Source organism: Bufo gargarizans, chromosome 3 (genome assembly GCF_014858855.1).
Source record: "Bufo gargarizans isolate SCDJY-AF-19 chromosome 3, ASM1485885v1, whole genome shotgun sequence".
NCBI classification, from domain to species: Eukaryota; Metazoa; Chordata; class Amphibia; order Anura; family Bufonidae; genus Bufo; species Bufo gargarizans.
Genome location: NC_058082.1, coordinates 208,284,556 through 208,344,043, shown reverse-complemented (window position 1 = coordinate 208,344,043; position 59,488 = coordinate 208,284,556). Strand labels below are relative to the sequence as shown.

Below are 59,488 nucleotides of genomic sequence, written 5' to 3'. Positions count from 1 at the left end.
CGGAGCCCCAGCATTACACTTCTGGGACTCCCATCGGAACTACCCACTGCCACCAATGACAGGGGGAGGAGGGGGATCCTGTGGTCACTGCCACCAATGATTAATACTGGGGAGGGAGGGGGGGTGGGTTTGAGTTACTAGAGGGGACTGATAAGAGGGAGAGGCTGGGGGGCACATGAGAGGCGGAAGGGCAGATCAGGGGCTGGGGGGCACATGAGAGGCTGGGGGGCGGATCAGGGGCTGGGGGGATGATCAGAGCCTGGGGGGCACATGAGAGGCTGGGGGCGGATCAGGTGCTGGGAGGCTGATCAGAGCCTGAGGGGCACATGAGGGGCTGGGGGGCTGATCAGAGCCTGGGGGGCACATGAGAGGCTGGGGGGCTGATCAGAGCCTGGGGGGCACATGAGAGGCTGGGGGGCTGATCAGAGCCTGGGGGGCACATGAGAGGCTGGATGACTGATCAGAGGCTGGGGGGCACATGAGAGGCTGGCTGCCATGGTCAGCTCCCTGCTGTTGTGTGCACAAAGGACAGGGCAGCAGGGAGAGTGTAAAGCTCTATTAGGGTGAATATGACAAGGGTTCTAGCCCTTAAGGAGGCTAATAGTTATTAAATAAAAAGTAAAAAAAAAAAGTTTAACCCCCCCAAATATAGAAAACAATATATCGCGATATATATCGCATATCGCATATGCTTGAAATTATATCGCAATATATAATTTTGGCCATATTGCCCACCCTTACTGTTAACCCTTGCTTTGTAACTGGAAAAAAAATTATTCAAATGGAAAATCTGCCAAAAAAGTGAAATTTTGAAATTGTATCTCTATTTTCCATTGATTCTTGTGGAACACCTAAAGGTTTAACAAAGTTTGTTAAATCAGTTTTGAATACCTTGAGTGGTGTAATTTCTTAGATGGGGTCACTTTTATGGAGTGTCTACTCTAGGGGTGCATCAGGGGGGCTTCAAATGGGACATGGTGTCAAAAAAAACAGTCCAGCAAAATCTGCCTTCCAAAAACCGTATGGCATTCCTTTCCTTCTGCGCCCTGCCATGTGCCCCTACAGTAGTTTACAACCTCATATAGGGTGTTTCTGTAAAATAAAGAATCAGGGCCAGGGTAGTTTATAGAATGGGGTCATTTTTGGGTGGTTTCTATTATGCAAGCCTTGCAAAGTGACTTCAGACCTGAACTGGTCCCTAAAAATTGGGTTTTTGAAAATTTCTGAAAAATTTAAAGATTTGCTTCTAAACTTCTAAGCCTTGCAACATCCCCAAAAAATGAAATATCATTCCCAAAATGATCCAAACATGAAGTAGACATATGGGGAATGTAAAGTAATAATTATTTTTTGAGGTATTACTATGTATTATAGAAGTAGAGAAATTGAAACTTGGAAATTTGCTATTTGTTTTACAAATTTCTGGTAAATTTGGTATTTTTTTATAACTAAAAATTATTTTTTTAACTTCATTTTACCAGTGTCATGAAGTACAATATGTGATGAAAAAACAATCTCAGAATGGCCTGGATAAGTCAAAGTGTTTTAAAGTTATAAACACTTAAAGTGACACTGGTCAGATTTGCAAAAAATGGCCAAGTTCGTAAGGTGAAATAGGGCTGAGTCCTTAAGGGGTTAAGTATGTATTGAAAGAACTGAGAGTTCATGGCTGAGACAGCATGCTCTGTGGACCTCATGCACAGTAGCAGGCAGGATATGGTAAAGTTAGCTGGGAAGCTGCTACTGGAAACCAAGCCAGCATTTATTTCTAAATTTAACTACTTAGATACTGTAAGTAGAGTTGATTGGTACTAGTAATCAGGGCATAACAAGAACTGACTGGGCCCCACAGAAAATGTTTAAATGGGACCCCCTTCCTCAGCAACCTCCTCCTCCTGTGCAACCCTCACTTCTGTGGCTAGTCAAGATAGCTCTCTAAGACCAGGCCAGGCAGCCACTCTGTCCATTTCCTACATGTAAAGTTCCTTAAAAACCATTCAACTTTCCATTTTTTTTTCACATTACACCTACAAACCTAAATGTATTCTACTGGAATTTTATGTGATAGACCAAAACAAAGTTTAACATTTTTTTTATGAATAAAAGTCTGAAAAGTGTGGCGTGTATTTGTATTCAGCCCCTATACTCAGAAACCCCTAAATAAAATCCAGTGTGACAAAGTGCCTTAAAAATTCATCTAATTAGTAAATAGAGTCCACCTGTGTGTAATTTATTCTCAGTATAACTGCAGATGTTACACACACCAGACAGGTCAGGGATAATACAAAATGCTATACAGGGCCTTCTAAAAAATTAGCATATTGTGATAAAGTTCATTATTTTCTGTAATGTACTGATAAACATTAAACTTTCATATATTTTAGATTCATTACACACAACTGAAGTAGTTCAAGCCTTTTATTGTTTTAATATTGATGATTTTGGCATACAGCTCATGAAAACCCAAAATTCCTATCTAAAAAAATTTGCATATCATGAAAAGGTTCTCTAAACGAGCTATTAACCTAATCATCTGAATCAACTAATTAACTCTAAACACCTGCAAAAGATTCCTGAGGCTTTTAAAAACTCCCAGCCTGGTTCATTACTCAAAACCACAATCATGGGTAAGACTGCCGACCTGACTGCTGTCCAGAAGGCCATCATTGACACCCTCAAGCAAGAGGGTAAGACACAGAAAGAAATTTCTGAACGAATAGGCTGTTCCCAGAGTGCTGTATCAAGGCACCTCAGTGGGAAGTCTGTGGGAAGGAAAAAGTGTGGCAGAAAACGCTGCACAACGAGAAGAGGTGACCGGACCCTGAGGAAGATTGTGGAGAAGGACCGATTCCAGACCTTGGGGGACCTGCGGAAGCAGTGGACTGAGTCTGGAGTAGAAACATCCAGAGCCACCGTGTACAGGCGTGTGCAGGAAATGGGCTACAGGTGCCGTCAAGCCACTTTTGAACCAGAAACAGCGGCAGAAGTGCCTGACCTGGGCTACAGAGAAGCAGCACTGGACTGTTGCTCAGTGGTCCAAAGTACTTTTTTCGGATGAAAGCAAATTTTGCATGTCATTCAGAAATCAAGGTGCCAGAGTCTGGAGGAAGACTGGGGAGAGGGAAATGCCAAAATGCCTGAAGTCCAGTGTTAAGTACCCACAGTCAGTGATGGTCTGGGGTGCCATGTCAGCTGCTGGTGTTGGTCCACTGTGTTTTATCAAGGGCATGGTCAATGCAGCTAGCTATCAGGAGATTTTGGAGCACTTCATGCTTCCATCTGCTGAAAAGCTTTATGGAGATGAAGATTTCATTTTTCAGCACGACCTGGCACCTGCTCACAGTGCCAAAACCACTGGTAAATGGTTTACTGACCATGGTATTACTGTGCTCAATTGGCCTGCCAACTCTCCTGACCTGAACCCCATAGAGAATCTGTGGGATATTGGGAAGAGAAAGTTGAGAGACGCAAGACCCAACACTCTGGATGAGCTTAAGGCCGCTATCGAAGCATCATTTTTTTTGTATTAAAAACACTTTTCTTTTATTGGTCGGATGAAATATGCTAATTCTTTGAGATAGGAATTTGGGGTTTTCATGAGCTGTATGCCAAAATCATCAATATTAAAACAATAAAAGGCTTGAACTACTTCAGTTGTGTGTAATGAATCTAAAATATATGAAAAGTCTAATGTTTATCAGTACACTACAGAAAATAATGAACTTTATCACAATATGCAAATTTTTTGAGAAGGACCTGTATATGGCGAAAAACGAACACTGCACATCACCCTGAACACACCATCCCCACCGTGAAACATGTTGGTGGCAGCATCATGCTGTGGGGATGCTTTCCTTCTGCAGAGACAGGGAAGCTGGTCAGAGTTGATGGGAAGATGGATGGAGCTAAATATAGGGCAATCCTGGAGGAAAACCTGGTAGAGGCTGCAAAATATTTGTATGTATTTATTAAATAGAGAAGATCCTCAGGAGATGAGAAAGCTGTGTCTTATTTTATGTCTGGGTGTTTTAGCCCCATCTTGTGGTTTGTGTTAGCAATTAGCATCCAAATTTGAACTGACACAAATGTTATTTCTCCCGTACATGCATGGTGGATGTTGAGAAGGGGCTTAAAATTCAATGCATAACTTCTGCTGTCCCTCTGATTTACAGTTTGTTTTGCATTTGCAAATCAATTAGCCCCACTGTCATTCAATTGGGGCTAATCTTCAAGTTTTCCATCCTAAATAACATGCCCAGGCTGCTTATTTCCGTAGGAGATTTTTTTCTGCTGCACTGTGGGAAATCTGTGTGGAAATGGTCTTATGCATGTAAATGGGGTTACAAAAACACCATTCATGGCATAGTATTCAGATTTCACAACCCTAACGCTATTATTATTATTAGGGATAACATGAGGGATTAACTCTATGCCTTACTTTAAGGATCAAACCTAAATCTACCCATATTATTATTATTAGGATTACCGTAGCCCTATTATGTTATACCTTGCCAAATTTTATACTTCCATGGAATTACTTGGCATTCTATAGAATTCCAAAGTAATATAAGGTTAGAATGAAATAACCTTAATACAATAATATGACAATAAAAGTACCTTTATATTTCACACATTGCCTATAACATATTGTATACATTAAATGAGGAAGAACCTCAGAAGATCAGAAGGTGTGCCTTGTTTCATTTCTGTGTGTTTCAGCTCCATCTTGTGTTTCTTGTTGGTAATTAGCATTCAAAAGTGGATTGATACAGATGTAATTTCTACTGACTTTATCATCTTCCAAATATGCTGCTGCTCTATATACCTCAGGCATGTTCAACTTCAATTTAAAGAGGTTTTCCAGCATTTTAATATTGATGACCTAGACAGCAGAGGGCCCCTGTGCAAAGAATGTGCCCCCACCCCACCCCACCCCAACTTCACTCAGTGCTTTCTGGCAAGGGGCAGGGGTGTACCTAGCCTTTCTGCTGCCAGAGGCAAAAATTGAAATGACCAGATCAGATTCTCCGGGAAGACCAATCGTTTCTGGTATATCATCACTCACGTGCAATTTGTCCCACTATGTGGATACGTCATAGAGCTATCATCGTACCTGAAAGATTCACCAAGCCTCATTTCTTCACTGAAATAAATCAATTGGCAGAGCTCGTACAGTTCGGTTACTTTAGACGTTTCGGCCATCTACTCCAACATTCCACATGTTGCAGGTATAGAAGCTGTACAACACTATCTCTCAACTGACAACACTATGCCCACCGCACAAGGCTCATTCATTTTAGAAGCAATCAAATTCATACTGAACCATAATATCTTTATTTTTGAGAAAAAAAACATATCGACAAATAAAAAGTACTGCAATGGGCACGTGTTTCGCGCCGAGTTTCACCAACCTGTACATGGGGCATTATGAGGATCTATAAGTTTTTGGCAAACACCCCTGGTCCAAAAATATAGTTTTGGAATAGTTACCTAGACTACAAGAGCTTACATCACAAAAAATGGAGAAACAATATACCTTTCAGTCAATTCAGATGCATTTGAAGAAACTGCACCAATGACAAAGACTTTATAACTCAAAGCCAGATCCTCAAGCGCCGATTTCTCTGTAAAGATTATCCCACCAACATCATTGAGGCAGCATTTGAGAGATCAAAGGAATTCACCCAACAAAAATGCTTATTGCCAAAACAAAAGGAACGAGTGGCCCCCCAAGGAGCGGAGGGCAAAAAACCAAATTCATCACCACCTATAATACTAACCAAAAGGTCCTACGGGATATTCTGACCAGACATTGGCAGATTCTTCTGGCAGACCCATTTCTTAAAGACCATATTAAAACCAAACCACAACTAACTTTTAGAAGAGCATAAACACAGAAGACTTTTTTAGCCCCCAGCCAATTACATAGGAAGAAGAAAAGCGCTCCAGTAACCACCTTTTTTCCTAACCTACATGGTAGCTACAAATGTGGCCACCGACTATATAAATGTTGCCTGAATATAACATCACACAAGCTCCATTTCAGTAGCAACGTTACAGGCGAATGTTTCAACATAAAGACCTTCATAAACTGTTCCACCTCATATGTCATTTATTTATTAGAATGTACTTGCGGACTCCAATATATTCGCCACACTACTTGCAATCTGAGGGATAGAATCAATAAACATTGCATGAACGTCACTAACGGTTACACCAAGCATGGGGTCTCTAGACACTTCTTACAATACCATAACAAAGACCCCACCCAGTTCACCATAACACCAATAGACCATATAGCAGGTACCATCTCCAACCGTTTTCAATGTCTCAGGAAGAAGGAGATGTTCTGGATTTTTAAAATGCAGACTTTGGAACCACACGGCCTGATTAAAGCTTTGGAAAGTAACTGCTTCAAATTTTTCCCCCATATCATTAAGATTTTCAGCCACGACCACCTCCACTCATTCCTTTGACCTTTACATAACAGTACATAATTGATCTGTTCTCCCCTCCCCCCTTTGCTCTCATCTTTCATCCGTTTACATATTCATTTGTCCATGTAGTCCCACTTAAAAAAATTATTTTTTTATTTGTTTTGCTTTTTTCTCCATTTTTCTTTTACCATCATTTAATTTTACTGCCGTCTAGGGTATCTAGGTCATTTCATTTGTCCTCCTCCCCCGTTTCCTTTTGCATAAATATAATTTCCACTTAGTTTATAATCTTTCTGCTATTTCATCAGCCTACCATTCATTCATCAGGTTTAGTCAGTCTACTCCATGCATTCCTCTCTCTCCCCCTACACCTTTCAACCTGTTACTACAACGCCATTCTCCGTTCCTCCCAACCATCAATCAACCACTGTCTCCTCCCCAACACTATTCTTTAAATTTGCGCGCTTCCCTCCTGTACGAAACGCTGTCCGAACCTAGCAGCACAGGAAGCAGTCCAGCATCCGCAACCGCTGGCCATCGGCACCTCAGATATTTTCCACCCCCATATCAGTTTTATTACGTCTAATTCCCCTGCTGTTTGTTTCTCTATTAACCTGTCACTATCATATACTTCTATTTATGGCTCCCTCTGCTTATAAATTGCCCCCAGCACATCACTTTATTGCTTTCTCCAATAATAGATCTCTCCACCAGTTGCCGCTCCTTCAACTCTGAGCACGTCGCAGTGCTTCACTGCCCTGACTTCCTTTCCTACACTACTACATCAAAATGCTCTTCTTCATCCGGAATTCCCGCTTGTATCTTTGTTTTGCTATTTTGTATCATAATCATATCTCAAATCAGACACCATCCTCTATATCGGGGGTGTCGGCTTGCGGCCCTCCGGATGTTGTGGAGCTGCGGCTTCCATCATACACCACTGTAGGATGTTTAGTGTAGTCCGGGCGTGCTGGGGGCTGTGTTTTGGCTGCGGCTGTTTGAAACATCCCTGCATTACATCATGTCTTGTTCCTCTGCCCTCAGCGCAATGTCCCTTGTTGTTCTCTGTTTCATTATAAGCCACCATATCGAGTCCCCGTCACCAAATTCCACCACACTAACTCAATAGCAATTCCTGCTTCTCCCATGTCATTTTACATTGTCCTTTTTGGACCTACCTATTTGAATCCTTTCCCCCTTGCTTCCCCACACATAGGGAGTCGCCAGCAATTAGATTTCCCTCACTGATCTGAGCGCAGTCTCACTCTAACTAACCAATTTTAATTGTGTATTTCTGAACTTGGGCACCGTTCCCCCCAAATGTTTATCCAGGATGGTATATGAAGTTATACCATGATCTTCTCACCTACCTACCTACCTACTTGTTTATTTATTTATTTATTGACACCTACACACACTAATGATCCATGCGTTTCACACGCATTAATTATCTTATGTTAGGTTATTATATGCAATACAAATAATTCTCAAACAAATAATAAATAATAATAACATAATAATATATAATATATATATAAGAGGATAATAAGAAGTCGCCAAATATTTCATATATACACGGAAATACAATTTTTACTGGTGTTTATATGTATTTATGTGTATCTGTATTTATTATGAATTTTACACTATGAATTACTATATATATATTTATATACAAAAACTTATTTTAACTTCTTTTACTAACTGACCTTTTCTATTGTTCGATTTTAATTTTTCATATTAATTCTTTCTTTTCTTAATATATCTCTATATATGGTTTTATTATACCTTTTTATAGAGTGTGTGTATGTATATACATATATACGGTATGTTTTTTAGACTTGAAAAATGAGCCCTGTAAGCTCCGAAACGCTTTGTCATCTTCAATTAAATAGTAAATCATATCCATATCTGCCCGGTCGTTCAGTTGCGCCGACAAAGTGTCTCTATTAAGGGTGTGGACTTCTACGTGGGTCCCATCTGTCCTGAATCCGTTACCTTCCTCCCAGGGGTTAGCAACCGCCCAAGTGAGGACTGGATGACACTGGCAGCACCGACCTCCAACACAAAAAAAAAACACGTACACTAGGGTTGTGCCTACGGTTGCACACCACACAAGGTGAGCCTAATCATCCAAGTAACTGCTTTTCAATTAGTACAGATACAGTGTGTGTATGTATATACATATATGTTTTTTAGACTTGAAAAAGGAGCCCTGTAAGCTCCGAAAAGCGTTGTCATCTTAAAATAAATAGCAAATTATATCCATATCTGCCCGGTCGTTCAGTTGCGCCGACAAAGTGTCTCCATTGAGGGTGCGGACTATGGTTGCACAACCACACAAGATGAGCCTAATCATCCTAAGTAACTGCATACAGTATAACCCTATGAGCGCCTCTCCCTTTCTTGTTGCCCTTTTGTGCTGATTAATTTGAATGTGGCAGCAAGTACATGGATTTCTACAAGCCCCATTAAGAATTTTCTGCCACAAAAATGCCACGTGTGAAGGTATCTTCACTTCTTCTCACTGCTCTAAAGTGATCCAAGCAGCTCTGTCAGGACTGACAGAAGAAAGGTAGGGGGGGGGGGGGGGCGGCAGTGAGCAGCTTAGACATGAAACAGGCTCCGCTCACCACAGCTCCTTCTCCACTGCTCAGATGTGACAACTCTGCAGGAGGGCCAAGTATCTGTAATATGTGTGTAATGTGCAAGTATTGTGTGTTCAATCCAGCATCAGACTGAAGTCCCTAGGGCCCACCAGAAGAAATAATTCGGAGGACCCACCCTCTGTGCATAAAGGACCTTAAGTGCCCTATTTTATTTTAGGTTCATTACTGTCAGAGCTTGGGCCCACCGGAGAATCCTCTATTACTCTGGTGGGCCAGTCCAAACCTGGTTCAATCTGCAAAAAGAGGTTCAACCAGTTATTAAATCCAAGGGTTCACATACTTTTTCCACCTGCACTGTGGATGTTTACATGGTGTGTTCAATAAAAACATGGTAACATTTAATTTCTTGTGTGTTATTAGTTTAAGCAGACTGTGATTGTCTATTGTTGTGACTTAGATGAAGATCAGATCACATTTTATGACCAATTTGTGCAGAAATCCATATCATTCCAAAGGGTTCACATACTTTTTCTTGCAACTGTACATACATACATACAGGATGGAGTAGAGTTAACACTCCTGTTTTCTGAGATTTCTGAGTTGTGTTATCTAATCTAAGCAAACACCTTCAATTGCTTTTCAATGGCTTTTGTCTCAAGAAATTTGAGTTAAGAGCTGGAGTGCTAACCCTGCTACATCTGTATGTGCGTGTTGTGGATAAATTAATTGCATTCACATTTCAAAAGCAGTAGTTTGACTTTATTGCAGCATTCATGCAGATTCAAAGAAACACAAAATGATACAGCCGTTTCACAACGCTTGGCGCTTAAGCTCCTTACAAAAACTGTGAGTATTACTGGTTGTTAGTCTGCTGTTTGAAGTGAGTAATGTGTCCAATGTAGGTATAATGTGTATGTGTGTATAATCAGTGTATGCATGTATGTATCAGTACTATAGATCTGTGTAGTATAGTGGTACTACATATGTTTGTAAAATAGTACCGCCATGTATATAATTTTGTCAATCTAAAAGTGTAGTCTTGGCTCTATAAGGGTATGTCCACGTGTCTGATTTGCAAATGAAGAATCATGACATATTTACTGGAGTATCTGGAGCAGAAATCCAACTAACTGAAGTGAAATAGCCGAGCTCACCTGGATTAATTCGAAGTGGAAGCACGGGCGGTGCTGGGAGCACAACACTAAATCATATGTGAAGAAGAAAGAGGAGGGAGTCCAGCTTCCCAAAAAATCCACACAGCTTTTATTTCTTCGTGCTCTTAAAATCCAGTAATTCACACATCTACGTGTTTCAGGTCAAATCACAAAGACCCTTAATCATGACAATGTTGTGTTCCAAAAAACACAGGTGCCTTTATTCCAGCCATAGTCAATCAAAGGGGCAAGGTGGCAGAGAAAGGCACAGCTGCAGTTCTTGGATAGTTCAATTAAAAAGACAACATAAAAAAAAAAATGTATAAAGCAAGAAACAAGAAAACATAAAACTTATGGTATTAATAATGCAAGATCCAAAAAGACTCCAGATTAAGTAACTTGCGTTTGTGATCACCTCCACGAATCGGTGGAGTGACCCGATCTACCCACTGCACATAAAAGTTGTCCGTGATACCATTGTGTACAACCGCAAAGTGTAAACTGGCCGCAGAAACATTTCTTGTTTTATAGTGCGGTATATCCGACAAGTGTTGGTACAACACACATATTGTAAATTTGGGGCCGAGCAGGTGATGCAATATACTACATAGCTGGTGTTGCAGTTGATGTACTGTTTCATTTGAAAAATACGTCCAGCTGTTGATCGCAGCACCTGGCCTGTCTGCATAAATTGGCATGTGCAAATGCGAGGCCCACATTTATAATTACCTTTATATTGCAGCCACATAGGTTGGGTTTTTTTTTTCCACAGATAAACTGGGACTAAGCTGCTGAGCCAGAGTGGGCCCACTACGTGCCACATATCTTATACTATCTTCCACCACATGTGACCATTGTTCATCCAATTGTAGTAAAGCTAAGTTCTTGCTTATAATATTATATATTTGAGAATATTCCAGACTGAACTTGGTCACAAAAATCGGTGGATGCGTCACCATTGCACTTTCTCTTTTGAGAGTATAGAAGATCACTTCTGGATTTGGATCGGGCAACAGATTTTGAACAATCCAACATCCATGTAGGATATTTGCGGGAAGACAATCTCCTTGCCACTATTTGTGCCTCTTTTAAATAAAGGGTATCACTCTTTATCCCCAATAAATTCCCCAGTAGGAATATTATTGATAACATGAGGAGGACGGCAAGACGTGGCTAGTAGGGTGGTGTTAGCCGTAGTATCTTTCCTATGGTAGTAAATACCATTGCCTTTTCTGTGTCCCCCGTTAAGGTAAAATCCAGAAACGCAATGGAAGAGGTATCGTAGGTTAATGTGAACATAAGGTGGCAGTTCCACAGAGCCAGATTCTTCAGACTCTGCTTTGGAATCCACTGCCCCAGAATTTCGTTCTAGCCTGGCTCAGGATCAATTGCACACGCAAAACGCTGATAAAATATTTTGTGCAAGATCTTAACCCAGGCACAAATTGATGTTTCAGCCAAGGGCTTATCTTTTTCTCCCACTAGTCATTTTAACCTGTATGAGACTATCATCGACTTTAATAGGTTGGCATGTAATTTAACTTTAAAAAAAACACTTCCAAGATGTTAAAAATATGGAGGATGCGTCTTTGCCAGCTCAGCCGTCGATGGTGTCTCACACTGGTGTGTATACAGAAATCCAACATTCAGATTTCTCCCATGGATGTGCAATTGAAGTGCTGTGATTTCAATGGGGATAATCCATGTGGGACTAATCTATTCTCACTTTTTTTCTGTGCAGATTTTTGTCAGCTGATGTGAACGGGGTTACAAAAAGAGCATCACTTGCCAGTGAATGTGGCTTGTTACCAGATTTTATGAGGATTTTGGAATCCTCAACAAAATCATCATCAAATCCTAAATGTGTGAATGGGCCCAAATGGGAAGGTATTTTAACACTCAAAGTTATATTTGATGTACGGTAGTGCAAGAAGCCTATAGGTAATGCACTGCATTATCGGTTGTGTTCTGTTGTGTGCATGAGCCCTATAGGTTGTGTAAGCTTTGGGGTCTTTAAGCTCCGCGAGACAAGTGCGAAAAACCGTGTCAGTAAAGCAAAGGGTCTTTATTGGTGACCAAACAAAACAAAATAAAGCTTTACCTCAGCATCCAAACCGTCACAACAAAAGTCCTGCTTGTTTCCAGCATAAATTAGGAAACAGTCTTTCTTCAGAAAACAACCAAAAGAAAGGCACATACGTTTTTAGTAGAGGTCCTTCAGTCCTTCCCTGCAGACACAGCTTCCCTTCCAAACTACTCAAAAGTCCTCTCTGAGCAGCTAGCAGACTTCCATCTTATCCTCACAGGTGCACTCTCCCAACCCACACCCTCCAGCCTCACTTCCTGCTTTAATGGGTGGTTGTCTGTGAGATCTTAACCCCTTGTGCGCTGGCTTCCAGGGTTTAGGAGTGGAGGCTTCATCCCACCCAAATAACACTTTGGAGCCTCCAAAATTCCAGGCCCCAAACTCCTTTACTAAGATAGAGAAGACTGCGAGCCAGTCCTCTCTGAATTAGCGCCTGCCTGGAACTTTTCACCCACTTTTGGGTGACCCCCTGAACCTTCTACCTCTATTTAAATGGACCATAGTCCAAACAGTGGTGCCGTATAGCACCCGTCCAGGACCCACCCCCGGTGTCCTGTACATATCCCCCCCCCTCTGCCTCAACGCGGAGGTGTTGGAGGCAACAGTAGACACCATACAATGGACTCGGGAGAGGGCATCGGCATTCTGATGCTGTCTCCCGGGTCTGTGCTCTACCATGAAATTGAACTCCTGGAGAGAAAGGAACCACCTTGTTACCCTGGCATTGGTGTGTTTATTCTGTCTCATCCAGGTAAGCGGAGCATGGTCTGACACCAAGCGGAACTTTCTGCCCAGGAGGAAATATCGCAGGGAGTCTAGAGCCCACTTGATGGCCAGACACTCCCGCTCTACCACCGCATAGTTTCTTTCAGCTGCCGTCAGCTTCCTACTAAGAAAGACCACAGGGTGCTCCTCCCCATTGATTTCCTGAGACAGGACCGCTCCTAACCCTTCGCTTGAAGCATCTGTCTGTACTACAAAATCTTTTGAAAAATCTGGAGCTACAAGCACCGGATCTTGGCACAAAGCTGTCTTAAGCATTTGAAAAGCCGTCTCGGCCTCGGCGTTCCACTTTATCATCACTGACTTTCTGCCTCTGGTCAGGTCGGTCAGTGGTGCAGCAACAGTGGCAAAGTTGGGGACAAACCTCCTATAATAGCCAACTATGCCCAAAAACGCTCTGACCTGCTTCTTGGTTAGGGGACGGGGCCAGTCCTGTATGGCCTCCACCTTACTCATTTGGGGCTTCACCAGCCCTCTACCCACAATATACCCTAGGTATTTTACTTCCTCCATCCCAATGGCACACTTCTCGGGGTTGATGGTGAACCCTGCTCTTCTTAAGGAGTCTACGACTGCCTGAACCCGGGGAAGGTGGGACTCCCAATCAGTGCTGAAGATGACTATGTCATCTAGGTAGACAGAAGCGTACCGTTGGTGTGGACGCAGAGTTTTGTCCATGGCCCTTTGGAACGTGGCCGGGGCTGAGTGTAGACCAAATGGCATCCTCTTATATTGGAAGTGGCCTTCTGGGGTAGAGAAGGCTGTCTTCTCCCTGGCTTCCTTAGTCAGGGGAATCTGCCAGTACCCTTTTGTGAGGTCTAGCGTGGTAATGTACCTGGCAGGCCCCAACCTTTCAATTAGCTCATCTACTCGTGGCATGGGATATGCGTCGAACTTGGAGACTTCATTAAGCTTTCTGAAGTCGTTGCAGAAGCGGAGGGCGCCGTTGGGCTTGGGTACCAACACAATTGGACTTGACCATTCGCTCTGCGACTCCTCAATGACTCCAAGCTCGAACATTCTTCTAACCTCTTCGGACACTGCCACCCTATGAGCTTCTGGGATACGGTAAGGCTTTAACCTGACTTTTACCTTGGGCTCGGTCACAATGTCATGCTCGATGACGTTGGTGCGACCGGGCAACTCTGAAAACATATCTCTATTTTTTTGTAGAAACTCTTTTGTTTGCTGGGTTTGAGGTCTAGTCAGGGTAGAAGCAACCTGCACCAAGTCGATCCCTGCATGGTCCCCTGACTGTACCCCTACTACCGCTGACACTTGTTCTCTGTCTCTCCAGGGTTTCAACAAATTGATGTGATAGATCTGGTATGGTTTTCTTTTCCCTGGCTGGTGTACCTTGTAGTCCACCTCACCGAATTTCTCTACTACCTCAAATGGGCCCTGCCATTTGGCCAAGAATTTGCTCTCTACCGTGGGTATTAGAACAGCCACCCGGTCTCCTACTTGGAACTGTCTAATTTTAGCCGACCTGTTATACACTCTTCTTTGGGCATCCTGGGCCTTCTGCATGTGCTCCTTCACCAGTGGCATCACCTTAGCCACCCTTTCTCGCATTTGAGAGATATGTTCTACCACCGTTTTGTGTGGTGAGGACTCACTTTCCCATGTCTCTTTTACCAGATCGAGTAACCCCCGGGGCCTTCGTCCATACACTAATTCAAATGGCGAAAAACCTGTGGATGCTTGTGGGACCTCCCGGATAGCAAATAACAGGGCAGGGAGTAACATATCCCAATCCTTCCCATCTTTCTGGACTACTCTTCTCAACATGGATTTTAGGGTTTTATTGAATCTTTCGACTAGGCCATCGGTCTGTGGGTGGTAGACCGACGTCCGCAACTGCTTAATTTGGAACAATTTGCATAAGTCCGCCATTACCTTTGACATAAAAGGGGTACCCTGGTCTGTCAGGATCTCTTTGGGGAACCCAGTTCGTGAGAACATTTGAAACAACTCCCTGGCGATGGCCTTAGAGGAGGCTTTCCTCAAAGGGACAGCTTCTGTCCCTTTGAAGTTAGACCTAGTTGCGTAGTCTAGGATGACCAATATATATTGGTGGCCCCGTGCCGACTTTACCAGGGGTCCCACCAGATCCATAGCGATCCGTTCAAACGGGACTTCGATAATCGGCAAGGGCACCAGAGGGTTTCTATAGTGTGGCGCTGGGGCGGTTAACTGGCAAATGGGACAAGACGCACAGTATCTTTTAACCTCGGCCTTCAACCCTGGCCAGTAAAACCGGTCGTTTATCCTGGCCTCTGTTTTCTCTGCCCCCAGGTGTCCTCCCAGTGCATCGTTGTGGGCTAGATCGAGGAGCATCCGCCTATACGGTTGGGGAACCAGCAACTGCTCTATAGTTTCCCCTCAGCTCTCAGCCACTCGATACAGTAAGTCCCCCTTCAACGCAAAGTGAGGGAACCTCTGATCTGCATCTGGCATTTGTGGGACCCCATCAACAACCGAAACCTGCTCTCGAGCATTGACCAAGGCAGGGTCCCGTAATTGGGCGGTACCAAATGCACCTCGGGACACGTCTAGATCTGGATGTACTGGCCTTGAGGATGTTTCCCCTTCATCCTCCTCAACTGGGGAGAGCTCCTCGTCATCCTCCCCCAGCATGACTTGTAACGGGAAGACCTCCCCCCTCTCAGAGATCAACCCGGGTTTAAGACCTGGGTCAGGGGCATTCTCCTCCACATCAGCATTCCCTGCGACTTCATTATCAATGGTAGGTATTTCTATATCAGAGGGGTGTATTTCAGCTCCGGACCCCTCGGACCCTGTCCCTTCCAGGCCCAGTGCCCCCAGTTCCCCCGGTGGTGCCATTTGCACCTCGTTCCATAGTTCCAGAAATAGTGGACAGTCCCGCCCCACTATGATGTCATGAATTAAACTGTTTACCACCCCGACCTCCTGTGTAACTGAGGCACGGCCATAAGAGACAGTCACCGGAACCAAGGGGTACTCCTTGGTATCCCCATGAATGCATACCACCCGAAGAGTTTTAGTCACTGGTCTAAGCCTCCCAAGTACCCTGGCATGTACTAATGTTACCATGCTACCGGAGTCCAGGAGGGCCCTGGCAGGAAGGTGGTTCACCCACACTTCACACTCAAACCGTCCTGCAGCCAGGTCAAGATGAGTGGTACACACACTTCGCACATAGAAGGAGCTTCTCCGACCGGTTCCGCACTCCATAGGCTCCTCCTGCAGTGGGCATTGTGCCCGGGTATGCCCCCAGGACCGACATCGCCAACATTGTATGTCTCCCATCTTTGGTACAGGAACCGACCTCCGTGGTTCTAGGGCAGATGGTGTAAACCTGCGGACGCCAACATCTGGCAAGGCTTCTCTCCTCAGGTTGGTGGCTGGTCTGGGTGTCCTTGGCGTGGGTTCTCGACGCTTGGCAGGCCCAAGCAGGTCCTCCACCACGGTATACCGTTCAACCAGCTCGATCAGCTGGTCAGCATTAGTAGGGTTTCCATGGCTTACCCAGCGCTGTAGGTCATCTTGTAGGGACCGTAGGTACCGGTCCATCACCACTCGTTCCACCATTTGTGGACCTGACAACTTTTCTGGCTGCAGCCATTTTTTAACTAACTGAATTAGTTCATGCATCTGGGACCTGGGTGGTTGGTCTGATTTGTACCGCCAGCGATGCACCCTCTGAGCCCGGACAGCTGTGGTCACTCCCAGGCGGGCCAGGATTTCAGCTTTTAGACGTTCATAGTTTTTGATGTGCTCAGCTGGGAGGTCAAAATAGGCCTTTTGCGGGTCACCAGTGAGAAAAGGCGATATAATGCCGGCCCATTGGTCCCGGGGCCACGCTTCTCTCTCTGCTATCCTTTCAAAGGTGGTAAGAAAGGCTTCCACGTCATCGCTGGGTGTTAGTTTCTGCAAAAAATGGCTGGCTCTAACAGACACTGGGTTGCTAACGGCAACGACCGCTTGCGCTTGTCCCTGAGCCAGCTGCTGTACGGCCTCCTGCAAGGCAGCCACCTGTGCTTGAGTGGACTCCTGCTGGGCCGTAAACTGGGCGGATAGCAGCCGTGTATTTTCCTGCTGCGCAGCTATAGCCTGTGCCAGGGCCTGCTGCTGCTGAGCCATTGCTTCCTCATGGCGACGGTTTGACTCTGCTGACGCTTGCTGCTGGGCCACAGTGGCTTGCTGCTGGGTCACAGTGGCTTGTGCCAAAGCCTTAACGACCTCCTCCATGCCTTTGTCTGCTGTTTGTAACGCCTGGGCTGACTTTACCCACGACATGCCATAAGTATACTGTCTCTTTAAATGTCAGTTTTAAACGTTTTTTTTGCGCCTGCAAATGCACTTTGCCCGCATCCTCCACCAGTTGTAAGCTTTGGGGTCTTTAAGCTCCGCGAGACAAGTGCGAAAAACCGTGTCAGTAAAGCAAAGGGTCTTTATTGGTGACCAAACAAAACAAAATAAAGCTTTTCTTCAGCATCCAAACCGTCACAACAAAAGTCCTGCTTGTTTCCAGCATAAATTAGGAAACAGTCTTTCTTCAGAAAACAACCAAAAGAAAGGCACATACGTTTTTAGTAGAGGTCCTTCAGTCCTTCCCTGCAGACACAGCTTCCCTTCCAAACTACTCAAAAGTCCTCTCTGAGCAGCTAGCAGACTTCCATCTTATCCTCACAGGTGCACTCTCCCAACCCACACCCTCCAGCCTCACTTCCTGCTTTAATGGGTGGTTGTCTGTGAGATCTTAACCCCTTGTGCGCTGGCTTCCAGGGTTTAGGAGTGGAGGCTTCATCCCACCCAAATAACACTTTGGAGCCTCCAAAATTCCAGGCCCCAAACTCCTTTACTAAGATAGAGAAGACTGCGAGCCAGTCCTCTCTGAATTAGCGCCTGCCTGGAACTTTTCACCCACTTTTGGGTGACCCCCTGAACCTTCTACCTCTATTTAAATGGACCATAGTCCAAACAGTGGTGCCGTATAGCACCCGTCCAGGACCCACCCCCGGTGTCCTGTACAGTTGTCAACTGTTAATAGTGAGTTTTATATATTTTTCTATGCCTGATAATCCAGATAATTGGGCAGCTATCCAGATCCATTAATGCTGGATAAAAATAATTTTGCCATTTAAAAAAAGGAATACATTTGTGGTGAGGCCTAACACATGTACTATAAATTTCTCGAATTTCAAGCTGATAGCTGGTGTAGATTTCAGTTTGTGGCACATGGATCTCCCAAAAATGTGCTACATTTCTTCTGAGATATATTTCTCCTACTGAAGCAGATTTCACCTTAAATATTTCATATACTGAACATATTTCAAAGACAGCCCTGATGTGCTGAGTCAAGTGTTAAATCCCGATTGCATTTATCAGCAGGTCTATGGTACTTTTTGATTCTCCCTGTCATCTCCCGCTGTGATCCAGGTCCAGTGTACATTACCATGGCAGCGCAGATGCCTCATGGGACAAGAACTAATAAAAGCATGGCGGCACAACATTTCACATGCAAACAATAGAACTGAGAAATGGAGATTATTCTAAATTAAAGTGGTATTATACCTACTATAAATGAGTCAATAGAAGCTCTTTGCGCACATTTTTGATCAAATGTGTGTCAGGCCCATCTACCAGGCGTCAAGGTGGCTTCTGCAGATGGGTCCCTAACACTAACAGAACTGCCACTCATGTGAAATGTTGTGCAGACATGTTTTTATTAGTTCACTGTATACCTGCTTTATGGATATGCACCTGTGACCATGAATGTGCTAGTCCAAATTTTCATGGGACAAGAAGTCAGTTCCTCATACTACAGTACCCATAATCCCCCGCAGCACAGTTCTGTGTGTTTGTGTGCACTCTGCTTGTTCACTGGTCATCAGCAGAGTCTATTGACGCTTCTCAGAATCTCCTCAAGCAGAAGAGAAGCAAACCACTCATGCTCAAGTGGAGCAATACAAGAGCCTACGTGTCATAACCTAGTGAAACAGACGGAAAGCATTCAGCTGGCTAACCTACAAGACAAATTTTTTTGAGAGAACAGTACAAAACTTTTCATAGCACTATACTGCGGACTTTATTATATAGCAATATTTTACAACATAGCTTCAAGTTCATGTGACTGGATTAGCCCTTTAAAGAAGCACTCTTTGCTTATATAGTGCAGGAAATGTCATTATTAAAGAATAAGACAGAGGCTCTTGTGTATGCCTTGTGTATACCTGTTTTATTCAATGTGTAATTTATGGGTTGTCAGCCATATTGATTCCTTCTCCTTTCAGATATGGCTTTTCTAATGAATCCTACATCAGGCCTGGCTTTGCAGTGACAGATGGGGTGGAGTATCACCACACTGCACTGCTGTGTGTCCTCTGAGGGCAGTCATGAAAGTTTAGCGACACAGCTGCTGTCCCCTCACACTGTAGGGTCTCCATGTTCTCCTATTCTATGCAGCTTGAGCCTGTCTCTCCTCTCTGCCTCTCTCTCTCCTGTCAACTCTTACATACAGGAGGTAGGGAGACCAGTGTGAAGCTACATCCCATAGAAATACACCGGAGAGTCGGCACATACAGATAGTACAGGTCAGAGTCAGGAGGTTTATATAACGTCAGCTAATCACTTTATACACTTACCAACTATATATGTGCACTCCTGGTCCTTTAGACAGGGGAGACCTTATATGTTCAATAGAACACAGGTATATACAGAGGAAGATGGAGAGTGGGGAGGGGAGAGGCCTGAGAGCTGCCAGGAGGAATATGATTGGTGATGACATCATTCTGTAGTTGACTGGCTGAATCAATCTGCTGCTGGCACTCTTTGCCTACACAAACAATCTAATTACCAGATGAACTAGCATTTTGCACGTTCACTGAGTAATCAGCGGCATCTTTGCACCACCAGATGATTGGTAACGAGTGTTCCTATGAATGCTCTTTAGCAATTATCTGATGAATTCTTGGCTCGTGTTAAGGGCCCTTTAGTAATATATGTAAAATAAATAAATAAAAAACCTGGAGTGCGTCTTTAAGACCAATGTATGAAATGTGGGTCTTAATATTTTATTTCCCCCATCCTGCACTATTTTGGTGCATTCCCAGTGTGTGAACACATTCAGTATTTGCCACAGATGTGTACCACACATGAATGACACACTTTAAAACACTGCCATACAGTCACAGTGCAGATACATGGCAAATGTGCCTCAAGGCATGGAAATACTGCATCAACAACAATTCTGATGCATTCTAGGAAAGCATCTTACTGCATCATCATGAACTTTACTCTTAGGCCCCTTTCACACGGGCAAGTTTTCCGTGCGGGTGCGATGCGTGAGGTGAACGTATTGCACCCGCACTGAATCCTGACCCATTCATTTCTATGGGGCTGTGCACATGAGCGGTGATTTTCACGCATCACTTGTGCGTTGAGTGAAAATCGCAGCATGTTCTATATTCTGCGTTTTTCACGTAATGCAGGCCCCATAGAAATGAATGGGGTTGCGTGAAAATCGCGTAGCATCCGCAAGCAAGTGCGGATGCGGTGCGATTTTCACGCATGGTTGCTAGGTGACAGTCTATTAACTGTATTATTTTCCCTTATACATGGTTATAAGGGAAAATAATACAATCTTCAGAACATCAATCCCAAGCCCGAACTTCTGTGAAGAAGTTCAGGTTTGGGTACCAAACATGCGCAATTTTTCTCACGCGAGTGCAAAACGCATTACAATGTCGCGTATTACAAAATCGCGCATTTTCCCGCAACGCCTCTTATCCGGGCCAAAAATAAGACGCCCGTGTGAAAGAGGCCTAAGAGTGTGGGCCGACTGTGGGGCAGGTCACATGGGGTTGATCCATGCCCCCCAGAAGGAGCCAATAACCACACAATAGGGTAAAATCATGTGCCATGGGCTCATACCCTAGTCATATAACATCATATAACATCCCATTAACAAGACTATGCACCATAGTGTAACGCATTGAAATATATTGTGTCGTTCATATTATTAAGAAATTAATGATACATGTAACTATAAATAATAATAATTTATTCCTGAAAATAAAAATGACAAATATAAAAATCCTGGTTACATTTGTGCAATACACATAAAAAAAACCTTTTAATTGATGTTTGTAAATAATATCTATATACACCTCACATGCTGATGTCAGATACAGAGATAAGTGACGTCTTTTTTTCAAAAAGCGGAAAGTTCTCTTTTTCATGTGGAACTTCTTTGAATCAAATGAAGTTCTATAATCATAGAACAAGGCTGATCAATAAAAATGATTTGTGAACACTTCCTTACTCTGGAATCATTATTTTATTTATATAGTATATAGTACTATATTAATAGAGTACTATATTTTATAATACAGTTTTTCAGTAGTTTTGCATCTTTTCGTCATCTTATTATCCATCACCCCAAAGCCACATGATGCCTTTAATATGCGCTTAATTGTATGAAGTTGTATAAGTACTTTACATGCTTGGTAGCTGGCCGATCACATACAACAGTCCTATATGTGGTAGCAAGGTGACATTATTAGAGGTTCATTTCAATCAGTTCCACTTTTATGCACTGGCAGATACATCCTGGTGTGCATTGTCATTCTGGCAATCCACAGCCTTCATGTGCTCACTGATGTCAGAACTGTTTGATAATTTGGCCCCGAATTTATCCCCTTTGTTTGGGGCTTTTGATGGTATGCAGAGGTAGCACAAGAATTTGAAGCAAGACAGGAGTCCTTGAGAAATGCTGGAAGAGAAAAGTTTCTTGCAAGGATGGCAAAACTGGTAGAATACAAGCATGAACAGCACTGCCATACAATAAGCAATCAGCAGCTGCAGTACGAGCAGTGGGGCGCATACATACATGTAGACATCGGATCTGTATACATACCACAGCAACAAGAGGGCAGCATTTTCAATAAATCTTACCATATAGTATACCGCCATGCGGTACCAGTTTTGAGATTTGTTGATTAAATCCGGATCATTTAGCTTGAGTTGAACGGCAGACCAACAAAATATGTTGATGCCAGCATAAAGAAAGGTGAGGAAGCAGATTACTATGGTAGTACCAAACCCTGACAATGCTTTTTCTATGTTTTCAGGAAAAGGAGATTTACTCTGCCAAAAAAGAATCCATGGATAAAAGAAAAACACAAGGAAGTTTGATAGGATCAGAGGCAGGGTCCATATCTGAAGCACCGAGCTGAAAAGAACCAGTATAATGATTCTGCTGGAAATCTCAAAGCTCCTCCACAGGAATATGCAAAGATAGGCGGTCGGTCTAATGCTTATATCATAGTCGTCATACTTGATCTTAATGGCCAAGATGTTACACCGTAATGCCCCATACACAATGGACAGCAAGGAAATGCACATGAAGATGCCTGCAATTACAAGACTCGTTATTAACGTTAAGTTGAAGCAAAACTGTTCAGTTTTGCATTTTTAATGGGCATGCCACAAATCTAGGGTCCCTCCCACCTGTGCACCCATTTCACTGAACGCTGCAACCAGGCTGCGAGATGTGATCAAGTTTAGGGAAACAGCCAAACTCACTGTTATACACCATTCCCCTGACTCCTATTCATGTCTATGGGAGTTACAGAAACAGCGCCAGGCAAGCTGGGGTGTTGACGGATGGGATTGGAAGAGCCCCATTCTAGACATAGGTATGGCTCCTAGCAGTGGGATATGCCATAACTGTCTAAGATGAGAATACTTCTTTAAAGAATCAGACTGTGAAGAAAATGGGCATAAAACAATAAAATAATGACCCATTCTGTCAACTTAGGGTCCATTCACACATCTGTGTGTGTTTTGCGGATCCACGGATTCGCGGATCCGCAAAACACAGACATCGGCGATGTGCGTTCCGCATTTTGCGGACCACACATCGCCGGCACTTAATAGAAAATGCCTATTCTTGCCTGTAATTGGGATCGAAATTGCGGATCCAGGTCGCACATCATGCGGCCCCATAGAAATGAATTAGTCCGCAATTCCGTTCCGCAAAGTGCGGAACGAAATTGCAGACGTGTGAATGGACCCTTAAGGTTCTCTCCCATTCCCCCATTATCGGTCTACTATGTACCGCAATGCTACTTGTTAGAAAGTTTATGCAATGGTATATAGTAATCACCCAGTATGTGACCGTGGTGGCCAGTTGCAGCAGGGGAATTCATAGTAATGAATCAGAATATAAAAAAAAGTTTGCTATTTTACTATTTTATGTCATAAGACCCTTGTTGTATACGGATAGAGATGTCTAGTTGGTAAAACCACTTTAATTTTTAAAACGTGTATGTGACTTACATGTGGTCTCAGAAGGTATTCAAAGCCATCGCTAAAGTGGCTTTCCTTTTATACACAATTATGGCATATTATTTCATAGATGTTTGATTGGAAGGGTGTCCATCTCATGGGACTCCCACCAATCCATAAATCAGGGATTCTGTGTAATCTGTTTATAGGAGAGAGGAGGCCCCACATGCATTGTTATCCTTTATTGTAGTCAATGTGAGATATGGGCTGTATTAGTATCCTCAATAGACTATAATGGAAATTCAATGATGTGTGGCATCCTTTCCTCCAAATGCCTGATTTGATGTGTGGCCCTCAGGTAGAGTCAAGTGTCACATCTGAATCCCTTGATAAATATAGCTGTATTGTGGATCTGTGTTTCATGGGTCTGATAATAAATGAATTATATTTTTCGTACAGAATCCATGATAAAGATATCATCAAGCCATGTATAATACTGTAACATACCATATTGCACCAGGGAAGAATACAGTGTCTAATGGAGGAGCCACACAAGCGGTACACAGTGCACATATGGATCAATTTTACAGAACTGCAGGTACTTCATGTGTCAGGTCTGAGCTTTCAGCTTTACAGTGTATGTGGATTATTATAAAGCTTTAGTTTTCTTTGGAGTATTCAAAAACACGATCACGGTTAACAAAAATTATGAAAATTGGGTAAATCTATAGAAAAATTTCACATGAGCAAATTTACCCCCTAAAACGTATTTATTAATGCAAAAAAAAAAACATATATATTTATATCGCCACAAAAAAGAATGAAGAATAAACAAAAATTATATATGTAAAATGGAGATCAACACATGGGACATATATGTAAACTCAATAGTATTTGAATATCACCACAAATGTGGTTACTCACGATGTGACGGCCTTCTTATGGTGAAGAAGTTGCATTCATCAGGCACTGGATGAGGGTCACTTGGATATTTTCTACATGGACTTGAATGCTTTTTACAGAGGCTGATGGTCCAGAGTCTTCTAGTTGCTAGAGAGTGGGTCATCAATATGCAAACAAACCGCTTTTAGGCATTTGGGAATCTTTTCCTAAGTGAAAGGGGCAGCCACACTTATCGGTGGCTGTACCCTTACAGTGGATATAAAAAGTCTACACACCCCTGTGAAAATGTCAGGTTTCTGTGATGTGAAAAAATGAGACAAAGATAAATCATTTCAGAACTTTTTCCACCTTTAATGTGACCTATAAACTGTACAACTCAATTGAAAAACAAACTGAAATCTTTTAGGTAGAGGGAAGAAAACATATAAAAATAAAATAGTATGGTTGCATACCCTTAAACTAATACTTTGTTGAAGCACCTTTTGATTTTATTACAGCACTCAGTCTTTTTGGGTATGAGTCTATCAGTATGGCACATTTTGACTTGGCAAGATTTTCCCACTCTTCTTTTCAAAAACACTCCAAATCTGTCAGATTGCGAGGGCATCTCCTGTGCACAGCCCTCTTCAGATCACCCCACAGATTTTGAATCAGATTCAGGTCTGGACTCTGGCTGGGCCATTCCAAAACTTTAATCTTCTTCTGGTGAAGCCATTCCTTTGTTGATTTGGATGTATGCTTTGGGTCGTTGTCATGCTGAAAGATGAAGTTCCTCTTCATGTTCAGCTTTCTATCAGAAGCCTGAAGGTTTTGTGCCAATATTGACTGGTATTTGGAACTGTTCATAATTCCCTCTAGCTTAACTAAGGCCCCAGTTCCAGCTGAAGAAAAACAGCCCCAAAGCATGATGCTGCCACCACCATGCTTCACTGTGGGTATGGTGTTCTTTTGGTGATGTGCAGTGTGTTTTTGGGCCAAACATATCTTTTGGAATTATGGCCAAAAAGTTCAACCTTGGTTTTATCAGACCATAACACCTTTTCCCACATGCTTTTGGGAGACTTCAGATGTGTTTTTGCAAAATGTAGCCTGGCTTGATGTTTTTCTTCATAAGAAAAGGCTTTCGTCTTGCCACTCTACCCCATAGCCCAGACATATGAAGAATAGGGAGATTGTTGTCACATCTACCACACAGCCAGTACTTGCCAGATATTCCTGCAGCTCCTTTACTGTTGCTGTAGGCCTCTTGGTAGCCTCCCAGACCAGTTTTCTTCTCGTCTTTTCATAAATTTTGGAGGGACGTCCAGTTCTTGGTAATGTCACTGTTGTGCCATATTTTCTCCACTTGATGATGACTGTCTTCACTGTGTTCCATGGTGTATCTAATGCCTTGGAAATTCTTATGCGCCCTTCTCCTAACTGATACCCTTTAACAATAAGATCCCTCTGATGCTTTGGAAGCTCTCTGTGGAACATGGCTTTTGCTGTGGGATGTGACTAAGAAAATTTCAGGAAAGACCAACTAGAGCAGCTGAACTTTATTTTGGGTTAATCAGAGGCACTTTAACATGATTTTGAATGTGATTGCTTAATTCTGAACACAGCTACATCCCCAGATATAAGAAGGTGTGCACACTTATGCAACCACATTATTTTAGGTTATTTTTTTCTTCCCTCCACCTGTTTTTCAATTGAGTGGTACGGTTTATAGGTCACATTAAAAGTTTAAAAAGTTCTGAAATGATTTATCTTTGTCTCATTTTTTTACAGCACAGAAACCTGACATTTTAAAAGGGGTGTGTAGACTTTTTATATTCACTGTATATACACAGTCCCTACCTTCCAGTAGTTCCCAATTGTGGATGATGCCAGTGTAGCAATAAAATGTCTCATATGGTATATTGCCTCCAATTTTCCAATAGGTTCCAACGCGTTTCCCTTGTTACATAATCCGGTTAATCAGAGGACCAGTAGCAAAAAAGCACAATGGCATGAATGATGGAAGGCTAATGGATACTGACCAGCGGCGCTGCTAGATTACCACCGCAGGTTTAAATAAACTGTCTCTGATACTTTTTAGCGTCTATTTGAATTCAGTGCGCAAGCGCCGCTTCAATACGTCCGCGCACCTCCCCGCCCCTTGTAAACGTCCATTTATTGCAATAGAAAAAGGCTGAGCTATGTCAAATTACGTCACTCGCTCAGTCCTGACTGCCATGCATGCGCCCGCTTCACTATGTTGGCTTGGATATTAATGGCAAACGGCATCAACCCACAGGAGGGCGCAAGTGCCAACCACGATGATATCGCTCTATATAAGAGCTAAGTGACGCATGCACATACAGGTCCTTCTCAAAAAATTAGCATATTGTGATAAAGTTCATTATTTTCTGTAATGTACTGATAAACATTAGACTTTCATATATTTTAGATTCATTACACACCAACTGAAGTAGTTCAAGCCTTTTATTGTTTTAATATTGATGATTTTGGCATACAGCTCATGAAAACCCAAAATTCCTATTTAAAAAAATTAGCATATCATGAAAAGGTTCTCTGAACGAGCCATTAACCTAATCATCTGAATCAACTAATTAACTCTAAACACCTGCAAAAGATTCCTGAGGCTTTTAAAAACTCCCAGCCTGGTTCATTACTCAAAACCGCAATCATGGGTAAGACTGCCGACCTGACTGCTGTCCAGAAGGCCATCATTGACACCCTCAAGCAAGAGGGTAAGACACAGAAAGAAATTTCTGAACGAATAGGCTGTTCCCAGAGTGCTGTATCAAGGCACCTCAGTGGGAAGTCTGTGGGAAGGAAAAAGTGTGGCAGAAAACGCTGCACAACGAGAAGAGGTGACCGGACCCTGAGGAAGATTGTGGAGAAGGACCGATTCCAGACCTTGGGGGACCTGCGGAAGCAGTGGACTGAGTCTGGAGTAGAAACATCCGGAGCCACCGTGTACAGGCGTGTGCAGGAAATGGGCTACAGGTGCCGCATTCCCCAGGTCAAGCCACTTTTGAACCAGAAACAGTGGCAGAAGCGCCTGACCTGGGCTACAGAGAAGCAGCACTGGACTGTTGCATGTCATTCGGAAATCAAGGTGCCAGAGTCTGGAGGAAGACTGGGGAGAGGGAAATGCCAAAATGCCTGAAGTCCAGTGTCAAGTACCCACAGTCAGTGATGGTCTGGGGTGCCATGTCAGCTGCTGGTGTTGGTCCACTGTGTTTTATCAAGGGCAGGGTCAATGCATCTAGCTATAAGGAGATTTTGGAGCACTTCATGCTTCCATCTGCTGAAAAGCTTTATGGAGATGAAGATTTCATTTTTCAGCACGACCTGGCACCTGCTCACAGTGCCAAAACCACTGGTAAATGGTTTACTGACCATGGTATTACTGTGCTCAATTGGCCTGCCAACTCTCCTGACCTGAACCCCATAGAGAATCTGTGGGATATTGGGAAGAGAAAGTTGAGAGACGCAAGACCCAACACTCTGGATGAGCTTAAGGCCGCTATCGAAGCATCCTGGGCCTCCATAACACCTCAGCAGTGCCACAGGCTGATTGCCTCCATGCCACGCCGCATTGAAGCAGTCATTTCTGCAAAAGGATTCCCGACCAAGTATTGAGTGCATAACTGAACATAATTATTTGAAGGTTGACTTTTTTTGTATTAAAAACACTTTTCTTTTATTGGTCGGATGAAATATGCTAATTTTTTTAGATAGGAAATTTGGGTTTTCATGAGCTGTTTGCCAAAATCATCAATATTAAAACAATAAAAGGCTTGAACTACTTCAGTTGGTGTGTAATGAATCTAAAATATATGAAAGTCTAATGTTTATCAGTACATTACAGAAAATAATGAACTTTATCACAATATGCTAATTTTTTGAGAAGGACCTGTACACCTACTCCAAATATTAAGCATCTAGGTTTAAATACATGCTAAAATAAATATGCTCCTTGTCTCCATGTGCACTGGGAGACAAGGTGCATATTTTTTCAAAACATATTTTTATTCAGTTTTCCATATAGTTGTCAATAATACACAGCTTGTAAAGGTATACAGATTTTTGTAATTCAAACAATTGTGTAAATAATCATTATTTCCAACTTTTTCCCCCTCCCCCCTTTCCCAAACGCTGTAACTTACAATTCACAATAATAATAATTCTTGTGTGCTATGGTACTAATCTCTGGGCCTGCATTGATGCTTCCATTTATTCTTGTTTTACCTGACTTAGAGTAAGAACATGTCTGCATTTGTGTCACTGAATATCTGACCTTATGGTCATATCAAGTCCCCAGTTGTATCTCCAGGATAGAAGGAGAGTATAAACGTGAGCCATTTTGCGTGATATCTTTTCGTAGCTTTCTTTCCTTTCCTGTCAGCCGCCCATCTGTCTGCCAGTATAAATTTTTTCGTAAGATTTATGACTTCATCTATTGACGGTAGCGTTGGTGTCAGCCAATGTGTTAAGATACACTTTTTAGTGGCCAATAGGACTACATGAGCTGCTAAAGGAACCTGAGGGCTTGTGGCTTGGAACAGCAACTCTTTCAGGTCTACGGATAGGTTTGTTTTTAATTTATCATTTAGTTCTATTGTTATCCTATGCCATAATTCACCAATCCCTTTACATTCCCAGATGCAATGATACATATTTGCCCCTGGAAGCAGGCATTTAAGGGCAGATTGTCAACCTCTTACCATTGGCAGAAGTATTGGCGCTTTTGATATCAAAGCCATATATTGCCCTGTGAATTAACTTAAAATGAGTCTCCTTCCATATTTCACTAGACACTGCTTTCTGTACATTTTTCCAGCCCCTCAATGCATCCTCAACATCTATTTTTACTTTCGAATCCCCTGACCATTTTTTAAAGAGAGTATCTCCTGTGGTAGTGGAGAGTGTTTTCCTAGTACGCTCCTAGTACGCTCTTCCTAATCGCAGATGAGAAAGCTGAGTATCTAGTGTGCAATAGAGCATTGAGGCTCCACGGTTTCACCAGTTGCGATTCCAAAGAGAAGTTAGAGAACATGGAGGATCCTCTAATCCAATCTATGCCATACCTCATCAGACTAGCTATGTTATAGTGCCGTATGTCAGGGAAACCTAAGCCCCCTTCATCTTTACTAAACATAAGTGTTTTCAGGGCAAATCTCGATCTTTTACCTGCCCAGATAAATCTACGAAAGGCCCTTTGCAAAATATTAATGTCTGAATGTTTCAATAGGACCGGTATTGTTTGTAGTTGATATAGAAGTTGTGGGAAGCTTATCATTTTTATCAGATGACATCTACCCATCAACAAGAGTGGGAGGTGTGACCATCTCTCCAAGTCTGTTTTTATGCGCTTAATTAAATTTGGGTAGTTGAGCATATACAAGGATTCTGGTGTTTTTCCAATGTGAATACCCAAATATTTGATCGAAGTGTTTACAATTTTCACTGGGACATCTTTTCTCATTCCAGAATATCTGATATTAGTGAGGTATAGCATTTCACATTTAGACACATTTACTTTGAAACCTGACACTGAGCCAAATCTGGTAAGGAGATCAAATAGTTTGGATAGGTCGTGATGGGGGTGTGCCAAAAAGACTAATAGGTCATCCGCAAACAATGCATGCTTAAGTGTTTCATTTCCCACTGTAATCCCTCTGATACCTTCGTCATCGTCAAGGGCTCTAGATAACGGCTCTATAGCTAAGTTAAATAACAAGGGGGATAACGGGCATCCCTGGCGTGTCTCTTGTCCCTTGCGTGTTACCTTTGTAGGGTAATTCTAGGTGACAAATAACCTGGCGTATAAACTTGTGCAAAGGGTGAATTATATAATGCTGAAAGGTATTGTCTAAAGGGTCCCACTAGTTTCAATGCATCTAAAACCCTATTTAGCCAGTCCCAGGCCACATTGTCAAACGCTTTTTCCGCATCAATGGCTACTATGGCCGGGGACTGGCCCAACCTAGGCTTCATCTTCAGATCATCTAATACCGTCAAAACTTTTCTGATGTTAGTTACAGCAGCTCTATTTTGTGTAAATCCTGCCTGAGCGGTGGATAGAAGATCTGGCATCAATCTCGCTAGTCTAATGGCCAGTATTTTGGATATTAGTTTTATATTTATATTTATTAAGGAAATTGGTCTATATGAAGCAGGTGAGAGTAGATCTTTCCCTGGTTTCGGAAGCACTTTAATATATGCAGTTTTGGCTGAGTCTGACATCTGTTTTCCTACTGGTGTTATTTTCTCCTTCATTACTTTGTAAAATTCGGCAACAAAGCCGTCTGGACCTGGGCTTTATTAGTTGATAATTGGCTTATGGTCTCCGTAATTTCTTCTTGCGTGATTGGCTTATTTAGGATCTCTAAATCTTCCTGCTTAATCTTTGGCAGTGGTATGTTCTGTAGCCATTTCTCAGTTAGTGTCTCACACCTTGGACTATCGGAGTATAATTCTGTATAGTAGTCTTTTAAAACCCCGCTAATTTTAGAAGGTAGTGTATGTGATTCCCTTGTTGTCTTTAAGGAATAGTTTTGGGTTATTTTTGTATGGACCTTTTGCAAAACGTGCCATTAATTCCCCTGCTTTATTCCCATATTTAAATAATTGGGCTTTAAATTTTGTCTGAAACATTGCTTCCTTTTTGTTTATCCACTCCTCGTATTCTATTTTCGCCTGTGTCCAAGCCTTTTTATGTGTTGTATTAGGGAGAGCTTGGAATAATGTATATGCCTCTTTTAGTTTGTGGCTACATTTATTTAGTCTTTTTCTTTAGTGATGCCGTATATGCTATTATTTTCCCTCGCATTACTGCTTTGACTGCTTCCCAAAGCATTTGTGTATTTTCAGTTGCGGCATTAAAGCACATATACTCATCCCACCAGGTAAACAAAGCAGATTCAAACTCCTCATTGCCTATCAAGGTTGAGGGAAATCTCCAAATATAATCTGTTCCTCTGGGAATCGTGTCGGACAATGTGAGGAGTACTGGGGAATGATCGGATATTACCAATTCCTCTATGGAGATTGACTTTGCCCTGGTTAGTAATGTGGAAGACAATAGTATGTAATCTAATCTGGACCAGGATTTACGAGGATGAGAATAATGGGTGTACTCTCTTCCCTCTGGGTTCTTTGCCCTCCATATATTGCATAATGAATGTGTTGAACATAATCGCTTCAGTGCAGTGCTTTTATTTTTCTGTATGGTCGTTCTACCTTGCGCCCTTCGCCTATCTTCAAGAAGATTACATACCTCGTTCATATCCCCAGCAATTATCTGGTTAGCATACCCGTCTGATTGCAATCTATTCCCTAGATCTATATAGAATGCTACATTAGCCTCATTTGGTCCATATATATTGTATATACTAAGGGCGTCCGAAGGAGAATCCAGACATATCTGAAGCAGCCTCCCCTCCCCATCTTTGTAACCCTCCCGGATTGTATAAGGGAGGTTTTTACGGATTAGCGTTACTACCCCTGATTTTAAATGAACAGATGGAAAGCTAAATACCTCTCCCACCAATAGTGTACGCAATCTAGTGCACTCTGCTGCGCTCAGGTGTGTTTCCTGTAATAAGGCTACATCAACTTTCAGCCGTTTCAAGTGATGCAGTACTTTCATCCTCTTTTGAGAGGATTTTAAACCCTTCACATTCCACGTTATTATTCGCATATTTCTACTCTACCATTAGTTTTTCTTTGGCTCCTATGTATTTTTTCCTACCTTATTTTAAAGAATAAGGAAGCATAGCATCTGATATGAAAGCGTGACAGCATCAAACATAACCCACCCCAACTCCCTTTTTTCCCCAAAACTTTTCCAACCAACTGTCTCTATAGACATGTATTTTCAAACTGGTATTGTCTCACTAATAACCAGCCTAGGAAAGATAGTGCGACTTTCTCTAGCCTCACTTTCCCTTGACTGTCATAGACATCGGAATATTGGTGTCTCTCAACCACATGTCATTACACTGCAATGCACTATAGTCTTAATAGTTAAAACCAAAGGATCTCGCATATTAAGTTAACATAACAGTAACATTACAATGCTCGGCAGGAAACGTAATAATCATATGCCTCAGGAAAAAACTGTTATCATGAGGTCAACGTGGCAAAAGATGTCCTCTCTTATATCAGCCATTCGAAAGATCAGACTCCATCATACAGGTTCATCACTGGCAAGAAGGCTAGTTCCCATGGGCTGACTCTTAAGGGTTCAGAGTTCTTTTTATCATTTTTCTTTTTCCCTCCCCGCTGTAATAGGTTAATGTTTAGTCTCCAGATCGTCTACTTTGTCTTTTAGGAATCTATGATCTCTTGGAATTGAATCTAGTTTCGTTTGTAGCTTGTGGCATGTGTTGTCCACTTCGTGCAACTTGTGGTCTACCCCTTCTACCCCACTGTGCTAGATAGTGATTACTGCAGGTCTGGGAGGATCCTTTTTGCCACTTCTATAGCTAATCTTACATAATCTATGCCTTTATCCTCAGTTTTCGAGTCTTCACACTCAGTGTTTGTGAGCTCTGTCTGGTCCGTATCCTCTGATGTTGCAGGATCATCTTCCGCCATGTCTGCTTCCCACGCTGTCAGCTTCTGCGGCTTACTTTGGCTTTTAGCTTTGTTTCTGCTCCCCATTTTTCGTACGTAGCGCTCCATATAGAAACGCAGGATCACTGGAATCAGCAGTCCCGAAAATGTCTCCGGTATGTAGGGGATTAGGTTTGTGCAGAGTATCTCTTCACAGAGGAGCGATTGGGCACGTCTCACCATGCTGGCGCCAGAACCGGAAGTCGTACTGGGGGCTATTTAACATTAAAAAGGAGGGGGCAGTTCAAAAGTTCTGGGAGAAAAAAAAATCTATGTCTTGGATAGGGCAATATAAATATCCTCTGGATAGATCATCAGCATCTGATCGTCGGGGATCCGACACCCGGGATCCCAGCCAATCAGCTGTTTGAGAAGGCAGCGGCACTGGCAGTAGCGCTGTGGCCTTCTCGCTGTTTATCGTAGGCCCAGTGACGTCACGACTAGTATCAATGGCCTGGGCGGGGCTAAGCTCTGTTCACTAGAAAGGAGCTTAGCCCCGCCCAGGCCATTGATACTAGTCGTGACGTCACTGGGCCTGCGGTAAACAGCGAGAAGGCCGCGGCACTACTGCCAGCGACGCTGCCTTCTCAAATAGCTGATCGGCAGGGGTTCTGGGTGTCAGATCTCCGCTGATCAGATGCTCATGATCTATCCAGAGGATAGATCATCAGTTTAAAAAAACTGCAGAACCCCTTTAATATTTGGAGTAGGTGTATGTGCATGCACCACTTGGCTATTATATAGAGAGATATCATAGTGGTTGGCGCATGCGCGCTCCTGTGGGTTGATGCTGCTTGCCATTCATATCCATGCCTACACAGTCAAGTGGGCGCATGCGCAGCAGGCGGGGCTGAGCGAGTGACGTCATTTGACGTAGCTCAGCCTTTTTCTATTGCATTCAATGGACACTTACAAGGGGCGGAGTGGTGCTTGAAGCATTGAAGCGGTGCTTGCGCACTGAATTCAAATAGACGCTAACAAGTATCAGAGACAGGGTATTGAAACCTGCAACGGGAATCTAGCGGCGCTGCAGGTCAGTATGCATTAGCCTTCCATCATTCATGCCATCGTGCTTTTTTGCTACTGGTCCCCTGATGAACCGGATTATGTAACAGGGGAAAATGCGTTGGAAGCTATTGGAAAATTGGAGACCATATACCAGATGGGACATTTTATTACTACACTGGCATCATCCACAATGGGGAACTACTGGAAGGTAGGGACTGTGTATATAAGGGTACAGCCACTGATAAGTGGCGATTACTCCGCTTTTAGGCAGGGACAGTATAGTTGCTTAGGGAAAGATTCCCTGATAACTAAAAGCGGTTTGTTTGCATATTGATGACCCAGTCTCTAGCAACCAGAAGACTCTGGACCATCAGCATCTGTAAAAAGCATTCAAGTCCGTGTAGAAAATATCCAAGTGACCCTCGTCCTGTTCCTGATGAATGCAACTTCTTCACCATAAGAAGGCCGTCACATTGTGATTAACCACATTTGTTGTGATATTCAAATACCATTGAGTTTACATATATGTCCCATATGTTGATCTCCATTTGACATATAAAGATGTAGCAGGGTTAGCACTCAAACTCTTAACTCAAATTTCTTAAATCATCGTGTGTTATCTTGAAACAAAAGCCATTGAAAAGCAATTGAAGGTGTTTGCTTAGTTTAGATAACACATCTCAGAAATCATGACTGTTAACTCTACTACATCGGTATAACATTTGTTTATTCATCATTCTTTTTTGTGGGGATATAATTATATACGGTATATATTTTTTAAATATCATTAATAAATGCTAAGTTTTAGGGGTAATATTGCTCAGTGAAATTTTTCTTTGGAGTATGTTTTATTTAAAGGGGTTGGCCACTATCTATTACAAGCTGCACATGTGCTGGGAACAGCACATACATGCATCTAGTATAGGCATTATTAAACCATTGCCACTAATGTTTGATGGTTCAATATGCCAAATTCATGTATATTAAAAGGACCACTTACCTGCTTACTAGCGTTGCAGGCCCAAAATAGACTCTGATGGAGGGTCACGTGCCCACTTCCATCTATTGCGGATTCCATTTACTTATACTGCAAACAGACAGGGGAACCAGCTCATGCACAGTCTATCTGGGACTGGTCATATGACCCTTCATCAATGGCAATTTGGGATGGCAGCACCAGAGAGCATTCAAAAGGACCTGCTAATAAACATGAATTAGGTATATATAGCCACCTGACATTGGTGCCTATGGTTTAATAATGCCTGTTACTAGCTGCATGTATGAGCTGCTCCCAGGACATGTACAGCTAGTAACATACAGTGGACAACCCCAGTTGATCATGACTATCAGTCCAACAGATCCTATTCATTTCTCCTTGGACAAGTTAAGTAAAGAACCTTGTAACATTACTTCATGGAATATATGTTCAGTAAAGCCAGGATGTTGTGCTATTCAGTTCTCAAGTGTCCTCTCCTTTAGGTACCAGATTATCTGTTTATACAATATGGATTTAACAAACATTGATACTGTAAGGAATTTGTCTAACCTTGAGCTATATACTTACGCAGTGATACTGAAACATTTTGCTTTAGTACAGATATGTATAACTGAAGGGTCAGCTGAGGTGCTGATCCGAGGAAAGCTTGGATAACAGAGGCCCGACTGAAAGCAGACCTGTGGGTAAAGAGTTTTCTTTCAGCTTGACCCACTTCCTTTTCCACTTCATCTGTACACCCTCCTTTAGGCAACTGTCTCTTTCTGGTGATACTAACATAAGGTTCTTCAAGTTTACCGGCTTTGAAGTAGATGCAGAAGACTTCAATACACCTGCACAATAACCAAGAAAATAGCATTTATTTGAAAGACATACATTTTTTTACTCAGTATTTATGCACAACCTATTTAGCAAATCAACCAATCTACAGTGAAATGAAAAATTCAAGTGAGACCTTCCAAGCCTCCACCCTTAGGCCTGCACTTCATACAGACCTCCACCTATAGACTTCTATGGGATAATTCTGTATCCTGCATACAGTACCGTAGATTTAATACAGCAGCATGCAGAGGTTTTTCTGAGGCATTCAATATAAAGGAAATAAAAAAAATAATCATGACATGCTGCATTAGATACTGTGTGATGGTGCTATTTTCTCCTAGAAATATTACTTGTGTATGATGTCTAACCTTCAGGACTGACCAGCTTCCCTATAAAATCAGGTTCATAAACCATGGTTCAAGTGCTTCTGGTCAGCTTGGAATGCATGAAGTGGTTTTCTTTTATCTTGTTACTCTGACAACAGCCAGATTAACAGGCCTAGTTACATGACATAAAAAATGTAAGTGTTATGTCACTTTACCTGTCAATGTATAAGAGGCACTGCAATGAAGCACATGTGGATTTGGAGTAGTCTCTGTTCAAGAGACAATAAGGGATCAGGCAAAACTGTAGTCAGGGTAGACAAAGTTTGCGCAATCCAACAAACAGTCTGAGGTCAGGGCAGACAGCTCAGGGTCGGTACAGAGATCAAGCATCGGTAAGGTCAAGCAGAAAAAGGTCCAATTCAGAAGTCAGTACACAGACAGGCAAACAAGCTAATATCACACATTTGTAGAACACTAAAATACTAAAACCTATTGCTCAGGCACCCTCCAGTAAAGAAATATGGCTTAAAGACCTCCAGGGGCAATTTTGGGCTAAAATCAAGTTTTCAAGTGGTCTTTATTACAAATATTGTGCTTTTCTGTCAAAAAAGGGTTAACTGTTTTTCTAGACATGGGAATGGTACTTTCACTTTGGGTCATCTAGTAACCCTTATCTGTAAATTACTAAAAGGTCATAAACACTTATTTAAGCTACATTCTTATCAGTAAGATAAGAATTGAGCTATAAAAAGTGTTTATAAGGTCAGAGATAAGGAGCCCATCAGCTCCCTGCCTGATGGTGCAGACAGAAAATTCATAACCAGCTATTAGATAAACTCAAAGCTGTGCAGGGAAAAGGGCTCAATATTTTTTAATAAAATAAAGACCAATTAAAAAATTATTTTTAGCTCACAGAGTACAAAGCAGTTAAATAGCCTTTAACTACCCAAAGATGGTCAGCCATAGGCTGCAGAAGATAAGAGACACACACTGACCTTATGAGAATCAGGGAGAGTGTGAGCAGGTTCAGTACAGAGGCAGAGAAAGCAGGTCTCATTCTCAGTGGGAAGAAGATCAGTATTATTCTAGCGGCTAGGCCTGCCGGGCAGGGGTTGTGAGATGCTAGCGGTCTGGACCGCAAGAGACCTGGAGCATCGAAGCAAGTGAGCAAAACAGCAACTGTGCCCACTGGGAGGAGCAGAGCTGCAGCAATCAAGACAAGCAATAACTACACAGCAGCTACTAAAAAGTATAACTATGGAGCTGAGTGATAGACTGGTATAGAAGGAGAGAGGACACTGCCGGTGATGACTTATCATCTACAAGGGAATGGAGGTAGGTGCCAGTAGGAAGTAAGTAAGGGGAGAAACTGATTATATGGCTGTGTAGTGCAAGCAGGGTTATTGTAGATTCTAGGCTTTCCTGAAGACATGGGTCTTCCATTGCCTTAAAAGGTTTCAATGATGGTAGAAAGTCCGATGTGTCGGGATTAGTAGTATCAGAGTCAAAACTGAGTTTGGGGAGAAATGTGTGCATGCCATTGCTAATATTGGAGACAATGTTGGAAGAAGACAATGGTTTAGGGGTGAATGCCTTTGTAATGCATCATGTGATGCTGCATGCCACAGTTTTTCCATATTTATCTGTGAGAAAAAAACCTCTATGTGTCTCTGAATAAAATCAAAAGCACACAGATATAATATAGTCACAAAGCAGGCTATGGGTGTTGTAATAAAAATCTATACAACATGGATCCATAGCAATGAGCTCAGGTTTTATGCTGTTAATCGCATGGGGTTAGAACATGGATGTTCTTAGCACCCACAAGTTAAAGCCTTAGGCCAAGTTCACATCTTTGTCAGAAGCTTTGTTTGGGCCCCTCTCGTAGATTCTGTCAAAATATTAGACAAAAAGTTCCTTGATGCCGGACTAATGTGTCCGGTAAGATGACAGACTCCATAATAGAAAACTGATGGTTGCCATTATAGTCAAAGGGGTCCTTCTGGCGCCGTTAGTATCAGTTATGTGCCGCATTCACAACTTCCATTATTTTCGTTCTGCTTCTATAACGGAGCAGAACAACAGAAGTTATTAGCGCAAGCGTAAAATAAGTCTTATGGGTTAAAGTTGCTCTGTCTCGTACAAACATGTTTATAGCCATAACACCTCATTCTGTATATATGTCTGTGCACACAGTACAGCATGCAATGCAGAACTGTATTATACACCATATTTTCGCACCTTAGTATTTCTAGGCTGAGAATGCAATGTGACATCCAGAATCTGATACAGCCTGGTCCAATATTTTATGTTGACTCTGCATACAGTGAGGAACAGAAGTATTTGAACACCCTACGATTTTGCAAGTTCTCCCACTAAGAAATCATGGAGGGGTCTGAAATTTACATTGTAGGTGCATTCCCACTCTGAGAGACATAATTTAAAAAAATAATTCAGGAAATCACATTGTATGCTTTTTAAAGAATTTATTTGTCTTGCACTGCTGAACATAGGTATTTGAACACCTGATAAACAGCAAGAATTCTGGCTCTCAAAGTCCTGTTACTGTGACTTTAAAAAGTCCATCTCTACTCCACTCATTAATCTAACTTAGTAGAACCTGTCTGAGCTCTTTAAAGACCCCTGTCCACCCCACAGTCAGTCAGACGCCAACTACTACCATGGGCAAGACCAAAGAGCTGTCAAAAGAAACCAGAAACAAAATTGTGGCCCTCCACAAGGCTGGAAACGGCTACGGGGCAATTGCCAAGCAGCTTGGTGAAAATAGATCAACTGTTGAAGCAATTGTTAGAAAATAGAAGAGGCTAAAGACGAATGTCAGTCTCCCTCGGACTGGGGCTCCATGCAAGATCTCACCTTGTGGGGTATCACTGATGATAAGAAAGGTGAGGAATCAGCCCAGAACTACAAGGGTGGAGCTAGTCAATAACAGGAAGAGGGCTGGGACCACCGTTTCAAAGATCACTGTCGGTAGAACACTACGCCGTCATGGTTTCAAATCATGCATTGCATGCTCAAGTCATCACATGTCCAGGACCGTCTGAAGTTTGCCAATGACCATCTGGATGATCCAGAGGAGGCATGGGAGAAAGTCATGTGGTCAGATGACACTAAAGTAGAACTTTTTGGTCTAAACCTGACTTGTCGTGTTTGGAGGAAAAAGAAGGATGCGTTGCATCCCAAGAACACCATCCCTACTGTGAAGCATGGGGATGGTAACATCATGCTTTGGGGGTGCTTTTCTGCGAAGGGGATAGGACGACTGTACTGTATTAAGGAGAGGATGAATGGGGCCATTTATTGTGAGATTTTGAGCAACAACCTCCTTCCCTCAGAGCATTGAAGATGGGTCGTGGCTGGGTCTTCCAACATGACAACGACTCCGAGCCTTTTGTGACGTGTATTAGCGCCGTTCAGCGCTGCACTTATATGTTGAAAAGCCTTGTGTAGTGTAAAAGTGGAAAAAAATTAGGGCCTAATTGCCGTTCAGCGGTGCAGTTCTATATTCTAAAGCTCTTTTTGCGGTATGGACCGAATTACGTAGTGGTGCAATTTTTTATGTGAAACAGGCTTTTTTGGGGAAAATTTATGAATGATTGTAGACTTTGTTCTGTATGAACCTGATATTATGTGTTGAAAAGCCTTCAATGTAGTGTGAAAGTGTGAAAAAAATTTAGTTGGGAAAATTGACAGGTTATTGTAGACTTTGTTCTGTTTGTACGACTCCTGTTACCAGTGATTGGTAAAATAAATCTGTTAATGGTTTTGCTAGTTCACCGCTAAGCTCTTTTAATAGCTATGGGTGTATCCCATCAGGCCCCTGTGACTTATTTGTAATTAATTATAGACAGCTGACTTAGAACCTCTTCCTCTGTAAAGACACATGCATCAAAAGATTCATTAGTCTTCCTTCCTAACTGAGGTCCTTTTCCTTCATTTTCCTTTGTAAAAACTGAACAGAAGTATTCATTGAGGCAGTCAGCTAGTTCTTTATCTTCTTCCATATACCTTCCTTCTTTTGTTTTTAATTTGGTAATTCCTTGTTTTAGTTTCCTTTTTTCATTTATTATCTGAAGAATGTCTTATCGCCTTTTTTCACTGACTGAGCTAATTTCTCTTCTGCCTGTGCTTTAGAAGCTCTTATAACTTGCTTGGCCTCTCTCTGCCTAATCTTATAAATTTGCCTGTCATCCTCGTTTTTTTTATTTTTATAATTACTAAATGCTATATTTTTGTTTTTAATGATTTTGGCCACTTTTGCTGAGTACCACAGTGGTCTCTTCCTTTTTTTGCTTTTACTGACAAGCCTAATGCAATTATCTGTTGTCTTCGATAGTGCCACTTTTAAGTAGTCCCATTTCTCCTGGACTCCATTGAAACTGTTCCAATCTGATAGGGACTCGTTCCCTTACTAATCAAATTTTTTGAAAAGTCTGTTTTTCTAAAATCTTAAACTTTTTTGTTTTTGTGTGGTGCAACTCAGTCACTGTACTGTAAACCACACTGACTGCTGATCACTAGATCCAAAGCTTTCCCCTACAGTAATATCAGATACCAAATTCCCATTTGTGAATTCTAAATCTAAAATGGCCTCCTTCCAGGTTGGCTACTCAACTACTTGCTGTAGAGATAATCCCAGTAGGGAATTTAGAATATCTCTACTCCTGGCATAACTAGCTATTTTGATTTTCCAGTTTACATCAGGAAGATTAAAGTATCCCATAATGATAACTTCCCCTTTCAATGTAATTTTAGCTATTTCCTCGACTAGTAGATCATCTAATTCTTTGACTTGGCTAGGTGGTCTATATATCACACCTACACAAGTTACCTTATGATTATCAAGCTGCAACGTAACCCAAACTGACTCTAAATTGGTCTTGCTAACTTGTATTAAATTAGATTTTATGCTGTCTTTCACATACAGGGACACCTCTCCCTTTGTTGCCTTCTCTGTCTTTCCTATATAGAGAGAATTGTGCTTTCTGCTGGACTCACTACGTAATTCGGTCCATACAGCAAATGAAGGTCTACAATCACCCATCAATTTTTCACAAAAAAGCCTGTTTCACATAAAAAATGTCAACAATGAAAGGATAATAGAATTCGGTTCATTCGGTTATTGTTCTGACGGATCAGAGGAAGGGCAAAATAATCAGTGATGTCAACACAAACTTACTGCTAACACCCTCTTCACTTTGTCAGGGGGGCTCTACTTGTATAAGCGTTTAATAGAACAGGTTTTGTAGACATCTATGTGGAATCAGCTGACGACGTTGTAAAAAGAGTGCGCTTCTTCTTGGCCCTAACATCGACCTGTAAGGTTGAGTTCATACTTCACTTATTTGGGCAGTCACAAAAACTGACCAAATAACTCAAGTGTGCAGTGATTCTAAGAGCGATGCCTGTCATCTGCATGTCATATGGACTCACAGTATTATTTCACTACCACAGCAGACTCCCTATGCGTGTTACTGCAAGGCACAGTGTTCTACACCAGTATAAAGGCTCTCTGCAGCCAGAAAATACGAGTTTTTTAATGTAATTCACCACAAATAAATTCGGATCAAACCAAATTGTAGATTCACACTGAAGGCAGCAAAACTATGAATTAACACATATGGAATTATATACATAACAACAAAAATCTGAAACAACTGAAAATATGTCATATTCTAGGTTCTTCAAAGTAGCCACCTTTTGCTTTGATTACTGCTTTGCACACTCTTGGCATTCTCTTGATGAGCTTCAAGAGGTAGTCACCTGAAACGGTCTTCCAACAGTCTTGAAGCAGTTCCCAGAGATGCTTAGCACTTGTTGGCCCTTTTGCCTTCACTCTGCGGTCCAGCTCACCCCAAACCATCTCGATTGGGTTCAGGTCCGGTGACTGTGGAGGCCAGGTCATTCATGGTCAAATAGCCCTTACACAGCCTGGAGGTGTGTTTGGGGTCATTGTCCTGTTGAAAAAGAAATGATGGTCCAACTAAACGCAAACCGGATGGAATATCATGCTGTGGTAGCCATGCTGGTTCAGTATGCCTTCAATTTTGAATAAATCCCCAGCAAAGCACACCCACACCATCACACCTCTGACTCCATGCTTCACGGTGGGAACCAAGCATGTAGAGTCCATCCGTTCACCTTTTCTGCGTCGCACAAAGACACGATGGTTGGAATCAAAAGTCTCAAATTTGGACTCATCAGACCAAAGCACAGATTTCCACTGGTCTAATATCCATTCCTTGTGTTCTTTAACCCAAACAAGTCTCTTCTGCTTGTTGCCTGTCCTTAGCAGTGGTTTCCTAGCAGATATTCTACCATGAAGGCCTGATTCACACAGTCTCCTCTTAACAGTTGTTCTAGAGATGTGTCTGCTGCTAGAAGTCTGTGTGGCATTGACCTGGTCTCTAATCTGAGCTGCTGTTAACCTGCGATTTATTTCTGAGGCTGGATGAACCTATCCTCCGCAGCAGAGGTGACTCTTGGTCTTCCTCTCCTGGGGCGGTCCGCATGTGAGCCAGTTTCTTTGTAGCACTTGATGGTTTTTGTGACTGCACTTGGGGACACTTTCCAAGTTTTCCCAATTTTTCGGACTGGCTGACCTTAATTTCTTAAAGTAATGATGGCCACTCATTTTTCTTTTCTTAGCTGCTTTTTTTTTTGCCATAATACAAATTCTAACAGTCTATTCAGTAGGACTATCAGCTGTCTATCCACCTGACTTCTCCACAACACAACTGATGGTTCCAACCCATTTATAAGGCAAGAAATCCCACTTATTAAACCTGACAGGGCACACCTGTGAAGTGAAAACCATTTCAGGTGACTACCTCTTGAAGCTCATCAAGAGAATGCCAAGAGTGTGCAAAGCAGTAATCAAAGCAAAAGGTGGCTACTTTGAAGAACCTAAAATATTACATATTTTCAGTTGTTTCACACTTTTTTGTTATGTATATAATTCCACATGTGTTAATTCATAGTTTTGATGCCTTCAGTGTGAATCTACAATTTTCATAGTCATGAAAATAAAGAAAACTCTTTGAATGAGAAGGTGTGTCCAAACTTTTGGTCTGTACTAGGGATCGACGGATATTGATTTTTTAGGTCCGATACCGATAATTTGTGAACTTTTAGGCCGATAATTTATAGCGATATTATGTGAATTTTCATTTTTGAAAAAAAAATAAAAAATTCCTGCTGAAAATGAATGTTTATTGTTAATGTGTATTTTTTTTTTTTTGTAAATCTTTCTTTTTCATTTATACTTAATATTTTGTTGTTTTTTTTTTGTTGTTTTTTTTTTTTTTACTAACTTTTAGCCCCCTTTTTGTGCACACAGCAGCATGGAGCTTACTATGGCAGCCAGGGCTTCAGTAGTGTCCTGGCTGCCATGGTAACTGATCGGAGCCCCAGCATTACACTGCTGGGACTCCGATCGGAGGAGGAGGGGATCCTGTGGCCACTGCCACCAACGATCAATGGGGGGGGGCTTGGGGGGGGGCGCACTGCACCACCTATGTTAGTTAATACTGGGGTGGGGGTGGGGGCCGCGGGCGCACTGCGCCACCAATGTTGTTAATACTGGGGCGGGGGTGGGGGCCGCGGGCGCACTGCGCCACCAATGAAAATAAATCTCATTCATTCATATACAGGAGGAGGGAGCTGGCTGCAGAATCACAAAGCCGGCTCCCGACCTCTATGAGCTGTAGCTGCGATCCGCGGCACCTGAGGGGTTAACTACCGTAGATCGCAGCTACAGCTCAAAGAGGTCGGGAGCCGGCTATGTGATTCTGCAGCCAGCTCCGGCCTCCTGTTCAATTTGAATAAATGAGTAAGTTAACATCATTGGTGGCGCAGTGGCCATAGCTCCTCCCCTCCTCTTGTTCCCTGTTCTCCCATTGGCTGCAGCGGCAGCAGCAGCACAGGGGGAGGGAGACACCGCTTTCTTCTCCCCTGTGCTGCAGAGGGAACACGGAGAGCGCTGTCAGCAGCGCGATCTGTGTTCCCGATTTGTTATCGGAATATCGGCAAAATAAATGCCGATACCGATAACAGTTAAAATCCTCAATATCGGCCGATAATATCGGTAGAACCGATAATCGTTCGATCCCTAGTCTGTACTGTATGTTTAGTGATGCATTGGGGAAATTTTACAATCAACGTCACGGTCCCGCAAATCTGTCAGCAGACTATTCCTATAATAAGATGAGGGGCTGACAGGAAAACCACAGGAAATATATGGCTTTCTGGAGTAGACCTTTCATATTATAGGGGCTTTACTGCTGCTGTTTATACAGTTTTATAATATATGTTCTTATAGTCACAAAGGAAAATGTTACAATGATGCAACCAATAAACTTTTTTTTATGATTTGTTTTTATCTTATTTTAGACGTTGTGCCTTACATACAAGACCTTTAAGGGGTATTTTATCATTACATTTTATTTCCATTGCTGATATATCTGTGTCTGTTAAGATCCAACAGCATTTGCAGTTATCAATCGCGTAATCGCTGGGAGTGAGAGAATAAGCACAATTCCTGATCTGTTTACACAGGAAGGAGAGATGGTAATATTGACTCTGCCTTTTCTATGAGGAGCCAGGGATGCTCAGAAACACCCCTACTGAGATAAAAGAGGACCACTCCTACGTTTATAGTCTAGGGAGGTCCGGAGCTGGTTAAAGTGTAAAGAAAGTCTTGGGCAGTCTAAAACACTGCTATTGCTCTGTCTCTTCCTCATGCTTTACACTGCAGCTGTATGTTTTCAGATTGTCTCATGTGCACATTCCCCGCTCAAGTTTATTAATAAGTGACTGTTTGTCATAGCCAAGCAGCACACCTAGAACCATGATAATAACACAGGAGGGGGGTAATTGCGTCTTGTTGGCTACACAAATGAAGCTTACTTAAAGGCATTGTATGTGATAATTCAAAATTCAAAGATGATCATGTGACTGGAGTTCCAATTAGCAACTAAAGACAACACAGGCACATGACTTATATTAGAGAAAATAGAGAAGGGGTTGTCCCTACCAGGGGAGGAAGGTGTGTCCGCACTTATCCCCGAATACTGCTCAGAGAACTAAATTGCAGAAAATACAAAAAGTGGCAGTAACATTCTAAAACATAACCTTTAATAGTGTCAAGTAAAATCTCAAACAAAAAAGAAAAAGACCCCTTACAAACATATACTAACAGCTAGATCTGGAACAACAAACTTGCGTATACACTAGATCACACACTCGAAGCCCCAGTGAGTAGGTGCTGGGTCTAGCTGGACATCTAAAAAATGAAAACAGAGACAAAACCTTGCGCGTGTGTACAGTCATGCTCAAAGTCACGCACATGGTAGAAAACAGATGTCAGTGTCTCATATATCGATACCCTGTCGAGTGAAGTACCTTGATTGGACTTAAGTAGGGATGTCCCGATTCCATTTTTTTAAGACCGAGTACAAGTACCGATACTTTTATTTAAGTACTTACCGATACCAATTACCGATACCAATTATGGTGTGGTAATGTTTTTACAGCAAATTTCAATTTAATTTAGTCATAGGGGAGATTTATCAAACCTTGTACAAAGAAACAGCAGCACAGTTGCTGATAGCAATGAAAAAAATTAAAGGTGGAATTTGGTTGCTATGGACAACTGCTTTACTTTTCCTTTGTACAAGGGTTAATAAATGGGCCTGCTGTAATCATTCCCATGTGGATGCACCAGAGTACTGGGAGGAAGTGGCTTTAACCTCCTCCCAGTTATAGGCAACCGCATAGGATTTGAGAGCCGCCGCACAGAAGGCCCGCCCCACGCCGATCAGCTGGGACACGCTGCCACCCCCACGCTGCATGAAATCCGACACAGGACCCGCTGCAGCAGCAGACACGGGACCCACCGCCGCAGCTGCCGTCCCCACCGCTGATTATCTGGGACACGAGACCTGCCGCTGCACAGCCATCAGCGACATTTGCACGAGTATAAGTACTTGCGCAAATGTCCGGTATCGGTCCCGATACCGATACTAGTGTCGTAACATCCCTAGACTTAAGTATTCAGACCCTTTGCTATGACACATGGAATTTAGCTCTGGGGCCTCCCATTTCTCTTGATCATCTTTGAGATGTTTTTACACCTTGATTGGAGTCCACCTGTGGCAAATGCAGTTAATTGGACAGGATTTGGAAAGACAAACCCCAGTGTATATAAGGTCTCACAGATGACAATGCATCAGAGCAAAAACCAAGCCATGAGGAGGAAAAAGCTGCCTGTAGAGACGTGATTGTGTTGAGGCACAGATATGGAGAAGGGTAAAAAAACAATTCTCCTGCACTGAAAGTTCCCAAGAGCAAATTGGTCTCCATAATTCTTAAACAGCATTTGTTTTAACAACCAGGACTAAAAGTAGTCCTATCACCAAACTAATAAATCAGGGGAAAAGGTCTTTGATAAGAGATGTGACCAAGAACCCATTGGTCACTATGGCTGAGCTCGAAAGATCTTGTGTTGAGATGGGAGAAACTTCTAGAAGGTCAACCATCACTGCAGCATTCCACCAATCTGGGCTTTAAGGCAGAGTGGCCAGACAGAAGCCTCTCCGCAGTAAAAGACAGATGAAAGTTTGCAAAAAAATAAATAAAGGATTCTCAGACTGAGAAACAAGATTCTTTATTTTGATGAAGCCAAGATTGAACTTTGGCCTCATATCTAAGAGTTATGTTTAAAGTAAACCAGGCACTGCCCAATGCCAACACGACAGTAAAGCATGGTGGTGGCAGGGACAGGAAGACTGGTTAGAGTTGAGGGAAAGCTAAATGGAGCAAGCAAAGTACAGAGATATTCTTAATGAAAACCTGATCCAGAGTGCTCTCGACCTCAGACTTGACTAAACCTTTACCCTTCAACAAGATAATAACCTTAAGCAGACAGCCAATACAACACAGAAGTAGCTTAGGGATAACTCTGTGAATGTCTTTGAGTGGCCCAGCCAGAGACCTGACTTGAACCCAAACAAACAACCATAAAGACACCTGAAAATGACTGTCCACTAATGGTCCCCATCCAATCTGAGAGCTTGAGAGGACCTACATAGAAGAATGGCAGTAAATCCCCAAATCCAGGTGTTCAAACCTTGTGGCATCATACTCAAGAAGACTGGAGGCTGTAATTGCTTCTAAAGATGCTTCAACTAAGGGTCTGAATACTTATGTCAGTGAAGTATTTTAATTTTATAAAGTTAAAGTTGAATAAATTAACCTCCTTAAGATGATAATTATGCCGAAACTTATGTACGTCTTACATAACTCCCCCGTTTGGATCCCACACCTGATTTTTTTTAGAATACAAAAGTTATTCAGAAGTCTGATTTGGCGCAAAAAAAGGGCCAGGATTCGGTTGGATAATTTACAGAGAGGGAAAGATTCTAGGGGGTCTCTCTATTCATAATCCAGGGTTATAGGTCTGCAACGATTAATCAACGTTATCGATAATATTCAATAACGGGATTCATTGTCAACGAATCCCGTTATTGAATAATCGTCCGATTCGTTGCTATGCGGACGGGTCCTTGAACTTTAAATCACCTCATCTTTATTACCTTACAATGAAGCTCCAGTAACAGGCAGAGCGGGCGGGGGCGTAACGTCACTTACTCACGTGACACGCCTGCTACGCCTGCTTCATTCATAAAGTAGGTGGAGCAGGCGTTACGCCGTCGCCCACTCTGCCTGTTACTGGAGCTTCATTGTAAGGTAATAAAGATGCAGTGATTTAAAGTAAAAGTTACTGCCGGTTAAGGAATACTGCTGTGAGCGGCGGGGCCTGGGCTGTTATGGGGAGGGGGAATCTGTGGATGGCACTGTTATGGGGAGGGGGATCTGTGGATGACACTGTTATGGGAAGGGGGATCTGTGGATGGCACTGTTATGGGGAGGGGGATCTTTGGATGACACTGTTATGGGGAGGGGGATCTTTGGATGACACTGCTATGGGGTAGATGCTGTGGATGACACATATAGCATAAGTTGCTATATAGTGTCATCCACAGGTCCCCCTACCCATAGCATTGTCATCCAAAGATCCCCCTCCCCATAACAGTGCCATCCACAGATCCCCTCCATAACAGTGCCATCCACATATCCCCTCCATAATAGTGCCATCCACAGATCCCTCTCCCCATAACAGTGTACAGATCCCCCTCCCCATAACAGTGCCATCCACAGATCCCCTTGATAACAGTGCCATCCACAGATCCCCTCCATAACAGTGCCATCCATAGATCCCCCATAACAGTGCCATCCACAGATCCTCCTTAACAGTGCCATTCACAATTTGTTTTAATATGGCCTTTGAACATAATTTTTCAAGTAAAATCATATAAACCCCTTTTTTTTGTCATTTTGGTGTTTTTTCCGGATTAATCAATGAAATTATCGACAACTAATCGATTATTTAAATAATCGTTCGCTGCAGCCCTACATGGTTATATTTCATTTCCTCCCAGCTGCCGCATTTGAGGGGTTGGGGGAGGGCCCCAGGGGATAGTGCATCTGCGAGACTGATAGCCCACATTATAGGAAATTAATCCCTCATATCCTATTGGAAAATAGTGGTCTCTCTGGTAAGCTGGCGGGGTACCCTACACTCAATTTGATATGTAAGGTATGGCGCAAGTGTCGGGACCTGCTGTCTGTGTGGGGCTTTACTCAGGTCAATCCTATATGGAGGAAACCCCAGTTACCGGAACTGTTTTGCCTAGAGGGGTTTTCCCCATGGGAGCGGAAGGGCGTGATGTTCTTGCATCAGCTGTACAGTGATGGTGTGTTTAAATCCTTTGAACAATTCAGGAACGAGTTTTCCCTTCCTCATATAGCTTTCTTTCAATTTTTGCAGTTAAAGGGGTTGTCTGAGTTATTTTTTTGTTCTTTGCATGTTTCTAACTAGGCAAATGTAAGCACTTTACAATTTACTTACTTTATCTCCAGTTGCTCCTTTCTCAGATTTCACTGAGGGTCAGCTTCTCTCCCTGCACTGATGATGTTTCATGCACAAGCCTGAGAGAGCAGATCTGTGCCTGTACACAAGACGTCACTGTGCTGGCCACGTCCCCCTGCACTACCGGCTGCTGCTTATTGCCCTCTCCCTGGATTTTTGAGGAAAAACATTAACCCCTTCAGCTGCACAGACTCAGGGCTGAAGGCTTTACTGAGTAGCTGCAGGCAGTAAGGAGACAAATGCTGGGCACAGGAGCTGACAGAGGAGTTCTGCAGAGCATTGCACAAGAACCGGTAGGGAGAAGATCCTGTGTGTATCAGCAGTGTCATTGTACAGCTGGGACTTGTAGTCCTACAAATACAACATTCTGCTGAGTCTTCCAGCAGGGCAGCACTTGTATTCACTCCCTTTGCCAGAAGAGAACCAGGTAAATGAGAAAATATAGATTTTTTTTTTGCTTAAAACTTGCTTAGCTTAGTTATATACAGCCAGCTTGCATCTGGTGTTCGCAGGAGGTTCCAGATTGTTTGGTTGTCATTGTTCCATCTTTGCTGCGGCAGGAAAGTGTTTGTTGTTCTGGTGTGTTGTTGTTTTACCCGGTGCTTACCTGCCGTTCAGTTGCTGCTCTATCTATCTTTCTTCCATCTGTTACTAGGCCACTGGAGACTCCGGTTCGTCTGTGTCCTTGAGGAACCGGTTGTCTCCTATTCCTGACCCCTATGCAAGGGACCGTTAGGGTCAGCATTATCCAGGTTCTAGTATATGAGCCCTCCCACATTTAGGGGGCGCTCATACGGTCAGGAAATCAGGGTAAGGATTAGGGCGGCTGTAGAAGGTGACCTGCGCCTTTTCCCTGTGTCCAGGCTTAGTATCAGCCCATATAATATGGTAGGGAGTTTCCCCCACTCGCCATCGTGACAGGGGAGAGTTCGGCATCCCTGGTACACATGTTCTGAGCTTCAGAATTTTTGGACAGGTATGCTAACTTGTATTAAAGACGCTTACCATATTATGGTTCCGCCTGGTCCACGGACGTGTGTGTTGGAAATATTGGACATTACAAACAGCGTCTGCTCTTCCAGACCAGTAAATTAATTGCTAAATACTGGCTTAGATCACAACCACCTTCTAAGGTGGAATTCTTGAGCAGAGTGGACGAGATCCTTCGCCTGAAAAAATGAGTTTTTACTAAAAGGCAATGTCTGACTAGGTTCAATAAGATCTGGGATAAATGGGTATAGTATAGGAATAATAAGGCATAGTTTGGCATATGACTGCCATGGAGGTGCTGGGAGGAGTGATTTTGAAGATAAGCGTGGTATCTGAGGTTACATGTACAAGCGACCAGGATGGGGAGTGTCAATTCTGATGGGTGACCTGGGATGGAGGAGTCGTGTGACAAATTCATTGTGGAACAGGCAGGGGATAAAGTCATATCTAGGGTGTGGGCTCTAGTTCTTTTGCACCCTGACAAGGGACATTTATGTTAGATATACTGTGCCCATCGCTGGGGAAGGGGGAGCGCGGTGGGGGGGGGGCTTAATATATGTTGAGATACACCTGAAAGGGTATATTTTTGCTTCTTAAAGTATCTACTATTGTAACATGGCAATCAAATGTGTTTAAAGCATCTTTTATTGTCTGAACATCAGATTTGTAAGTATATGGATATCCCTTTCTTGCACTTATTTTCTGTTCCTGTATGTATTTTGTAAAATTGTTACTAAAAAATTATCTGATTAAAAAAAAAAAGTTTAATAAATTAGTTTTCACTTTCTTATTATGGGTTATTGAGCACAGAACGATGGGGAAAAATTTGAACAAAAATGTGAAAAAAGTTAAAAGGCCTGAGGCCTTTCCTAATGCGTGTTAGGGCTCATGCAAACGACCGTATGGCTTTTTTAGTGTTTTGCGGTACGTTTTTTACGGATCCGTTGTTCCGTTTTTTGTTTCCTTTCAGTTTCGTTTTTCAGTATGCCATATACAGTATACAGTAATTACATAGAAAAAACTGGGCTGGGCATAACATTTTCAGCAAAAACGGAACGGATAGGGAAGACATACGCATTTCCGTGCGTATTTCCATACGTATTTCCATATGTGTTTTATCCCCAAAGTGGGACAAAAAATAAAGTGAAAAAAAGTTAAAAAATAAAGTTTCCCCCCCCAAAAACTAAGTTTCAAGTAAAAATAAACAAAAACGTAATTTTCCCCAAATAAAGTTAAAATAAAAATGGTAAAAAATAGGGGGGTATACATATTAGGTATCGCTGCGTTCTATTAGATCGACCGGCTCTATAAACATATCACATGACCTAACCCCTCAGATGAACACTGTAAAAAATAAAAACTGTGCTAAATAAACCTTTTTTGTCACCTTACATCACAAAAAGTACAACAGCAAGCGATCAAAAAGGCGTTTGCCCACCAAAATAGTACCAATCTAACAGTCACCTCATCCCGCAAAAAATAAAAAAAAATATGGCTCAGAATATGGAGACACTAAAACATCTTTTTTTTGGTTGAAAAAAGCTGTTATTGTGTAAAAATTACATAAATAAAAAAATAGTATACATATTTGGTATTGCGGCGTTCGTATAGACTGGCTCTATAAAAATATCACATGACCTAACCCCTCAGAGGAACACCGTAAAAAAAAAAAAACTGTGCTAAATAAACCATTTTTTGTCACCTTACATCACAAAAAGTGTAATAGCAAGCGATCAAAAAGTCACACACACCCCAAAATAGTGCCAATAAAACCGTCATCTCATCCTGTAAAAATCATACCCTACCCAAGGTAATCGCCCAAAAACTGAAAAAATTATGGCTCTCAGACTATGGAAACACTAAAACATGATTTTTTTTGCTTCAAAAATAATATCATTGTGTAAAACTTACATTAAAAAAAAGTTTACATATTAGGTATTGCCGCATCCGTGACAACCTGGTCTATAAAAATATCACATGATCTAACCTGTCAGATGAATTTTGTAAATTACAAAAAATAAAAACGGTGCCAAAACAGCTATTTCTTGTTATCTTGCCTCACAAAAAGTGTAATATAGAGCAACCAAAAATCATATGTACCCTAAACTAGTACCAACAATACTGCCACCCTATCTTGCAGTTTCTAAAATGGGGTCACTTTTTTGGAGTTTGTACTCTAGGGGTGCATCAGGGGGGCTTCAAATGGGACATCGTGTCAAAAAACAACAGTCCAGCAAAATCTGCCTTCCAAAAACAGTATAGCATTCCTTTCCTTCTGCGCCCTGCCGTGTGCCCCGTACAGCGGTTTACGACCACATGTGGGGTGTTTCTGTAAACTACAGAATCAGGGCCATAAATATTGAGTTTGGTTTGGCTGTTAACCCTTGCTTTGTAACCGGAAAAAAATTATTAAAATGGAAAATCTGCCAAAAAAGTGAAATTTTGAAATTGTATCTCTATTTTCCATAAATTCTTGTGGAACACCTAAAGGGTTAACAACGTTTGTAAAATCAGTTTTGAATACCTTGAGGGGTGTAGTTTATAGAATGGGGTCATTTTTGGGTGGTTTCTATTATGTAAGCCTCACAAAGTGACTTGAGACCTGAACTGGTCCTGAAAAAGTGGGTTTTAGAAATGTTATGAAAAATTTCAAGATTTGCTTCTAAACTTCTAAGCCTTGTAACATCCCCAAAAAATAAAATGGCATTCCAAAAATTAGCCAAACATGAAGTAGACATAACAGGAATGTAAAGTAATAAAGATATTACTATCTATTATAAGAGTAGAGAAATTTGGAAATTTGCTAATTTTTCTAAATTTTGGGTAAATTTGGTATTTTTTTATAAATAAAAAAGAATTATTTTTTTTACTCCATTTTATCACTGTCATGAAGTACAAAATGTGACGAAAAAATTGTCTGGATAAGTCAAAGCGTTTTAAAGTTATTCACACAGAAAGTGACACTGGTCAGATTTGCAAAAAATGGCCTGGTCCTTAAGGTGAAATATGGCCGTGTCCTTAAGGGGTTAAGGTGAAAAGTGGCTCGGTACTGAACGGGTTAATCCCCCCTCTGCAAAAACAGAATAAAAAGCTACCAAAAAGTAGTATGCACACCAAAATTGTACCCGAAAAATGACAGCATTGATGCTTTTTCCTTCCCCCCCAGAAAGAGGTCAAAATGGTATAGGTACACAAAAAGGGTGGCATTGAAATATGTCATCCTACAAACAAATTTTTTACTCTTGGAATGCGACAATGAAAAAATGTTTTAAAATTTTTAGCCCAACAGCCCACCATATTTACCAAAAAGCTGCTAAATTCTAAATTCTATCTGTCCATCTACGCTGCTATAGAGATTCCAGCAGAAATGTGTTTCAAGGCTTGAGGAGAATTAAACCTAACAGTGCCCTGAAGGGTCTATTCACACGTCCGTATGTGCTTTGCGGATCTGCCGGCATGCTCATAGAAAATGCGTTTTCTTGTCCGCAATTGCGGACAAGAATGGGACATGTTCTATTTTTTGGAGGATCCGGAAGTCTGGATCCGCAAATGCGGACAGCACATTCCGGCCCCATTGAAAATGTATGGGTCCGCACCTGTTCCACAAAATTGCGCTAGCTAATGCATCGCGAGATTACGGCGCTCTAGCTTTCTGACGTCAGGGAGCAAGGTGGAGATTCGGAGGATGCAGGGCGGTGCTGGGCTCCTTCACGCTGGACTCATCTCAGGGACAGGACTCATCTCAGGTTAATTTGCATATCTATTATATCATTTTTTGACACAATAAAAACAGATTTATTTCCATCCAGTGTTGCATTAATTTTTCACCAAGATCTTGCATTGATGATGGTAGAGTCTGACTGCTGCGCAAAGCCTTCTCCAGCACATCCCAAAGATTCTCAATGGGGTTAAGGTCTGGACTCTGCGGTGGCCAATCCATGTGTGAAAATGATGTCTCATGCTCCCTGAACCACGCTTTCACAATTTGAGCCCGATGAATCCTGGCATTGTCATCTTGGAATATGCCCGTGCCATAAGAGAAGAAAAAATCCTCTGATGGAATAACCTGGCCATTCAGTATGTTCAGGTAGTCAGCTGACCTCATTCTTGGAGCACATACTGTTGCTGAACCTAGACCTGACCAACTGCAACAACCCCAGATCATAGCACTGCCCCTACAGGCTTGTACAGTAGGCACTAGGCATGATGGGTGCATCACTTCATCTGCCTCTCTTCTTACTCTGATGCGCCCATCACTCTGGAACAGTGTAAATCTGGACTCATCAGACCACATGACCTTCCATTGCTCCAGAGTCCAATCTTTATGCTCCCTAGCAAACTGACGCCTTTTTTTCTGGTTTGCCTCATCTATTAGTGGCTTTCTTACGGCTACACAGCTGTTCAGTCCCAATCCCTTGAGTTCCCTTTGCATTGTGCGTGTGGAAATGCTCTTACTTTCACTATTAAACATAGCCCTGAGTTCTACTGTTTTTCTTCGATTTGATTTCACCAAACGTTTAAGTGATCGCTGAATATGATGGGTCCCCACTATCCTTCCAGTTTTTAATAATGCGTTGGATGGTTCTTAACCCAATTTTAGCAGTTTCTGCAATCTCCTTAGATGTTTTCTCTGCTTGATGCATGCCAATGATTTGACCCTTCTCAAACAGACTAACATCGTTTCCACGACCACGAGTCTTTCGACATGGTTGTTTAAGAAATGAGAAGCAACTCTTTGCGCCAGTTGGGGTTATATAACTTGTTGCCAGCTGAAAGATAATCGCCCATGCAGTAATTATCCAATAGGAGGCTCATAAATATTTGCTTAGTTAAATCCAGGTGGCGACTTTTTGGGGGCCAGGCAGTGTATATGACATAGTACTAACCCATAGAATAGCGATAACGTGTCATTTCATGCATACCACTTGATGAACATTAAGGCTACTTTCACATGAGCATTTTGTGCGGATCTGTCATGGACGGATCCGCACCGATAATACAACTGCATGCATCCGTTCAGAACGGATCCGTTTGTATTATCTTTAACATAACCAAGACGGATCCGTCTTGAACAGCATTAAAAGTCAACGGGGGGACAGATCAGTTTTCTATTGTGTCAGATTGTGTCAGTGAAAACGGATCCGTCCCTATTGACTTACATTGTGTGCCAGGACGGATCAGTTTGGCTCTATTTCATCAGACAGACACAAAAACGCTGCAATCAGCGTTTTGGTGTCCGTCTCCAAAGCGGAATGGAGGCAAACTGATGCATTCTGAGCGGATCCTTTTCCATTCAGAATGCATTAGGGCAAAACTGATCCGTTTTGGACCGCGTGTGAGAGCCCTAAACGGATCTCACAAACTGAAAGCCAAAACGCCAATGTGAAAGTAGACTTGCATACAGTGCAAAAAAGCAAATGGAGAAATAGTTTTTCATCCACACCCTCTAAGAAAAACAAAATACAATGTGATGGCATGGTACACCACTAGAGCTTACCTTAGGTGGCATAGTGAGGCCACCCAGTGCCCATGGGTACTGATATACAGTAAACATGCCATGATATCTATACTGTCCCAAAAAGGCATCTGTTTCCTCTACTGCACAGACGGTGCAGATACAAGACATCCATAGCTTCCCTGCATCTCCTGTATCCGCACCAGTCTGCACAGTAGAGGACACAGATTCCATCTTGGAAACCACCACCAAGCGCTGCTTCCATACAAGTGAATAGGAGCGCATGCGCGGACCCTGCTTCCATTCATTTCTATGGGGCAGACGGAAATAGCCGAGCCAGCGCTCAGCTATTTTCGGCTGACCCTTTGAAATGAATACAGGGCGGCTGTGCCCACTGTATGTGATGGCAAAACCCCTTTAAAGAAAATTTTATATGCCAGTTAAAATCAGCAACATATATCCTTTTTATCTAATGTATTTTTTTCCTGTTTCCTGAACATAATTATGGGGGCGGCCATCTTGCCGCAGTTATTCTTAAAGGAGTTGCCTTATTACTGTATCTTGTAGAGAAAGTTAATACATGGCACTTACTAATGTATTGTGATTGTCCATATTGCCTCCTTTGCTGGCTGCATCAATTTTTCCATCGCATTATACCCTGCTTGTTTCCATGGTTACGACCACCCTGCAATACAGCAGTGGTGGCCGTGCTTGCACACTACAGGAAAAGGCGCTGGCCTCTCTGGTATGAGTGCGCATAGGCACGCATGCGCAGCAGCTCCCGTTCTGGCCACCTCGCAATATGGACAATCACAATACATTAGTAACTGCCTTGTATTAACTTTGTCTACATGATAAATGTCATTTGCCGAAGTCAAACAACCCCTTTAACACCATTTAGGAAGCATTAAAGGGGCTCTTACTGATGATCTATCCTTCAGCATCTGAACGGCCGGGGTCCGACACCACTACAATGGGGCTGAGCTGCGCTCAGGCCACTTGACAGAGTCGTGACGTCACTGGCCTGCAGGAAGCAGTGAGAATGTCACGGCATTACTGCCTTCTCAAACAGCTGTTTGGCAGGGGTCCCTGATGTCTGACCCTCACTGATCAAATGCAAAGGACCCAGAAATGGTACCTACTGTATTATTAGGCTTAGTGGCCTGTGCAAAAACTGCAGGATTTTATGCCTATTGTTTAAATATAGATGGTGACATGGAAAATTAAAAATAGCATCATCAAAAATTCTTTAAAATACGTTAAACCGCAGGTAATTTTCTGGAGAGACATTAGGTTTTCTGGCTTTTATCATTGCATAAAGAAGAGTGATGCAGATGTCAGGTAGCTATACTGTACACTGCAGCATTACACAGAGAACAGATGAAGCCAGCAGCAGGGAGATGCTCAGGGCTTCTGTTCCCTCATGCCTATTCCTCCCATGCTGCCATCATCCAGACATCCTCACCCCTCATATGCAGCATGGTGCTCCTGCCTGCCATCACCCCCCCAGGCACCCCTTCCTCACCTCACCAGGGGTCCCAGCTGCAGCAGGTGCAGCAGCAGCACCAGCGGTCTGTCCTTGCTCAGGTCCCTGTGGATGAAGATGAGGTTCAGCTGCACCAGGACACAGGGCAGGAGGCAGAAGAGGAGGGTGAGGGAGTGCCAGGTCCTGTCCCCGGCTGAGCTGTAAGTGCTGCTTACATACAGGGCGGTCACTGTCTCTGCCACAAACAGAACAACTGACACCAGCACCGAGCCCGGGAATTTCATGCTGGCAGTGTGAGGTGCAGGAGGACACACAGCCTGACACACCCGGCCCTGCCCTCCCCCATTAGCCTGCATGTCTGCCCCCCTCAGCACACTGCAGTGATGCTGCTGTCAGTCCTCTCTATTCTATATAGCAGGAGGGGGAGGCTGCACTGGAGTATACATGGCGTTTATGCTCCTGCTACACTCATTAGCATTCTCCAGTCATTCCCCAACATACTTACATTACCAAAAATGCTTAGCTTCAGGAAGGGGGCCATCTGATGATGTCCACTATCTATTGCCCTTGTGCCACCAGCTATTGTGCACGTACTGTGCTTTTCTTATACAGTCAATTGATGGGCAGAGGACATCAGGAATTTGAAAAAGGCGTGAGATCTTTTCCCTGAGCTTTTTTCATTTGACGTTATTTTTCCACTAATTTTTTGGCGGGACATGCTGTGATTTTAATGGCACAATTTTATTTACTATATCTTATGTTGAAAAATGGGGATATACTGTAATTCTTTGTGGGGTGAAACTAAAACAAAAAGTCTGCCATGAGTTTTGGGGTTTTGTTGTTATGGTATTCACGGTGCTCTAAAAATGACAAGACGACCTTATTCTTCGGGTCAGTACGATTGTGGTGTTACCAAATGTATACCGTTTTTATTATGTTTTACTGTAAAAAAAAAAAAAAAACATTTTCTTTGCATCGCCATATTGTGACAGTCTTAATTTTTTTTATATTTCCATCTAAAGGGCTGTGTGAAAACTTTTTGGGGGAGCAAGCTTTAGTTTTTATGGTTACCATTTTAGGGTAAATATGACTCATCATAGGGACACGATGAAAAAAAATGGTGAATCACACAATCTTTTTTTTTTCCTTTACAGCATTCACTGCTCAGAAAAAAAATATTTTTAGATTTTAATAGTTCAGACATTTTCAGATGCGGAGATAGCTATTTTGTTTATTTATATATCTAAAATTGGGAAATGGGGCGGATTTGAATTTTCTATATTTTTGTGGGGGGGGGGGTTTCTTACTGTATTTTTTGTCTCCTTAGGGGACTTGAACTTACTATCCTCTGATCACTTGAATTATAGACTGCAAAAGAGTACTATTGCAGCCTATGGGATTTTTACTAGCTGCCTGTCAAGCCCTGCCATAGGCACAGTTTGACAGGCAGTTTACTATGACAGGACTCTTCATAGGGCTCAGGATGCCATAGCAGCCATTCAGAACCCCTGCAATTCTCTCTGTCTAACCATTCAGATGTTGTGGTCGATACTGATCGGGTATTACACAGCCTGCACCCACCACCTGTGGAGCAGGCTCAGCTCATGAGCCTGCTCAATATATTACCTGCACACAAATGCAGTACATGTAAGACAATTTGCGTGAAGGTTTTAAAGGGGTATCACGATTCCAGCCAATAAATATATAATGAAAATTCAGACAATTTAGTACATGTAGTGGATAGAAACCTGGTTACGAGATGTAGAGCTCATGGGAGTTAGGCTCTTTTCACGTATATGTGTTGTGGCTTCTTTCATGAACTGTTGGGACAATCCATCATTCCGCATTAACTTTTAAAAGGATCCATCGGAATTTCATTACGGTTTCCACGAGAGCATGGCCTGGCTTGACGGGTTGTTAACAGAGTCTTTACCATTTAAAGGGGGTGTCCGGGTTCAGAGCTGAACCCGGACATACCTCCATTTTCACCCTGACTTGAGCATCAGAGCAGTTAATGCTCTGATGCTCTCCTTTGCCCTGCGCTAAATCGCGCAGGGCAAAGGCATTTTCAAGAGCTCCGGTGACGTACCGGGCTCTCCATGGGGCTGCCAGGAATCCCGGTGACGTCACCGGCACTGATGGGCGTGCTTTAGCCAGTAAACCAGCTAGGGCAGCGCTAAAGCACGCCCATCTGAGCCGGTGACGTCACCGAACACACTGCCGGGTGGAAGCTTCCGCCCAGTAGTGTGTTATTGTAAACAAAAGAGCCTGTGCCCTGCGCGATCTAGCGCAGGGCAAGGGAGTGCATCAGAGCATGAGATGCTCCAATGCCAACATCAGGAGGGCTGCCTGGGTGAAAATAAGTGTATGTCCGGGTTCAGCTCTGAAGCCGGACAACCCCTTTAAGAGATAAAACCAAACACCACAAATAAGAAAGCTTCAATGAGCAAGCGTCTGTAGGTACATGAGGATGTTTCCAATCAGTATGCAGGACGAAGTTAGGCAAGCATAATAAAATAGCACTTACCTTAATCA

General features: G+C 42.5%; 1 protein-coding gene across 1 annotated transcript; it reads right to left on the bottom strand.

Annotated features, from left to right (window-relative positions):
* Nucleotides 1-21,643: 21,643 nt before the first annotated feature.
* On the bottom strand, nucleotides 21,644-57,237 carry XK (X-linked Kx blood group). The gene is made up of 3 exons (XM_044285551.1): nucleotides 56,993-57,237; nucleotides 35,433-35,695; nucleotides 21,644-22,467 (listed from the first exon to the last, which is right to left on the bottom strand). The coding sequence occupies exons 1-3, from the start codon at nucleotides 57,235-57,237 to the stop codon at nucleotides 21,644-21,646; spliced, it is 1,332 nt and encodes a 443-aa protein (XP_044141486.1).
* Nucleotides 57,238-59,488: the final 2,251 nt, after the last annotated feature.

Excerpts from the sequence above, each read along its gene's own strand:
- XK (XM_044285551.1), bottom strand. The coding sequence starts at position 57,237 with ATGAAATTCCCGGGCTCGGTGCTGGTGTCAGTTGTTCTGTTTGTGGCA. Across the intron at positions 35,696-56,992 it reads CAGCTGGGACCCCTGGTGAG|GTGTATTGAAGTCTTCTGCA; the intron begins GTGAGGAAGGGG and ends GTTATTGTGCAG. Across the intron at positions 22,468-35,432 it reads AAATGTTTCAGTATCACTGC|GCATCTTCATGTGCATTTCC; the intron begins GTAAGTATATAG and ends TTGTAATTGCAG.